Here is a 72,089-nt window from a genome sequence, read left to right on the forward strand (position 1 = left end):
CTTTAAGTCACTGATTTCATCTGCAGAAAAGCTGCCCAGCAAGCGAGGTGGGATCTCCTTAGTCCATGCTCCATTTAAAAAGCCAAACCACTGGGATTCCCACTATGTGTCTCTGGAGACCATTGCACAAGGTAACACACATTGCTTGCTGAGCTTATTTTTTTTGCTGCTTATATGGTATTTACCCTTTTATAGTCTGATTACTCCTAGACCTCTAAATTCAGCAAGACACTGATATTAATTTTTGAAATTTTTTTGCTTGTTTTCAGTTGTCTTTTAGCCTAAAATCTGCAAATATTTCACTCTTTATTCCTAAGCCCATCATCCTATTTGTAGGTTTCTTCTTCTCAGAGTTCCTAAAAGAATATGTCTTGTGATAATGTGGGAAGATATATATTGGGCAAAAAGGCAGCTTAACTTTCTGCAAGTTATGTTCTTATTTAGGGTTTTGATGAGTTTTGAGAAAACGTATCATATTGACATTATACCCATGTTTTGTTAACTTGCTTCTGTTTCCAGTAATTTCATTCCTATAATACTCCACCTCCTATGTTTTGTTTTGTTTTGTTTTTTTCTCATTTCTGTGAAGGGCAAAACAACTCTGGGTTGTGTTACTCTGTGGGCAGAGAGGACTTTCTTGAAAGTCTTTCTGGAGCAAAGCATTTGACATAATTATCTGTCATGGGTTCTGCATGATTTAGGCCTGTTAATCAATCAAAATATAATTCTCCCCAAATTCTCCACCCTTCCATTTTCTCATCTGCACATGCTAATGCTAAGGGTGTGGTGCAAGTCAAGGCCAGGGGATTATTTGAGATTTTTGACTGCAGGTTGTTTTGTACTTTTTTACCAGGTCTGTTGACAGCTGTAACCAGAATGTGTGCGCTTCAGAAAAGGTACTTCTGTTCCAATGTTCTATGTTTTTATTTTTATGTAAGTTTTAGCAACTGAATGAAAGCTTTCCAGATCTCTGCAGGAATATGTGTAATTTGTCCATCATTTCTGGATTTCTAGGGGTATTCTCAATGGGTAAAAGTGCCTTTTCCATTTCTCCTCTCAGTTCTAGACATTTATGTAGATAGTGTGTCGACAGGTGTTGATGGACAAGCAATTTAAAGTAATCTCTTATGGTGCTTATTCTGTAGCTCCCTGAATTATAAGTGACATGCTGGCAAAGCTGAACAACTGATCACCAGATACTGGCATAGTGTTAAACATGGCTTCTGAGGCTGCTCAGAATTTCCTTCAGCCACTGTCTTCTTGGATGTCTCAAATATATGAAGCTCTCCAACAAGCAGGAGACTCTATATCTGCTTCACTGCTGAATTTGAGTGGAGTGGGTCGTAAATCAGAAGAAGAGAGGAACCGGGACTTGGAGAATAATGGAGGAGTTTATGAGGGTTATACCGAGGAATCAGATGATGAACGACACCTGGACCTCTGGGATGAGGAATACTTATATCCTAGAGAAGATGGTCACGTTGGGGATCTGGATCTTGCTTCACAAGACCTCTCTCATGGCTCTGACAAGGGTGCACAGATGCAAAAACGGGTTAAAAATACCAGCAGCTTACCAGAGCAGTGTGTTGAAAGCACCATGTCTTTGACAGCCAATGGATCCTACTGGACAAATGAAGATCTCCAGCCCCTTGATCAGCTTCCTCCCATCGCTGAGGAAGAAGGTGAGCCCTCTGTGAGGATAGAAGGTCACGAGCACAACCTCGACTTGAGTGGCTCCTTAAAACATCATAATGGCAAGGCAAGTTTTGCAGGTAAGGAGCAAGCACACACCCTGACAGTGTTATCCAGACCTTTATTTTCTGTATTGATTTGATTTAGTTGCTAATCTGCTCATTGTGTTCTGTGTTATCTTTGTTTCCCACAGCTAAAACAAAACTCCCCAGATCCCAAAGAAAATCTAACCTTTCCTTTTCTGTTTCCAATTCATCTCTTGTTCATGAGACTAATTTCATTGAAATAAGTGGAAATCTCCAGGATGAAATACTGTGTATTAGATGACAATTGGGCCCTGTTGCTGTAGCAAGGAGTATTTTGCTCCCCCCATGTTTTGTTTCTGATAGCAGGACCCTTCAAAGGGAGTGTTTAGCCTTAAGCCTTTGCTTTGAGAACCATCTGCCTTTGCGTCATTGCTATTAAAGATATATATAATCTCAAACCTTGTTTCTTTGTGCCAGGAATCTCAAGATGTTACTGTGCCATGTGCTGTGAAATGCTGTACTAAAAAGCCAGCCATATCTCATGATTTTATGGATGAAAGTCTCCCAAATCGCTTTCCTCCCTTCCCACCCACCTCCACAGCTTTCCAAATAAGACTGAAGAGGACAGCAGGCAGAAGAGTATGGGAAGGAGAACTGAATTTGATATTTTCAGTTTTAAATAGACTTAGCTATGACTTCTGATCATTAAGTGACATGAACAGCTTTTCAGGGCGTAGTGTTCAGGACTGAATTTCAGCCGTGTGACTTGTACTCACTGAATATTACCGTAAATGTGGCTGGAAGTTACCTGGGTCATAGAGAACTGATGGAGACTTATGTCCCAACCAGAAGCAGGAAGGCTGCAGTCCTGCTGACACCATCCTTGGGTCTTGCTGGGTTAAAGCTGCTCTTTACGAACATCCTAGGAAGGGGGTTAAGGGGAGGAAGGGGGGAGGAGTGGGTCTACAATATGGAGCTGATAAAGAAGTTGAGGCTCACTGAAGGTCTTCAAAATTTGGCTTCAAATATCTAAATTCCTTTTTTTTTTTTTTTTAAACAGGCAGTAGATGCTCTTGAAAATGTTTGTTTTATAATGACCAAGAGCTTTTCACCACTCTTGGCTTCTAAGGAAATCTTACATATTTAGCCTTTTCTATGCAGACTGAGGAAGATCAGCCTGTTTGTTTTCGTATTTAATAGGAATATCAGACTGAGAGGGTATAAACCTTGACGGTGTTCTTTAATGAATGTTAAAATTAGCTCTCTTCTTTATTACTATTCCTCACACTGTTACGGCCAGGGAGTAAATAATTAAAATGAGCTTTTGGTCTAGCTGTTCTGTCTCCAAAACCAGGACTGCTTGTTTCATATTCCAAATGAATGATTGCCAGTTCTCAGGTTAAGCACCCCAGAGCTGTATCTCTTGGAGCCCAACCTCTAACCTGTACAGATCCTCTAACTTCTGGTACCCCTATACATTGCCCGTCCGATATCTTGCCTACAGGGTTTGTTTGTAGGCACCAAGTCAATGATGTAGGGTTGGATTTACTATGTGTGTGTGGATCAAGTGTCCATCATGTGCACAGACACCACGGAGCGGGGTATGTAGTGTCCTTCTGGGGGCCATGGATCCTGCTGGACAAATACTATCCAGGACACAACCTTGTCTCCTGCAGAGCATGTGTTCCCAAGAGGGGCTGTTAGAGTGATTCATGGCAAATCATGCGGCTCCTTGGAGTAGACTGGGGAGCAGCCACATACCAAATGCATTGTTCTGATTGTGGCCTCCAGATTTTTGTCCTGTCTCTGGGACAGGGGAAAAGGTGGCAAGCTCTCAGGGAAATGGGGGCCAGGAACAGGCTGCTCTCAATGTCAGAGAAGTTTCTCACCTGAAGTCTTATCTGCAGGGACAACTGAGAAAGAGGGTCCTCAGGAGCATATGATGGACCAGATGAACTTTACTGGTGAGAGATACGTAGCGTGACAGACAGATGCCAGAGTAGCTCATCACCACAGCTAAAGGGCAGGGTCACTCTGAACCTCTCTCCCAGCTGCGAGCAGGTACTGATCAAGTTGCTGTTGGAGTCTCTCTTAGTATTTACTGTCTTTCCTTCTCAGTAAACTGTCTGGAGCCATTGTGGACTGGAAGGCTGGCCTTGAAGTGCTCCCCAGCACCTACCTTGATGCTGCCTAGAGCTCACTTACTTCCACATGAAGCACTTCAGGGGGCATTGCATGGCTTTTTGCACTAGAGGGAATGTCACTGCAAATGCTCTCAAATAGTCTTCCATCTTTTTATCTCTGCAATGCACTGCACAAAGGACCATCCAGTGGTCTCGAGACTTTACAGTCATGAAGTTGGCTGTTTGAGGGTTGGAGGGCTGGGAGGTGATGCTCTTTTTCTCAGAACTATCTAGGTCGTATAATAGGAGAGAAAGTGCTGAACTGTGATTTGAAAATGTCTTCCACAAGATCTTTGATGTGGAAGAACATGTTTTGCTCTTCTAAGTGACCCTTCACTTCCAAAACACACACATGCTCTTTGTATTTCGTTTTTCAACTCTTTATTTCCTTTTTCCTTTAGATTCATTCTCTATCATCAAGAGTATGAACTCTTCTGAAGGTAACCGAGACAAGCAGAGAGGCTGTAATACCCTGGCAACTTAAAATTTCAGTCATGGATTAAAATGATCAAGAAAAGATGTTTGAGGTATCCTTGTTTCTGTTAGCTTTGTTACCTAACCCTAAGAGACGATGTAAGTGAGCATATGGACTTGCTGACATACAGCAAAGGCATCCAGTAGCATCAATATTAGCTTTGAAAATTTTTCCTTCCATTTGGCTTTTTTTTTTCACAATTTCTGCAAAATACCTGTTTCCTGTTTATCCTTATATTCTTTTCAGAACATTGCATCTTGACTTTATTTCACTTAGTGTACCATATTTCTCTCCACAATAGAATATTTTAAAGCTAAATTGGCACAAAACAGTAGCAAAGCTGAATGCTTTTTGTTGCCATGGAAATATTTCTGGGCACTTACTAAAGACCTGGTTGCCAATAGTAATGTAACAGAGAAAATAGATATGCTTCGTTTAGCAGCCACTGGTGATTAAAGAGCCACAGAAACCTGTTACAAGGTCATTCCAATATATAGTTGATTGAGTTTAGGGGGAAAATAAACCCACCAATCACATATGAGAATAATTTTGTTTTAAAAAAGATGCAAAATAAAATCCAATAGATGTTCATCTCTCTTAAGCCTGCAGCATGCTTCTGAGATAAGTAACATTGCAGTTGAAAACCATCATTACCCCTTCTCCTTTTTATCAAATATGTTTTTGATCAAATTTTTGCCTCCTGGGAAATGTTTCCTAACTCCCAGAGTAGTTTTTCTGAGGCCCCAAAGCAGTACACACATTATTGAAAACCATTTTTAGGTTTAGGAATCTAATAAAGTGTTTGAGCAATGAAATTCTTGGGTTCTTAAGTAAAACATCCGTTAGGCACCGTGAGGCGTGCTAATCAGCAGGGTGCAGGTTTGGCTGCCGCCGAGACCCAGTCTGTGCTTAAATGATGCTGGAATGTGGTGCCAAGGTTTCAAACAAATTCAGGGAAAAGTTTTTCACTTTGGATGCTTTTTATCTGCAGATGAAAAATAAGGAGGTAGTGCAGCAGAGAATATTGCAGTGCCAGGTCTTTGGTTTAAAAGGTTAGTGATGGGAAGGAAGACCCTTCCATATGTGCAGATCTCTGCAACCTTTTGCCAGTCATGTAGAATCACAGAATAGTTCAGGTTGGAAGGGACCTTCCAAGCTCATCCAGTGCCACCCCTGCCATGAGCAGGGACATCTTCACCAGCTCAGGTTGCTCAGAGCCCCGTCCAGCCTGGCCTGGGATGTCTCCAGGGATGGTTCATCAGCCACCTCTCTGGGCAACCTGGGCCAGTGTTTCACCACCCTCAGTGTAAAAATTTCTTCCTCATGTTTGGTCTGAATCTCCCCTCCATCAGTTTAAAACTATCACCCCTCATACTATTGTAACAGGCCCTGCTAAAAAGTCTTCGTAGTAAGCTTCACAAATACAGGTGAACTTGCTCTTGGAGCTTCCTTGAGACCCTCCTTCAATATCAACCTCAGTGTTTCTGGTAGAGAAACTGTCTCCCATCACAGAACATGGAGTGATCAGCCTCCTGAAGATGCTGCTACTCAGCTGACTGGGGGTGGCTGCCGAATCCATCATTGTACATTTGGCTTAAGAATTGAAAAAAAAGCGGTGGAGCAATAAGACTTCTAAAAGCAGTACACTTGAAACAGAGGGCCAGTCTGTCTGCTTTCCAACCTGAATCTACAGAGAAAAAAAAAGTAATAACGAAAAAGATGAAGAGCGGCAATAATTGTTTCGTGAGTTGCTTTAGCCCACTTCTTCCTCAGGGCCCCTGTCCTTTGCAAACAAAAAGTCCAAGTGGCCACTAAGCTAACAGTTTTGGAAGATACTGCTCTGAAAAGGCATGGGGACAGACACAGCAGCAGAGCCGAGACTTCCAAATTGGAGCTGAACTATTTTTGCACAGCGAGTTCTGTGACTGAAGAGTCTCCTGAGCTGTCTGACGCTTTGTTCGTAACACTAGTGTGATATATAGGTGAGCACTACACTTAAACTGCGTGAAGTCCTTCGAGATTTTCTTCCCATCAATTAGACCATCTCCATGCCAGCTAAAGATTGCATTTCAGTTGCACTAAAATAATTTTTTTGACCTTGGCATGCTAAGAAGTTTGGCAATCTAATAAGAATCTTGTCTAGATGGCTGGATAGTTATCTTCCATACATGCGTAAGGGGAGGCATGCCTCTGAAGCTCTGGGGGTTTTAAAAACTAGAAAGGACTATTGCATTTACTTACCTTGGCCTCCAGCTTAACAGGGGTCATTGATTTTTGCCAGTAATTGCTGTAGTAGAGGAAATTATTCTTTCTGCTCTATATGAGCACTCCTGACCTCAGTAAATGACCTTTCATACAGCCACGAATTCCTGGGCAAGAAGTGAGTTTTCATTAAGTCCTATAAACCTGTGTAGCAAAATATACCCCTAACAAAAAGATGCTGCTTGTGCGATAAATACAACTTCTCCTTGAACCTGAGACTAAAATAGATAGATGGCCAGTTTCCATGTAAAGATCCTAAGTGTCCATGAATTTTATCACCTGTCTGGCTATGGAGCCAGCCAGTGCTCTAGCCAGAATGTAGCCCTATAAAAAAATCAGTGCCTGTACTCGAAGTAGGATGTTTAAAGAGGCTACACTGAATCAATAGCACCACTAGGACTGAGTGAAGGAAAGCAAAGACAGCCAGTAGACAAAAGCACTTCATAGCTAATACTCTTGGCTGCTTGAGTGGGAGAAAGCACTAACGTGACTGGGGATATGCATCTGGTCCCTGAAGGATGCAGTACCAGTACACAGCTTTCTGAAATGAAGTGAATGCTTTCTCTCTGGGAAATTCAGAACCACCCAGAAAGTGTTTGTGCACAGACTTTTGTCCTTGTAAAGGTGGTGCCATGTTCCTTTTTATATTTAAAGTACTCCTTTGCAGTTTTGTCCTTCCAAAGTTTCAAATTATAAGGGATCTTTGTCAATGATGCCAAAAGTAAGTAGTGATGAGAGTATGCAGTAGCCCCGAAAGGAGCGTGGCTTGCAGTCTGTCAGCTTTACAGGTGGGGGAGTGAAGCCAAAGAGTGGTTCAAAACACAAGTTTTCGAAGGTGTTACCATTGTGGGCTCTGACTTAGGCCTGTCAACATTGTTGTTTGTCCTCCTTTTGTGATTTTAGATGCAGTATCTTTGTAAGCCCACAGTGAAGCATTGGTCTGGGTTTTCAACAAGTTCCTTGTCTGGTGGCCAGAGCTTCCTTGTGCCTGGCTCCCTAGGGAATGTGATGAAAGATGCTTGTTCAGGAGCACTTGTCACCTGCTCTGGCCATCTAGAAGGTTGCATAAGCTTTATGGAGAAGGATGCATTTGAGAGGAAAAAATGGATTTTGCCATTCAGTGCAGATACAGAACAAATTGTGTGTGAGTGTGTCTGTTTGTGCATGTATTTTCTGATCCACTTTTGCTAAGTGGCATCCTCTTCCCACTCCCCATATGGTAGTTGTGACTCTATCTTCCTCTGGGAAGGTTGTTTAGGACTCAAGAGGCTTCATTTACCAATAAACAGCATCTTGGCAGCATCTGGGAAGTGCTGCCTCTCTCCTAGGAACCCTGCCTCCTCACCTCCCATCTCCTACTACAGGCAAGGCAGGTGTGAATGATCTCATTGCGTTGTGGTGGAGGTTACATGCAGGAATACTAGCAGCACTGTGCAGAGCTGGGACATAGTATTTCTGTGTGCTGATTCAAACAGTAGTACTTTTTGTCCTTTTTCTTTTTTTCAGTTGTTGCTAGCTTATCCCACTTTGTAGATGGCTACTTATGAAAACCCATGATGGCAGGTAAATGCTTGAAAAAGGAGATGACTGTTAGGACTTTTGCTAGCATGGGGGGTGTTGGTCTCTTCTCCCATGTAGCAAGTGGTAGGACAAGAGGAAATGGCCTCAAGTTGCACCAGAGGAGGTTTAGATTGCATATTAGGAAAAACTTCTTCATGGAAAGGGTTGTCAGGCACTGGAACAGGCTGCCCAGCGAAGTGGTGGAGTCACCATCCCTAGAGGTGTTTAAAAGGTGTTTAGATGAGGTTCTTAGGGACATGATTTAGTCCTAGACTTAGGTTATGGTTGGACTTGATGATCCTGAGTATCTCTTCCAACTGAAATGATTCTATGATTTCTATGATAATCCATCCATTTCCTCCTAGCCTCTTTGCATTGCCTAACAGCAAAAAACACTGATGTAAGCTTATATGATATGGGATAGCTCTGCCAAAATGTGAGCTGGTGTTGGTCCTCACCTCTTTCCAGATAAGGGTGTGGACCTTGTGCCTGTTCATTTTTGGCTGTTGTAATGACCTCTTGACAGCAGTGGCCTCATAGACTCCTGAAAGACTTCCAGTAACCAAGGGGCAAGGCTGAAATGAAATAAAAGAGGGAGGTTACAGTCATGGAGGAAAAAATGTGCAGTTTTATGGAGAGTGAATGGCATTCTTGGGCTGTGTGGGTCTTCCAGGTAATGAGAAATGTGTGGTTGGGCTGTATCTTTGTAGATGCTGTTTGATTCTCTTGCAGTTTCCTCAGATTGAGTTAGGGAGGCTTCCTCAGTATCTATTTGTAGACCAACATGAATGGCTTAGGTTGAATCTTAAACCAGTCCATAAGAAAATCTGTAGAAAGACGCTGCTAATAACCATCAAAATAGCTGATGCTCTCAAAAGTTTCCTGATATTCAGGCGAGTGCTCCCCTGTCTCAAGGGCTCAGTATCCATGTGAGATGAAGCATCCCTGGAGGGACACATTGCTCTGGGCATGGGTGCCCACGCAAGCTGGGCACTTGGAGGCACGGAGGCATTTCTCTCTTCAGGCTGAGAGAGATTCAAGCCCATACGGTCTATACGTAGCAGCATAATCTGTGTGGGAGTATTTTCCAGCAAATACTGAGAGTGGTGCTGCTGAAGAGAAAGCCCTGAATTTGGATTAATGAGAGCACTGAGGTTTGCTGAAGCTCTGTGTCACAGGGTCAATTTTGGGGTCTAGACTTATTGCCATAAATAATGTAGCTATAAAACCATTGGGCCTGAGGGTACAGTCTTGCAGTTGTCAGTAGCTGATGTAAAACTGCAGCTGGGATATTGTCCTTCTATGGTCACACAGCTGTGCTACTTTCCATGTCTGGCCGCACGAGCATGCTGCTCTGTGATGAACCAGACCAGCTTATTGCATCAGCTGAGAGTTACCAGCCCCTTCCCTATTACTTCTCAATCAGGTGAGTTGGCCACACGATTCAAAAACTGAACTGAGGGAAGGGGAAGGAGGGATAGGATTGCCCCTTTTGGGTGACAGCTTTGGTCCTGAATGCATGTGAGTCTTGTTGCACCACATCCTCACCCGCTGCTGCCAAGTCTGTGATTTTCCCAGGAGTGCCATGGGAACGGTAGCATTACAGCGGCGGTAAAGGGGGGGGGGCTGTGGTGAATCAACCCTCTGGTAGCAAACAGAAAGTTTCAATTAGAAAAATCAGTGGGGAAAATAAATAACTGCCTTGTTGTAATGCAGTTGTTATCCATAGCAACCCCAAACAAATATCTTTGTGAGGGAGTTGATTTCTACCCCGTTAATCAGCAAACAAAGACTTGTGGGTGTGAAGCTAATGGTTACAGCGTTGGGTGCTACAAATGGTGTGTAATCGGAATGTGTATGCTGGGTCTAGCAGGTTGTGAGTGTGGCAGTATGGTTTCTCCCAGGTGGAAGGTCATTTTCTGATTCAGGGAAACTTTCTTAGATGTAGAGTGCTTTCTCTGGTGTAGAGAGCTTACAGAGTGCTTGCATTAGAAGGAGAATAGAGTATCCAGACCAAGCATGCAAGTAAAAGAGGCGGTTGATGGGGAACCTGAAGGAATTTAACCAGTCACAGAATCACAGGGTTGGGGTTGGAAGGGACTTCTGGAGATCATTCAGTCCAACCCACCTGCCAAAGCAGGTTCACCAGAGCAGATTACACAGGAATGTGTCCAGGTGGGTTTCAATGTCTCCAGAGAAGGAGACTCCACAACCTCTCTGGGCAGCCTGTTCCAGGGCTCTGGCACCTCAAAGCAAAGAAGTTTCTCCTCATATTCAGATGGAACCTCCTCTTCAGTCTGTGCCCATTGCCCCTCGTCCTGTCATTGGGCACCACTGAATGGAGTCTGGTCCATCCTCTTGACACCCACCCTGGAGATATTTATCACATTTATGAGATCCCCTCCCAGCCTTTTCTCCTCCAGGCTGAACAGCCCCAGCTCTCTCAGTCTCTCCTCATAAGAAAGGTGCTCTAGGCCCCTAAAAATAATGAAAATAATTATTATAAAGTGAAAGTTATTATTTGTTGGAAGGAAAGGACAGTGTTTCCTAACTCATTGGCCATAGGAATCCAGCAGTTTAATTTCCAAGTCCATGAGCATTTGCAGTCCCATGCCCTGAGCATACACAGCCACACCTGTCCCCTGTGGTGTCCCCAGTGCAGATGCAGCATCTGCTGCTGACAGAAGGTGCTTTTCTGCCTCTGCAATTCCATGTTTTCTTCAAGCAACCCAACCTGGGCTGGCAAAGGGGTGCAGCCTGACTCATGGAAGTAACTGCATCCACACCAGGGGTTTTCCTGGCTTAGCAGTGTCTCCTACAGTGTGTAATCTCTTTTTTTTCTTTCACTTCTCCACAAATCCTGGGCCTGTGCTAATGAAACCCTGTAGCATAAATGAAGCCTGACTCATACTTACTCCACATGTAGCACGTAAAGGAGGTGATTGGGGAAATCAGGGATGGTTGTGCATCTGCCGCTTGGCTGCCATTTCCTTTAGCTGTAGAAGAACCTTAGGCAGCAAAGTGAGTCAGTTTTAAGCTGAGTCCCATGTGCCTATTTTTAAAACCCAAATTTGGGAATAGAAAAAAAGCAACAGGAAGAGACGGTGATTTTCATGCTGTTTTCTGTGGGCAGTTCTCTATTTCTTTGCACAGCAGTGTGCAGAATTGGAGTTTATTGCTCTGACGGCTGTATTTTTTAGCTATGGAGGTGCTTGATGGTCAGAGCCAAATAATTACTTGTTTTTGATTACTTTCTAACTTTTTTTGGTTGCCTTTTTTTTTTTTTTCTTTTTGTTGGCAATGTCCCCTGGTGTGAAAGCTGCCAAGTTGTGATTCTCTCTGCCTGCCATCACATGCAGACACCCAAATGTGTTTGCCTTGGAGAGCTCCCAGTTGGTTTGGTCATGGGGTGAGGACTGATGAAGAGGCAGAGACTGACATGTTGCAAAAGGAGGATGCTGTCACTTGTCGCTCAGCAAAAAGGGATAGACCTTGTGTTACCACTGGGCACTAAATGGCTCTCTGGTTGGTACACCTACCAGAAAGGGGCAGAACCACGTCGGCCTGGGTGCAAGGAGAAATGTCAGGTGAAGGTGGCCTTTGGTTCATTAGTAAACGACCAATTGGTGTTAGTCAATGGTGCACGGTCACTGTGCACAGAGTCCATGTCCATAATGCTGTGAGTGGAAACATGGGTTTACTATATCACAGCACATTCTCTGTCAATTTTAAGTACATTTGAGGTCTAGGAGGTTGTTTTGGATTTTGTTTCTGTTTTATAAAAACAAGGGGTTTTGATGATTGGATTGTAATCTCCAAATAATTTTGAACATAAATGAAGGCATGGGGTATTCTGCTCCCTAGTCAAACCCTTAAATCAAGTAGTTGCGTTGCTTTATATTTTTGTTTGAACTCCCAGTTCAAATGGTTGACAACAAAAGTGAGAATATGGCTCCAGACTGAAGACACTGTAAATCAGAACTGTAGTTGCGTGGGAATTGGTAGCAGCAACTCCACATGTGTTCCCTTTAGAAAATAATCTTCCATTTTCTTTTCTGAGAAGCTTTAACACATCCATTGTTTGCAACAGGTCTTCCCAACTTCCCAGAAGAAATGCCCTTTTCTTTCTGTGTGCAGTTCTGGGGTTTGCTGAGTTAGGAGCCATTGCAGATCACGGTTTCCCTATGTCATCTGGGTCATGAAAACTTTAAGGCTTCTATAATAGCAAAGAACACAGCACAGAGCGCTCCTGGGATCCTCCGAGTATATGCATTATGCATAGATGTACTGATATTGTCTTTGGTTACATGATCAAATACATTATTTTGTGTAGTACTTCTGCTTCCTTCAGGGCTTGGTGATGCTCCCGTTGAAGCTTTCACTGACTTCTGTAAAGCAGAATCAAAATGTTTCAGAAGAAAGTGGATACACAAGGGCAGCATTAAACGTACGGGAAAGCAGAAATTTGGCATTTGTGAACTTATCACTGTTCAGCCAAAATGACTGTTGTTTCTTGTTTATTTATTTTTTTTTTATTTTAAAATGCAGACAGCCAGCGTGCATGCAGTATACCTAAATTTTACACCTACATTATGTATTTTATTTGGTATTTCTTTATAAGCTTTGAGCAAATGATAAGTTATTCTTGATACTCGGTAACACTGCAGAGAATTCTTGAATTATTTATTTCATGCATTTTAGCTTAGCGTATTTGGATGCCTGTAAGCTAACTTTGTAACTGATTGGCTGTTTGAAATTTCTGAAAAAATAGTGGTAGTTTGAAATACCTTGCCAGAAAAAGAGGTCGCCCTCCTTCCTCCCCCACTGTTTCCTCTGGGAGGAAAAACAAAATATAACCAAAAAATCCCACGTGCCTCCCTATGAGTGGTGAGAAGTTGATTTGTAAAACAGATGCTGCAATGAAGTCATTGAGTTCAAGTTGCTAGAAATATGTATATGCTACCCAACATCTGCAGATCTCAAGATGTATTCATTATCTTTCCAGAATTTAGATTGTAATTATGGGTCCTTTATTTAAGTTTCCATGGTGATATAGAAATTGTTTCCCCCTTGTCCTTTCCTAATCAGGACACTTGTATATTTGAATGGCGAACATTCTTCTCTCCCCTGGGTAAAGTTAGTTTTATTAATACAGAGATATTAAGTTGACACAGAGCTGTCTGCTGCTCAGGCAGAGATTCAGCAGCAGACGTATGAAGCATTTGCTACAGATTCCCCAGTGCCACCTTTTAATTAGCCTGTATGCTTCCAAATGCTAGTAGGAAATAGCAGCCAGTGTCATAACAAGTGATGCAGTCGTGCTTTGGGGATTTGTAAAGTTGAAGTCAAAGTCAAGCGGCCAATAATACACCAAAGAGGGCTGAACTCCTCCCTTCCATCCCATCACCCTCCCCTTCTGTCCTAGGAAAAGGGCTTTGATCTGGTTTGCAGGTCACCCAGGGAGTGCTGCATCCATGTGACCTTTGCAAAATTTCTTGTAATAACCAAAATTGTACACTATTGTAATGTGTATTTAAGTATACAGCCTTGTGCCCACAGGACTAGGATTTTAATGTTAGAGTTGTTTTAAGAAACGGTGAAAGATGGGGTTTAATTACCAAAGATTATATTTTACTTAGGATTTTGGCAAGCTCTTTGAGTGAAAAGTGGACTTATGTTTAAACTGGAATAATTTTATTTTTTTTATCTTAAACACTCAAAAGATATACACATATAAACAGAACTTACTAGTATTTGCTGGGCATTTAAATTAATTTTCTAGAGATTGCGTGAGCTGCAGGTACTGAATTGACAGCACAGTTGGCTGAAAAGGAATATTTAGTTTTATGTGTTTCGATTATTTGAACAGATCGTAGCACATTTAAGCCATAGGGCTGTTACAGCTTGAAATAACTTTTAAGTAAAAGTACTTTCAAATAAACTTATTTCTAACAGCTTATATAAAACCAATCAATTTTTATGATAGCTGGTCACTGGCCATTTATAAACTAATGTCTAAACCTATTTTCATTTTTATCAGAATACGAACACTTAGCTTTTTCCTCCAGTTGACAGCAATTTTCTAGAAGGAGCAGCAGGCTTATTGTCAAACTGTGGCACATCAGACCAGAGGGTCAAATCTCCCAGCGTGGTGGTGAGGAAGGAGGCAGCTCCTGCTGGGCTGCTGGTGGGAGCAGTTTGTGTTGGTGCTACCAGCATCCTTGCTCCGTCCTCTCTGCCTGAGGGGCTGAGCATCATCCTCTGTGCAGCAGCAGCTAAATTTATGGAGCAGTGACAGCAGTTGTCATTAAGTTTATACTGCAGATTTTTAGTAGACCTAACACAGGGTGTAAAAGCAGGATCCAGTTTCCCCACCTGTAGCTGTGTGGTGTGCTTTTTTTTTGTTTGTTTGATTGTTTGGTTTTTAAGGTTGTTTTTCGTGATTTTAATTTAGCAAGTCCAGAGGAAACCACAAGGATGATCAGAGGGCTGGAACAGCTCTGCTGTGAGGACAGGCTGAGAGAGTTGGGTTGTTCAGCCTGGAGAAGGCTCCAGGGAGACCTTATTCCAGCCTGTCAGTACTTAAAAGGGGACCTACAGGAGAGCTGGAGAGGGACTTTTTACAAGGGCATGTAGTGACAGGACAAGGGGAAATGGCTTTAAACTGAAAGAGGATAGATTTCGATTAGATATAAGGAAGAAAATCTTCACCATGAGGCTGGTGAGACACTGGAACAGGCTGCCCAGAGAAGCTTGGGATGCCCCATCCCTGAAAGTGTTCAAGGCCAGACTGGATGGGGCTCTGAGCTACCTGGTCTAGTGGAAAATGCCTCTGCCCATGGCAGGGAGGTTGGACTAGATGATTTTTAAGGTCCTTTACAACCCATCTGTGAGTCTGTGGTTGATGTGAAATTTGAGGTGGAAAAAGGTGCTTTGACCCCCAAGCAAGGCAGTGTCACTGAGAAAGCCGCCCTGCACCTGTTTGCCTGCGATGCTCGTTTGTTCAGCTGCTCGGGTTTGCCATAGCAATTATCAAAGCGAGTCTTGGCAACCATATCATGTAATTCGTGCTCAGGAGCAAGCAGCGGAGTGGCCACACTCGACAGCTGGCTTGTTCACACGTGTGTACCCAGACAGGCACGTACACACTGACTGCCCATCATCCCCACCGCTCCCTTCTCCACGGGTCTAATCATCCTGCTGTTGTGCGTCCTTGGTGCTGATGGCAGGGAGATCAGCAAAGTGCCCCTGCCTTTTCATCCTCACAAAGTAACGCCAAGTATATATAGCATGTATTGAATCCTCCTTCCCCCATCTGGCAGATATTCACGCACTAATGAGGGTGCAGTCATCTCATATTCAAAGCACGTGTTGGTCATGGGAGGGGAAAGGCACTCACAGGGACGTGCTCAAATGCGTATCTTCACTTTTAAAGGTTAGAATTTACATTGGTCTCCTGAGTTCCTCTGCTCCTGGCAGATGGAGTCAGCAGTGCCTGTTAACCACGTGCCATACTTACGTTTTCATGGTATTACTCGAAACAGGTTACATCGGAGTTGCTTTTTCTGCACAAAATAACTTCCATTTCCACCTTAGCAGGAACTGAAGGGGGATGGAACCATGATCAAGTTTTCAAGTCCTTTGCTTACTACTTTGTCTTTACATATGCTAATGGTTTGACAAATGGTTCTCTATGTGTGCTGTGTTTTACTGTGTGTTCTTCTCTGTTGAATATCTTCATTAAAAAAAAATAAATATAGGGTAACGTGCAAAGTTGAGCAAGGTTTAATACTATGTAAATGTTGCTGATATAATATGATGTTCACAGACTTTCCAGAGGTTGAAGAAGCAGATGATTCTCAAGTTCCTTCCCCAGTCCTCCCTAAACCCTGGGCCCCCTTTTGTTCCCCAGAAGGTCCATCTGAGAGCTAGAAGTGTGCCGTGTTATCTGGCTTCTTGGCCAAGGGCAGCAGACTGTCTAAAGCCCAAGTTGTGTTTTTCTCCCAGCGAACAGTTACAGGGAGGATGAAGAACAGACAGCATCTTCAGGCAGCAATGATGAGGTGATTAATGAGTTTGAGATCTCTGTGCTGTGCTCACAAAGTTTTCTATCAGAAGTATCTGAAAAAGCAACACCAGCAGGCATGGAGCGCAGACCCAAATTCAGCTGCTTGCTCTCCAGCCATGAGGAGTACAGTGCAGAGATATCTGAATGTGAATGCAAAGGTACTGTTTGCTTGAAATAAGGTTAAAAAAGTTGGAAGCTTCAAGATCTGAGCCTCAACATGGAGAAATTATTTTGTTGTGGAGAACATGTCCTGAATCTTGCTTTCTCTCTTACTAAACTTGGTTTCCTTACTAGTTACCTGCAGCTCATTTCTAATATACTTATGTGGAAGAGTCTGGATCCAAGCTCTGCTGAAGTCCGTGAAGATCATTCCATTAACTGTATATGGCTTTTGAATTCTGGTTCCTAATCCACAGGGATTTTCATGGATTTTATTGCCGATTTTGCCACAGTAAGACTGTGGGCCTTTGTTCTAATTCTTTTTGGTCTGTGCCACTGAAGTAATTTCTTCAGCAAGCCTTTTAGCAGGAGTTGTATGTCTCCTTTTGTAACAGCTTTGCAAACACAAGGTGAACAGTGAATCAATTATGCTGTATAGTTTGCCAGCGCATATGCCAAATGTCAGGCAATGACAGAAACTAAAAATTTATGGCACAGAAGGAAAGAATTTTATGATCTTCTGTGGACTAATGTAATGACTCTTTTATACAAACAGATGAAATGCATTTTAAAATGTAGCTACTTAGAAAATTGGCCTGAACACATTCTAAAATCTGGAGAAGTTCATTAGAGGGAAGAGCTGTGAAAATGCCCTTTGGTTTTTTTTTTTTTCCTGTAGAATGTTTTAATTCTGAAATACAATTGCTTGATTTTGGTGCACCCTCTGATTAGAGCGATCATTTCAAGATATGGCTCTCCATTGAACTCTTCTTCTGGCACAACATGGTGCAGAGTTGCTCTTTCTTTTCAGAGGTAATATTAATATTGTTTAAATAGCTATTCAGAAATTAGATTAAACCAGATGTTGAAGTCTACTTTCACTAAGACATTTGGTTCTCTGCCCCATTCCCCACTCAAGATTAGACCCTTTGTTAAAAACAAATGCCTATAAGCTAATCCTTGGTTATGTCAGACCTCTTTCAAACCCAGAGAGGCTTCTGAGGCACATAGGGCTGCTGTTACTTGGGTGTATGGCGATAGTTACACAGACCCACAGCTCCCAATATGAGCCGTTTATGTGAGAGAAAAGCTGAGTGGTTGGGCTAAATCCCAGATAACCCCACACCCTGCTACCCTCAGTTGCTGATCCGAGAAATCCGTGCGGGTCCAATTTGGCCCATAGTTGGTGCTGTGATCACAAAACACAGATTTGTGTGTGTAAAGCCATCGTTGTGCCCTGATGGTGCATCAAACACAGTTGCAGATGCCAGATCCACTGGACCTTTCTGGGTGGGAGGAGTCAAGGATCTTTTGAAAGTCCAGGTTGGGATCATGGCACTTTCACACCTTCTTTAGACTCTACCTGAGACTTCCTGTGTTCTCTTAACAGACCTTTTACTCATATAGCCAGTAGTTTTCTCTTTTTACAGAATCAGAAATCTATAGCAATCTGAGACATACAGCAAAGCTGGGCATCTCGGAGAGCCCTGAATAGCTTTTCTCCCACTCAGCCTTGACATATGGCAAAGTCTTCTCACATCCTGTTCTTACATGAGATGTTCCTTGACCCTCTGTTTCTGTTATCGGTGTCACGGCAGTCTGCGCTTTGGACTTGTATAGCTGGAAGTTTTCAGTTGTTAAAAATCTTTGTAGTAACCTGAATAGAGCTTGGAAAGAGGAGTGCACACCGCAGGAAGGAAGCTTTGGAAGGACGCTCTGGGGAGCTGAATGGCTTGAATGCAAGCTCTGCCCACAACCTCTCTGCAAATCACCCTGTTAATAGAGAGCCTGTTTTAGTTCTGGAAGCATGGAGTCTTCTCAGACTATTACCCAGCATGTGGTAAATTAAACAATTTTGGCCTGATTGCATAATGTCACTTGAAATTTAAGATCCTTTTTCTCTTTAACCCCTAAAATTTACAAGCCATTTTTGTTTAGATTTGTTGTAATTAGATAATGATTCCGCTCCTTTGGGGCTATTTGAGGAAGTTTTTTAGCACTTTTTGGTGGCTGGTCTCAAAACAACCAAGGGCAGAAGCACTGCTTGATCTCCCTGTATCTGTTTTGGGTCAGTGCGAGGGAGCCTGTGGTGCCAGGGTGCTGCATAGTGGTTTGGAACTGGGGCTGTAGCAAGGGCCAGGCAAGAGGTTTGCTGCTGTATGAGGACAAATATGCCTCAGTCCCACTAACTCATATCTCTGCTGCTGTTACTGTCTTTCAGGAAGAGGGCTTTGAAAATCAGTCCTAGTAGCTAGGAGGATTTCAAGTCCAGAAGCACCTAGATCCATCCTGAAATCCTTTCCTCCTCTGGATCATATTTAAACAGGTTCTTAACTTTCAGCATATATGGTCTAGAAGAAGGGATCAAATTCCTTTCATTTTGGAAAATCACAAAGAAAAGACATACTTATTTCTTGTAAAAGCACAGTGATTCATTACAGTCCGTGGAGCAGGCATCACCTCGGTCAGCACGGGTAACAGGCACACATTAAGCTCTTCATCTCAGTGTTTCTTGCTGGTCAATGAACTGTGTAGTGTTAATTTAGCAAGACCTACCAGGCTTCATCTTTTAACTCTGGCAGCATGGTTTGGGAACTGATGAAGCCTCTCAGGACATTTCTTTAGCACATCGTAATGCTTCATAGAACTGAGAGATTGAAAAAGAAGAAATATACTGTAGGTTAACCAGGCCGTTTACCTGCCAAAATGAGGGGGCACTACACAGAATTTTCCAGCCTGATTTTCAGTATTTGATGTGCTGAGTTTTTCTTTTATCTTTGGAGAGATGCTTCCATATCCCAGTACCTGTTAGAGTTCTATTTGGAGGTGATACTCATCCTTTCATCTGACAAAAGTCTCGTTTTCTTCATAGCCAGTTCTCCAATCTTGAATACAGACTTTACTGATTTGTTTCTGTTCCCCAGTATTTGCCGTGTCTCCTTCTCAGCTTGTGGGTACATGTGACACAACAGGGAAAGGTTGGGGACAGGACTGAAAAAAAAAAAATAGCACTCTTTTAGTGTACAGTGCTATCTGCCCCTAATTTTAGAATTGGTTGCTATTGCTCTGCAGGGACTCCTGTCTAATTAAAGTTCAGATAGTTAGATAATGCTGTCTCAACATATATCCCTGATGCTGTGCTGTTTATTCACATCAGGTATTCATAAGACAGTTGACATTTTCTTCCTTAAAGATCTCTCAGATAAATTACAGGCATTTTACTGCTCTGACCTTTTCCTTTACATGAAGAACTTCTGTTTTGACCATTTTTTTGGTGAATGTAATGTTAGAATGGATGTAATTGAAGAGGTATCGTTGTTCTAGTCTGTATATTTGGGCTATTACCTGTAATGATCCTCTAACACTGGTATTTGTAAGTTATTATCTCTTACCAAACTACTTGAAATTTAAAGAAAAAAGCCAGACTGTTTCACTAAATGGCTTTGGTGAATCATCTTTTCCTTTCCTTCCCCTGAATACTACATTTGCTTTCCTAACACATTCATTTTGTGCCTGAGTCTTAGAGAGATGGCTTGCTCTGTTAATATATTTCTGGAGTTCTCCTGTTATGAATAGCTTTTTATGGCTTTAATGTAGTTTTTGAAAATTCCTCTATTATTGATCTAGATATTATCCCAGCAGGAGTCAAAACCACAAGACAATTGTGTGAGGATAATTCCTTACTACAGTAGCATTTTATTCTGAAAGCCTGCTGTGTGGTGTGTGCTTTGATGGATGACCCACTGTTTAAAATGTGGATTAGACATTGGCTTGCTAATTAAATGCCTTAAGGAGTGCCTGTACCCATTCAGTCTCAGTAAATTTGTGAAATTTCTATTTTATTTCTTGCTTACATTATTATGTTTAGTTCTTTCTGTTTTCTGACTTCGTAGAGAAGAGTGGGAGTAATGTCAAAAAATCAAATTGCTTTCTACCCTCATTCAAGAGTTTCAGCTCAGGTCAGAGGTCAGACAGTGAGGGCTCTTGATTTCAGGACTAGGTCTGCCAGATGGAAGGATGAGGAGAAGTGGTGGGTTTTGCATTTCAGAACGCAAAGGGAGTGAGAAGAGCACTTACCTGGAATTTGAGAGATCTGAATTTGGATCCCACTTTCCTCCTGAAGGACCATCTCCCATGTCTCAGAAGAGAACCATAATTATGAATCTGTGAGGTGCTCTCAGACTTCTTTGTTGAAGTGCCTGTACTTGAAGCATTTTACTGGGAGGGAATATGTGAGACTATTCATAGTTGAAGAAAGGGGATGAAGTTATTCTACTAATGTCTGAGCTGTTAAATTGAAAGAGCAGCCAAGGAGAGGGGCAAGGACTTCTGCACACCTCCAGTAAATGTTTCCTGACTATAATCCCCATTCCTCTTGTTGGGTTGTTTTTGTTTGCTTGTGTGTGTTTTTGTTTTTTTGTTTGGTTGGTTAGGGTTTTTTTAGTGAAGCAGGTATGAATCAGAAACAGCATATTTACTGCTGAGGCCAAATGTAGAATTTCTTCTACTGAGAAAGATCTGGGCTTTTTGTTGTAGACAGAGGAATGTGTAGAGAATCACAGAATGTCTTAAGCTGCAAGGGACCTTTAAAGATCATCTAATCCAAGCCTGCTGCCATGATCAGGTTGCTCAAAGCCTCATCGAACCTGACTTTGAACAATTCCAGTGATGCAGCATCCGCAACTTCTATTGGAAACCTGTTCCAGTATCTCACCACCTCATAGTAAAGAGTTTCTTACTTATATCCAATCTGAATCTACTCTCTTTCAGTTTAAAACCATTACCCCTTGCCCTATCACTAGAGGCCTTGGTAAAAAGTCTCTCTTCATATTTCATAAGAAAGCCCCCCGTTAGGTATAGAAAAATAGAAATAAGGTCTTCCCAACATCTTGTGTTCTACAGGCTGGACAATCCCAACTCTTTCAGCCTTTTTTCACAGATGAGTTGTTCCAGCTCTCTGACCATTTTCATGGCCCTTCTTTGGACCTGCTCTAATAGGTCTTTGTCTGTCTTGTGCTGGAGACCCCAGAGCTGGACGCAGGACTCCAGGTGGGGTCTCACAAGAGTAGCGTAGAGGGGCAGAATCACCTCCCTTGACCTGTTGGCCACGCTTCTTTTAGTGAAGCCCAGGATGTGGTTGGCTTTCTGGGCTGTAAGCACAAATTGCTGGCTCCTGTGCACTTTTTAATCTACTAATACCCTGAAGTCCTTCTCTGCAGGGCTGCTCTCAAACAATTCATCCCCATGTCTGTACTGATATTGCGGTTGCCCAGGCCCAGGTGCAGGACCTCGCACTTGGCCTTGTTGAACTTCAGGAGGTTCACATTGACTCGATTCTCAGGCCTGTCAAAGTCCTTCTGGAGGGCATCCCTTTCCTCAAGTGTATCAATTGCACCACTCAGCTTGATGTCATCTGCGAACTTGCTGAGGGTGCACTCAATCCCACTGTCTGTGTCATTAATAAAGGTATTGAATGATACTGGTCCCAATATGGACCCCTGAGGGACACCACTTGTTACTGATCTCCATTTGGACATTGAGCCTTTGGCTGCGACTCTTTCTGTGAGACCTTGCAGCCACCTCCTTATCCATCGCATAGTCCATCCATATCCATCCCTCTGTAATTTAGAGACCAGGATGTTGTGTGAGGCCATGTCAAAGGCCTTACAGAAGCCAAGTTAGAGGACATCTGTTGCTCTTCCCTTATCCACCAATGCAGTCACTCCATCATAGGTAGCCACCAGAGTAGGACTTGCCCTTGGTGACGCCATATTGCCTGTGTCTAATCACCTCGCTGTTATCCGTATGCCTTGATATATATCTTCCAGGAAGATCTTTTCCATGACATTACTGGGAACAGTGGTGAGGCTGAACCGTAGTTCTCAGGGTCCTCCTTTTTACACTTTTAAAGAATGGGTGTGAAGTTCCCCTTTTTCCAGTCACTGGGGGCTTTGTCTAACGGCCATGACTTTTCAAGTATGATGGAGAATGGCTTAGCAACTACATGAGCCAGTTCTTTCAGGACCCTGGGGTACATTTCATCAGGTCCCATGGACTTACGTATATTCAGGTCCCTCAGAGGGTCTCAAGCCTTATCATCTCCTACAATGGGTGTGACTTCATTCCTCCATTCTCTGCCCTGAGATTCAGGGACCTGAGAGATGTGGGACAAAAAATTGCCAGTGAAAAAGGAGGCAAAAAAGTTGTTGGGTACCTCAGCCTTCTCCATGTAATTTGTCACCAGGTTCTCTGTCTCATCAGATGGGCAATGAAAATATTGATTCATCTAAACAAAGCAAACTAATAATTTTCTATTAAACACAGTAAATACTTTTTTAAAAAAGATTTGAGTTTGAAATCAGATTTGAAGAAAAAGTTTGTTCTATAATCATGACCTTGTTGAGAACAAACCTGCAGGTTTGAGAACAAACAAGCAGGTGGCCCTGCTTGGGTAGGGGGATGTGGACAAGATGATCTGCAGAGGTCCCTTCCAATCTCAACTATTCTGAGAAGCCTTTAAAGCCCAAATAGCTGTGTTTGCAAAGGAAGTCATTCTGTTTTCATTACCGTCGCCAGCTGTCTGGAAATGCAACTTTCTTTCACTGTAACTGCTCCTTGCTTACTTGAAGGAGATGGAGGCAGAATCTAGCTCTTTGTGTTCCTCAAGCAAGGCCTGACATCAGATGAATTAGGAGGAGGAAGATCCATGGTTTTCTTCTAAAAGTGCTTGCAGAACACATTCAAGGCCAAATTGTGATGTTATTTTCTTCTCTGTCCCTGCAAATGTAATTATCTGTGTCGCTCCACCCAGAAAGCTCTCAGCGATGCCTTCAAGTAGAGAAATGTGCCTTAAGTTCAAGATAGAGACTTCAGGAGCGTAGAGAGGAATCTGTGGTCTGAAACAGTGATGATCATTTTATTCTCATTAATGAACCTTACTTTAGGCACAGAGTGTGTAGGATCAGATGAGTTAAAACTAATAAAACAGGCATGAAATGAGGGAACACATATCCCCTCAGTTGCCTTTGAGACAATTTAGCCCAAACATGGGCTTTGGAGATTCCTAGTTGGCTTGTGGGGCTGGTCATGCACACTCAAGCTTTCGGGGATGGGTGGTAGGGTTGGTGACACTCCGTTATCTCCGTGAAACTCCTTTCCTCACCAGCACCATCACTTGTCCTTTCCTCCTCCTTCTCCTGCGTAGAAGGAAATCGATGATACCGGTTCATCGGGCCTAAGCTGTACTTTTCTGTACCGTGCCTGACTTGTGTTTTCATGGGAGCAGTTGCTTTGGGGCCTCAAAGCAGCACAGAGGCACTTGAATATCCCAAATGTTCCATTGATAATTGCATTTGGTGGTTAACTTCTTCAAGTAAAGGCAACCGCTTTCTCAGTTCAGGATGGAGTGAGAAACAGCCATGTCTGCTCCATCAAATGCTGATTTATACAGGATTTGCTATTTTATAAGTTCAGTGCTGCAGTACTCAGAACTAGAAACTAGCTCTTGCATACATGGGAGATGAGGTGAAAAAAAAAAAAAAGGAGAGAAAGGCACATTTTGGGAGGTAGAGGGGGAGCAATTTATTCTAATCCCTCTGAAATTATTTTCTTGCTGAAAATTGTTAGATCTGGATGGACTAAGCCAACTGAGTTACCAAGACAACCTATCCTGTCATGAAGATGACCATGTATCTGTTGATTCAAGAACAACAATTGATATTAGGGGTGCTGGGCAACATAAAGGGCCTAGGATGGAGACCAGCATTGCCGATGGCGTTAGCCAGCAAGCCACAGAAGGACATTTGGAGATGGCATTTGAAGTCAATGATGCTACTGACAGCTCATCAGCTTGGAGCCCTGAGGTATGGTGAATTGTCATTTATTACACACGGTGCAAGCTTTTGAAGGATATTAGGGGCCAAAAAAATGTCAGGGGAGAAATGAAGTGAAAAATTGATTAGCATAGTGCAAGATAATGGTATTGCTGTGTGCAAGAACATACACCCCTCTCTATGTGTTTCCCCTTTATGTTGTTTTTTATCTCTTGCTACTAAGACTCATTCAGAGAAGCTCTTTTATTGCTTGATTTCCGACTGCAATCTTTGAACTGAAATTAGAGCCATTAGCTGCCTGACAGCATTTACTATCATTTTGCAGTGGCCCAGGGCTTTGTTACTGGCTGTATGTGCAGGCTGTGTGTCTAGGGACATGGTGCGTGGTCACTGGGTCAGATCTGTGCCTCATTTTCTGAGTAGTTTTTATGGCTTAGACAATGGGAAGCATCTGGAAAGCTGGAGGCAACTGGTGGGGGTGGCCCATGACTTGGCCAAGTGACCATCACTCTGATCCCCGTTGACACCAGGCATCCTTCCAGGGAAGGAGAGAGCCTGAGAGCTCCTCTGCTTTCCCTTAGTTCTGTACTTTTATTTTGAAGCCTCAAGAAAAAATTTCAGATTTTTAAAGGATTGTAAGCACCTGATGACTTAGCACCCTCCTTTTCTCTTATAATCATTCTACGTGATGTGTTGATTTTCGTTAGTATTTTACCACAAGATTAAATTTCTGAAAAAAAATCAGCCTGCATCAGGCTTATTAAAAAAATGGCACAAAGGTCACATCTTCTGCCTGAGTTAAAGAGACTATTCTTCAGCTGTGAAATGAATACCTCCTTCACGCTCTGAGCAACAAGACTTTGAGGGAAAGGTTCCTTTCCTCAGCACACGATGCTTGCAGACAGTTAAAGAGATGGAAAGCAGCTTCTCAGTCCATATGCTCCAGCCCTAAGGAGTGTTTTGAACAGCATTTTGTTTTGCTGCACAATCAGGTCCCACAAAATACTCCACAACACGTGGGCACTCTGTGTGGCAGCAGCCCTGCCCTCTCTTTGCCGTGCGCCTCTGACACGCCGTTTGTCTGCCCATCTGAGGCTCATTTATCTTTTTCCACATTTGATGTACATTGCCATGGTTCACATGTGCCGCAATGTCTCCAGTGTCCTCTTATATTTCTTTGGAATACATCTCTCATTTTGCTCCTAGTATCTACATTTTAAAACTGCAAAGAATGGTTATAGCATCAGGGGGCAGATATGTCCAAGTCCCAGATTACTGTAAGCAGCTTCTCATCCAAAGGTATTGTGTGGATTAATGAAAGACTTTTTATTGCAGGAACTAAATGTTCTGACATGCCAGAAATGTCCAAGCATGATTATGCTTCACTCAAAGGACCTCTTTAGAGAAAAAAAATGGTAATTTTATGCCCCTGCAGTGGAACCACAAGTACCGTTTCAAGCCTTGTCCATAATTAGCTGCTCTTTCAGGTTTCTCTGGCAGAAATGGACTTATTTTGCCTAGTGAAGTGAATATTGCCTGTCCTGAATGACCGGGTTAGACATACTGTATCAATCTTGGCTTGACATCTCAGCAACTGTGCTGGGAAGAAGGAAAGAAAGAAATTCAGATTAAGTATCTAAACCCCACGCTTTCCTTGGATTCCAGTTTAAGTGTCTGTATAACCAATGCATTCATAAAGGGCTCACAGCCATGGCTGAGCTCTGAAAGCCAAGGGGAAGTCCGTCAATGATTTCCATAGAAAGAAGGTTGAGTGTCTGCAAGCTTTGTGTACTGAAAACCTGCACAGAGCTGTGTCCTAAGTAGCACAGTGCTCTCTGAAAGGGCCAGCCCATGAGGGCTCTCAAGCTGGGTTGCCCACAGGAAAGTCACTTCCACAGTGTTTGGCACTTCTCTTTCCCTCTCTGCCTCCAGTTCATGCAGTTTTCTCTGCAGTGGATGTAGCCACATCTATAGTAGCACAATTTGAGATTGTCTGAAATCTCGGTCCTTTCTAGGATCTAGCTGTTCTGTCAAAAAAAACCCCAAAACAAAACACGGACCTTCAGTCTGCTTTACACACTGCCAGGAGATGAGATACTCAGAGCTGTTGGGGCAGAAAAGTGCCTCTTGGATCTTCATCCAGTGGGTCTGTGATGATGCACAGGAGTTTGCACTCTCCAGCTCAGGCATGGAGGTGAAAGCAAAGTTTTGCTGCAAGCACTGTTGTCTCCGCACTGTAGCAACAGTTCTCCTATGTGATTGATTCCATCTCCACAATAGCAAATACGCAGATGGAAGGGGGGGGGATGAACATGTGGAGGGAAACATGAATCGAGCACAACCCCATTACGTTTCCTTCTTAAATATTATTCCATCGACCAGACAGAAATAACTTGACAGCTACACAGCAGCACTTACCATTTGCATAACATCACATTCTCTCCAGGCAACCTGGTCTGCCTTGTGTTTTTGTCTTTGCAGCCTGCTGTTCCTACAGACGGGCATTTTTATGGGCAACCAAGTCATTTGGTGTGCTGTCCAAGTGGACATTTGTCTCTCTTTGCCATTATTTCTGCAAGACGGATGACAGCATGTCTCCCTCGCTAACGTGCACACATGGACTTTTGTATTCATGTACATGGATCCCTTAAACACCTGTGAAAATACAAAAAGCTGGAGCTTTGCACGTTGTGGCAGATGAATCTGAGCACTTGAAAAGTATATTGACAGGAAGTAGGGATAAAATTTTGAGGCTTGTCCGAGGTCTTGTATGAGACATATGCTGCCCTAGACACTTCTGAAAGGAATAACATCAGAAGTCCTGTGGCCCATCATCTGTAATCTAAACAATAAGATTCCTGTATTGAAAAGAAGTGTTACTTGAAGTGTGAAAGAAGATAAATGTTTGAGGAGGAGGGTGACTCAGACTGCTAGTGACAGGCCTTAATTCACCTTCTGGCTATTAACTGGAAATCTTTCCTGAGTACAGTGTATACTCTTGTTTAAATACAAATCATTGATCACTATAGCAACCCTCCCTTTATCACATGAAGCACATTCTAGCTCTAAGATAAAAACGCTTTTGAACAGAAACGCACACACCCACTCATCAAAAGGTAAGGTGAGCATCTATGGTTTTTCTGTTGTTTTGTCAAGATGATTTTTGTTTTAAAAGTAGGTAAAAGACTGTATATGAATTGGTCTGTGCATGCTTTGATTCTTTATTTTGAATTTTTATTCTGAGTGTATTAGTATCCAAACTGAACAGAAGGAACAGATGCTTCTCTTGGGAGATTTCAAAAAGGAATAAAGAATCAATATGTATTTTTAATCAGACTGTTTTTCTCTAGCTGTAGGAAAACCATTGAATTACAGGGTAGCATCTAGAAATGGAATTTGCATTCTGCAAGGTATTCTGACATGGTGATTTCCCCTCACATCAAATTGAACAGAGTGCTTAATTTTAAAAAGTTTCAACAGAATGAAAGATCCAAAAATTTAGCAAGTTTGACTAAATTGTTTTATTTCAGTAATGTGAAAATATCCATTTTGAAAAAATTCCAGTTTATCTTCAAACTAATAGGTTGTTTTGGTTTTCAAATGAATGAAGGCCAAAAGTTTTATAATGCCTCAAAACTGACATGAATGAGGTTTAAAAAAAAAATCCTTTGTTTAGTTTTCCCCTGTGTAGAATTTTGCCAAATTACCAGTCCTACAAAACACTTAAATATTGATGAAACTTTTTTTTGGAAATGTTTCAACAAGTGCTGTTGCTTGCTATATATTACATAAAATCAAGCAGTTAACTAGCACTCGCCTTTCAAGAAACAGTGGGATCCTTATTTTGCAGAGCAAGTGCCTACACTTGCAAGCACAAGTGAGAACGTTATTTTTCTTTAAACACGGTTGGGATCACAGAGGCACTTGAACTCCAATGGAGGTTTTACTTCTTCCTTCTCTTTGCAGGAACGTGATGAAGTGAACAGTGTACCAGCTCATCATGGTGCTCACGAGCCCATCTGTAAATGTGGTGATCTAGATGTCATCTTCAACTATAAAGCCTCAAGTCAAAAGCTTGTAGTTACTATCTTGGAGGCCAGGGACATCCCAGACAAAGACCGCAGTGGTGTGAACACCTGGCAAGTGCACACGGTCCTGATGCCTAGCAAGAAACAGAGGGGTAAGACAAGTGTTCAGAGAGGACCCATCCCCACGTTCAAGGACAAAATTACCTTCAGTAAGCTGGAGCCGGAGGAGTTAAGCAGCCACGCCATTCGTTTCCGCCTCTACGCGGTGCAGAAGGTGATAGGAGAGAAGATGATGGGAGAGCAGTTGTTCTACCTGAGCAACATCAGCCAGGAAGGGGAAGTGAAGGTGACATTGGTCTTGGAGCCAAGGAGTAATTTGAGTGTAAGTTTGATGAAAGAAATACGGAGTCTGTAAAATTGTTCATCTAGTGAATGGAGACCAGCTGTACCTCATATCTTTCATTCAGGGCTGTTAGGATGGAACTGGTGGATCTGTCCTACTGTCACTTACAAAGTTATGAGTAAGGGTAAGCACAGGGCATGTCTTACCTACACAAAGCTGTGCCTTATTGACAATGGCTCAGCTAGCAAGCTTACACAAAATCGTGTAGATGTCCTACATCTACACAAGTCAACAAATGTTGTGCTATGCAGAAAAATAGCTTGCTCCCAGAACCGTCAAAGCTAATTACATCTTAATTTCAACAAGGACAGTAGTTCTTGTGCGCTGTTGTGTTGGTGGGCCTGTATACGCTACTGCCAGTGCAAGAGCTACCTCATTTAGCACTAACTACTATCTTGGGGATCTCTGCATTGTGCAATTTCCATGTTACCAGATATGCTTAGTTATGTTCCTTTTCATGACAGATGGAAGTGGAGAGATGGGTTATGTCAGGAGGAACTGGCTGTGCTGCTTCATAGTCTTCCATGCACATCACAGTTGTAGCGAGCTCTGGCTATGCCAGTCAATGTGGGTAGATGAGCTCTATCATGATTCATTGTCTACAAAAAGCTCAATGACAGTTTGTGCACATGAAATGAATAAAGCATCATAGTCCAGGTGAAGAAGGGGTAGAGAGAGCATCATGTTAGCAAAGAAAGAAAGAAAGAAGATACACAGTACATGGCCAAAACCCCCAAACTGCAAAATGCATTCCATTCAAAGGTCATTGTCAAGATTTACTGTGCATTTGAAGTAACAGAATGTATTCTTATCTCAGAGGCTTTGAATTACGCTTGTGAGAATACATTACACAGAATTCCTCATCTTTAAAGAGAAAGTTCAGAGAAATATTTTGGTAAAAGTGATGCTCTGATTCTTCTGGTGCCCCATCATAATTCATTCTTAGTCACTGCCATTTCTAGAGAGAGATCTTACTAAACAGATCTACAAGATATAGGTTAAGGGAGGATGGTGGTGAATGTTCTGATGAGACTTTCTGTGTTCTTTCCCCACAGAGTGCAGACTCTCAGCTTAGTCTGTCAGCAATCTCTCACAGCGACAGCGCTTCTTCAACACAGTCCCTGTCGCATGGAGGGGTGCCAGAGCTGCTTGTGGGATTGTTGTACAATGCCACTACGGGTCGGCTGTCAGTGGAGATGATCAAAGGCAGTCATTTCCGAAACCTCGCAATTAATAGGCCACCTGGTAAGTACTTTTACTGCTATTAAATAACACTATTGAGTCAAAATTTGCTTTTTATTTTCTTCCTCAAGATATTCAATTATGTCATTTCTGAGCTGGGTTTCCTTGCGGACTATCTGATTGAAAATTAAAAGCATTATTTCAAATACGTGTGCTGGTAAATTTTACAGTGTAATTGGAGGCAATTGTATGAAGACACAGCTCATGGGACAGTGATACCTGAATGTCTCTTTTATTGCATATACCTTTACAACATCTGATTATGGCAAAAATGCTATTATACCCAAAGCACAGAGTAATTCTCAGCAGATCCATAAAAAGAAAGAAGCGCTTTTCAAGTTATAATATGCTACCATGTGACCTACAGAGGCTCTGCCTAGTGCCATTAAGCGTTTCCCAAGGCTACACTTTGTTTAGTCCCCTTGCCGTGCTGCTGAGCACTAGGTGACCTGGTGCTTTGGGCCCTTTGGGGATCCTGCTGTTGTGAATTCTCTGCTGCCGCACAAGAAAATCTTCTGCAGAAAGAAGATTTGAAAGTTGTTCTTCTGGATTGCAACAGTTCAGTTCCCTGCATTTGATACCTAAAGGAAAATATTGTCTTACAGTTGTCCTACAGTGAGTTTAGTTAGTGCTTGAGCTATAGCTAGTCCTTGAGAAGGAAAGTGGATGATGATGCTGATGTTCATGGTGGAGATGGGGTCATGCAGCCATAGTGCCCGGTGTTCTCCGCTTTTCTGCTGGGGTGTCTCACTCAGGGTTTGAATGTCAGTGCTGTACTGATCTCATATTGTCCTTTTTCCTCCTGTCTGAAACCAGCAGCTAATGACAATGTGAAATAACATTTGTTTGTTGGTGTGTTTGCTTTTTGTGATGGGGTTGCCGGCATGTCAGAGGTAATAACCTTTGACAGTTCCTTGCACTCGCTGGATTTGACATAGTATCTCCACCTTGCAAAATGCTAAGATTGCTTTTGCAAGATGCTGTGCTCTTTGGCCCAGAGCTAGCAAAATATTTATATAATATTTCAGTATATGGACATGAAAACTTAAGTTTCCACTAAGCTATACTTCATAATATTACAGAAATAATCTCTATCATCAGTCCCTTGAGAATTAAGGGCAAGTCTAGGCAACAGTAAAACACATGAATCCTGGTCTGTGTAGCCCTAGGTGGTCTTGCCTTACCTGTGACAAGATAGGTCTCCATGTGAGTTACTTAAAGACATGTTCTTGTTTGCATGTACATGTTTTATTAAAAGGTTTCAAGTTGGGATCTTTTAGTAATTATAAGCAAGAATACACTAAGACAAGAGTCTTACCACATGCTCTAGCAAGCAAGCTCGCCTGTGTTTGTATATGCTGCACTGTAGATACATCCTAAAGTTTTATTCTCAGAAATTAAAGTAGTTCCAATATAGGTCCAATTTTGCAGATTTTATGGCATGTGTTCAAGTATATACCTCTGTGGTACTGGAGTTTTGTCGGTTACCTGCCTGAAGATGTAGATTATGCAGCACTTCTGTTCTTAAATCAGGCCTTGCATAAAGTTGTCTTGTATCCAGCTAGGTCAGGCATCTGTAATGCCCCCTCTTTTTCCATAAATGAAATGTCTTCGCTACATTGAACTCAAATAATTGCCTTCCAGCTTACTACCTGCACTACCATGAGCAAACTACCGACGATGTTGGTATTCTTCTAACAGGTGTCTTTCTGGGTGCATGTTGTAATAGTTCTGTGTGTTGCAGTAAGCTAAGCAACCCTGTAACTCATCGTGTGTGTGTCCTGGGCCTCTGGTGGGATGGGATTTGACAGTTTAGCTGTGTGTGCACAGGTTGGCTCTCAGCACAGAAAGGTTTAGCTGCCTTGATTAGACATCCCATTCAGCTTTTTAGCTGCACAGGAGTGCAGTAGTGTGGTTGGCAGCATCTTTAAACCTGATCAGCTTTTTGTGTTTGTTGATGGGATGAGAACAGCAGCAGGATATGGGAAAAGAAGCTGTTCCTTGAGGGACCTTTCATTTTAACTTCTGCCTGAATTTTCCATTTCTGTATTGGTAAGGCTTCAGATGAACCTGGTTTACTCAGTTTGATAAACTGGCCAAAGTTTTCTGTCAACCACCCAAACTAATAGTCCTGATGTTGTTTTATAACAGTTCTTCCATCCTTGCTGTTAATGCTATCTTGAGTTATTTCTTCACATCCTTTCTGTATCCAGATCAACTTTAACATTGTCAGTCCTGTATTTCTCAGTGTTAGGTCATTTCTTAGGTGAAACATGGAAACCCGTAAATGATTGCAGGCAAATTCTGAACTTACAAAAATCTGCTTCTTTTATTCCACGTCACATTGTTGTGTCTGCATTCTGCATTGTTCTGCACCTACAAAGTTCCCAGTAGTGTGGTGAGAAAAGGAAAACCCCAGTGAAGCAGAAACTGAAAGAAGTTGAAAACAAGGAAGAAACCCAGCATCTCCCTGGGATGCTGGAGTAGCATTTCACTGATAACTCCTGCAGGCACTGCAGAGGAGTGCTGTGAGGTCCAATCGTTACTGTCTGAAACATGCTGGTGGCTGAATGAGATGCTCGATAAGTCCTTCAGTAGGTGAAAACTAAAACTGCTGTGTCCCTTTCTGAGGGTGAGCAAATAGCCCTTGTGTTTTCTCAGATGCGTCCTATCTGCAGTTCTGTTGTCTGAGGCTCAGAGGGAGTGATTTATTTCTTTGAAGTATCATGGGGATTTCAGACATAATAGTGCTCCGGGACACTTAAATGCCAAGCCTGAACTGCTTTTCAAGGCAGCTGTTTATGTAAGAATGAGAGAAGTCAATGTGCAGAATCCATCTTCATTCCCAGCCCTGCATGCACAGAGCCTATACGGTGCCCATATCCAGTCCTGTTGCAGCCCAGTGGGTTTATTCTTGTCTGCTGCTGACAGCTGCAGCTCTGGGGGATGACAGCAAATTCTCCAGCTGTGCTTTTTGCCCACCTTGACCCTCTTCTCTGCCACCTGTGATCCTGCACAGGTGAGCTCAGCATCTCCTGCAGTGTGCATGCTGTCTTCTTGGCATCCTTGCACAGGGATTTCACTGTGTGCAGAAGAAACAATTGGACTGGGGCACTGGTGATTTTAGGTGTTAAAGACTGCAGAGGCTAAACCAGATGGTTTTCTGGAGAGGGAAAGGAAGATTGTGCACATTTCAGTTTTTCCTGGGCACATCCTCTCCTTCACTGAAACCTTTGAACTGAGTCAGATAAGTATCAATGTCATGAGTGCTTACATGGGTAATAACTGGGTTGGAAAACAGCTGGACAGCTTACAGAGACTTAAATCTTGCAGGCAATGTCTTCTCTTCAGGTCACATATGTGGGATTTAAGGATAGTTTGATCAAGGATAAATGTCCAGGTATTGTTCTGGGGAACATGCTGAATTATAGGCCTGAGTCCACAATCCCTGATCACACAAATAGATCCATTATCACTCAGAGCACTTAAGAACACTCAAGAGTATGGCTGCAGCGTTGGACCATAAATTATCAGTGTGTGCCAAAAAAACCTCATGCAGAAAAGCATCTGCAGTTTTGCCAGACATGGACACCCTCAGTATTTTAGTGCTAATGGCTTGTGTGCTGTGCACCTCATTCTCTTTAGTTCTTGTAAAAATCATTAACCTGTGCTAGCATTTTGTAGGGGTTCCTATTTTAGTCTGTGGCATTGTGTGTTCTTAGAACAAAATCCAGCGTGTTTGTTTAAAGGATGTTTATTATTAAAAACAAAAAAGTAACAAAAGAAGCCTAAACCACTGGCAGACATGTCTTTAAAAATTTATAAGCAGTTACATTCTATGTATGGTTGTAATGCTTTGGGATTGTAGTGATGGACTGGGAATCATCTGTGCTGGTCAGTGTATAAACATGCAACAGAGAGATGGTCTCTACTCACACGATGCTCTGCTGGGTGCAGCTCTCTCCCCTCTAATCCAGCCTTCCTTCTTTCCCCTTCTGCGTTTCTTTTGGGGTTTACCTCTGTGTGTAATGCGATTTGAGAAGGATGGTTGCAAAGATATTCCCTTGCCTAAGAAAAGTCTTCCAAGCTTTTCAGGAGCTGCAGAATTAATCACACATAATAATTACATCCTTACATGATCATTATTATACCAGCAGCATATTAACCCCATTAAACAAATACAATAGCATTAATTCTGGAAAAGACAGGAGGGAGAGAACAAGCTATCAGAATCCCTATTGGGAACAGGAGAAATTACTGAAGTAAAGACTTGTCGGAAAACAAACATCTACTTGAGCCACTGATAACAGCTCCAAGAAGTATAGAAGATGCTCCCATAGAAGAATTAGGATCCTTACATGGTATTTCTTGCTCTGGTATCAGAGTACTTGAAAGCCATTAGTGGCTTTTATTTTATCAACTTGTTTGTGAGGGAAAGAAAGTTATTATCCCTGTTTCATTCCTGTAGAACTAAGGCACAGGTTAATTTATTTAATTGCTCCCAGTCAGACCAGGAAGCTGAATTTAAAAAAAATGAACTTTTAACCTGCATGTCTTGCCCTGAACAGGGAACTTGCTTAAGCTCCTAAAGGTTTGTAATTCATACTTTCATCTCAAGAGCAATAGAAGGGGGTTGTGTACCAGGGCGAGCTGGGGCAGATTTGGTCTGGAGAGCTTGGTTAACAGCAGCAGAGGTGCTGGGCAGCTACTTGCTGCCAAGTACTTGCCAGTCAGTCACAGTAAGCTTGTACAAGACCACCTCTCCTTTTGCATCTTTTTCTTGCCCATCCTTAAATATAGCTTGAGTAAACTTACAGTAAGATCAGCTGAGAAAGTTTTGTTCAGGGTAGTAAAGAGGAGACCAGCTGCAAGAGGTCCCAGAGGATGTCTCAGGAATGAGCAGCTGGGCAGTGAGGTGGAAGATGAAGTGTGGATGAACATAAGGTATTGCATGGGGGTAGGGTTGGGATTCAAAGTTAATCTGGATGGACTCAGAGCCACTTGGGAGTGAAATATTAGGCTTATAGTAAATAGCTCCAGGAAAATGTCCACTCAAGGATCAGCAGTAGTAGTGGGGAACAAAATAAACAATCAAACAAAAAATTAAAGGTTAGAAGTATACAAAGGAAAAAATGAAAACTTGATATTTGACTCTAAATATACAGTCACCGGTGCAATGAATACCACATGCAGTTCTAGCTCCCTCCTTTCCAATATAACATGGCAGAACTGGAAAGATGTGGTGAGGAATGTTGGAGACAATCAGGGGGATGGGAACAGCTTCCAGCAAGCTGCAGCTGCATAGACTGTGCTCCTACGATGCTATAGCAAGGAGAGATGGGGAAGGTTTCATGGGGGGCTGTGGAATCAGAAGTGTCATTGAGAAAGTGAATTGGCAACAGTTATTCATTCTTTTTCCCAATACAAACCCAAAGGATTATAAAATGAAGCAAGGAGGTAGTAGGTTCTGAAGAGGAGACAGCTTTCCACTTACACTGTTGAGTTTCTCACTGCAGAACATTGTGGATGCTGAAAGTCCACTCGAGTTCGGTACAGGACAGGACAAGTTCACAAATAAAGATCCACTGAGGACCATTAAATACAAAGGCACTGCCTTTAACTGAGGAAGTTCTAGAGTCACGAGTTGCTGGAGATTAGGAGAGTATTTAGGAGAGAATCAGCACGTGGCATGTTTGCCATATTTTTATAGACTTACTAAGGCATGAGATATTGGGTACTGTTGGGTCGATGCACTGGCTTGGTGCAGCTCTTCCCACCATGTGAGAGACCTGGGACTGATTAGGCTCAGAAAAGTGAGTCTCAGAATAATGGATTTAAGGAGTGATTGAGAGACTTCTGTGGGGGATGTTCTATGATAATGAGACGTGCAGCGATAGCATATGGTTCTTCAGTAATATTTTCAATAGTTTATATTTCTAAAAGGCCTGTGAAAAGTATAATCCATGTTACACTTGCTGAGTATAAAAATGAAGGTATTTCTGACTCAAAGGAATGCATTTGAAGTGGAATGTATGCTGATACCTCTCCCATCCAGCGTGAGCAAGAAATATTTTCTTTTCCCCCTCCCAAAGCAAGCAGAAGACAAAGCCATTGCTTCAGGGTAGAACCCTCCTAATCCTAAATTTCAGTGGGAATTGAGTGTTTAGTGCACATCTGCAGTGACTCTACAAAGCAGTGTTTTCAGGAGATCTGATGGCAGGCTATATAAAGCCATGCCAGTGGGCACCACTGCTGGAGGTGAGAAAAGTCAGGCTTAAGCACCTTTACCTGTTCTGTTGCTGAGAAGCTGTGCATTCATGGTTTCTGATATGCTCTCAGTTGAAGTTCCCACCCCCTCTCTGGGGCAGCAGCAATACATAAAGCCCAATGTGTGTTGTGAGAAGTGTTGAAATGCCCTTGTTAGAGGATAATCATCTTGGGCACCTGGAGAAATGTCTGTGTTGTGCTTTAACTGTGTAAGCCCAGAGTAAAGCTGCACCTCCTCAGGGCTGGAGCGTGCAGGGAGATAGTAATCTGGTTCCGCAGCCCAACGCATGTCCCTGGTGAGGGCTGGCACTGTTAAATGGGGTGGATGTGCGGTGTCGTGGCAGCAGAGTAGGATCACCAAGGAGTTGAGCTCGGAGTCTCTCTGGAAGCAGCCTTCATTCCAAAGAGACCAGGACATCACTTCCACGGAGCCCTTGCTCCTCCGCAGCCCATCTCCTTGCACAAAACAAGTCATAGGTGCTGGCAACTCCCTCCCCTCAGGCCAAACAGTGCTTCCAGGGAGCAGCGAGCTCCTCTCTGCCGCATTTTAAACTAAAGGTGCTGCTGGTCTGTTCTCCAATGACTCACAGGTGGTGAAGGCTGCCAGATCCCAACCTCTCCCTTGTGTGATCACTGCCAGCCACGGGAGAGGGGACCTGAGCAACAGAGACTCGGTGGAGTAGGGGAAGGAAAGTTGGCTCCTCAGCAACATAGTAGGCAGCTCTCAGCTCTTGTGGAGTGGACCACAAGCTGCCTCTGGACTAATCCAGACTTTCACCATGTGAGTTTGGGAACAAAAGCTTGGGTTTAATTCCCCTCCCTGCTCTTTTCCCAATCCAGCTGCAGTGAGCCAGGCTCAGAGCATTCCTGCCCCACTTCTGGTTTGATGGGACGGTGAAGCCAGGACTAATGAAGCAGTGGTCTTCTGGGTCTCCAGCTGACACCTCGTGTTGAGCTGCGCTGTACAGAGCAGAGAGTTGAGCTCTGGGGCTGCTTTGCCACTCGGTGCTGCCGTTTATTATGTCAGCCGGGAGTGTGGGCATGCCATCTGGGTGAAATTAAACTCTAGGCCCAAGGCTTTGTTTTACTGTGGGTGTTATTAGTCTGGATTGCAGCATGCTGACATGGTTATACTGCTTTTGGAAATGAGCTAGCTTGCCTGGAGCGCGGGTGGGAAAAGTCTGTACAGCACTGTGTTGTACTGTGCAGTCCACAGACCCAAGGGGTCAGGAGTCTCTGGTTGTTTATTTCCTTTCTAAATATAATTTCAAACAGGGGTTTGGACACTTGTATTGCAGTGTTTTTGCTCAGGGGTCAGCTTTATTAATAATGGTGGAGCTTAGGGTTAATGAAAGCAGAATGCGTGCTATGGTCCCTGCTCCAGAATTGGGAATGTATAAATTACGGTTGATTATTCCCCTGAGTTGTCATTATCAGTTATTTCCCTTAGAAGGATGATGACAGAAATAGGTCATTAGAAGAATCACAGATAAACTGATTGCCTTTGCAGATGAGCTCTCAGGAGGTGTTTTATGGTTGTGGCAGTGTTGATGGAGACAGAGCAGTCTGCACAATGAGAGGGTTGGCCAAACCTCTGGAGTAAAATTATGCAGTGCCAGCCCAAAATGTGTCTGGCTTCTTGCAGCGTTCCTTGATTTAGTGCTTTTCACTCTGGTATTAAATGCAGAGGTGTTGATATTTTATATATACGTGAACATTGTCCAATCCACTCATACCAGAGATTAAAGATGAGTTTAGAGTAAAAATGATCTGTAGCAAGAACTTCTGTTCCAAAGCCTATATGGAGAAGAGAGCCTGGTGAATATGGTGCTAAAATTGATCTCGGCAATATTAGACTTTTTGTTCCTGCTTCTTCACAGACTTTTGTGTAACTGTGGGCAATTTGCAGTCTCAGACACTCCCAGATATTAAGAGGTCTTGCCATTCTTCATATCCGTGAGGTAGGTGCCTAAATAGAAGGTGAGCATTTAGGTATTTTAAAGAATGTAAGCCTTAATGTCTCTTCTCCTTTTGTGCTTGACAGAGGTGGCATGAAAGTAAATACACTGAAGAGTGTAAAGTGCTGAGATGCCGTGGTAATGAGGCCATTACTGAATCCGAGCATGTAATTAGATTGAGAATGTTTGCCTTCATAATGAATAGATGCTCTCACACACACATTCCTCAGTAAATTTTCAAGTTCATCCTTGCTGTAGTTCACTAATTTCACCATGTATCTGGAGGTGGATTTTCTTTGGGAAGGCCAACCGAAAGGGAGAGCTTTCCCATCTCAGAGGACTAGGCTGGACCACAAGGAGAACTAGGAAGTGTTTCCTGATGAGACACCTGTTATAAAAAGATGCTGCAAGGAGCACAATGCAGTAAGGGCAAACCACAACCTTAAAATGTAGTTAGTGAAGCAGAATAACAGCTCAGCCTCATATGTACCAGCTCTGCAAAGCTAAATATATTATCCACACCTACTCTTTTATTTCTATTTGGGCAAGCTTGATTCTTTTGGCTGGTAAAATGCACCCAATGGAATAAATTTGAGAAGAATTAGCAGCCTGATTTAGTTGAAACCTGCACTGGTTTTGGGCCTGTGTTTACACAAGAATGAATTGGGCTCCTGGTATCAGCTCTGCTCGGAGTGTAGTCTCCTTACACCTGGAATATTGTGTCCAGTTCTGGGCCCCTCAGTTCCAGAAGAACAGGGAACTGCTGGAGAGAGTCCAGCGCAGGGCTACAAAGATGATTAAGTGAGTGGAGCATCTCCCGTGTGAGGAAAGGCTGAGGGAGCTGGGGCTCTTGAGCTTGGAGAAGAGGAGACTGAGGGGTGAACTTATTAATGTTTAAAAATATGTGAAGGGTGAATGTCAGGAGGATGGAGCCAGGCTCTTCTCGGTGACAGCCAATGGTAGGACAAGGGATAATGGGTTCAAACTGGAACACAAGAGGTTCCACTTAAATGTGAGAAGAAACTTCTTCTCAGTGAGGGTGCCAGAGCCTGGACCAGGCTGCCCAGGGAGGTTGTGGAGTCTCCTTCTCTGCAGACATTCCAACCCGCCTGGACACCTTCCTGTGTAACCTCATCTGGGTGTTCCTGCTCCAGCACATGGATTGGACTGGATGATCTTTTGAGGTCCCTTCCAATCCCTTATATTCTGTGATTCTGTGATTCCTTCCAGCCTGCACATTCTTGCCTGATCCAGATGATACCTGCAGAATCTCCATTGAACTGTGTAGACAGGGCCTTGGTGCAGACTTATGTAGCAGATCTGATGTGTATTAAAGAAAAAGCCTGATTTTTTTGACATATATCTCTGTTGGATTTATGTCATTGGTCATACAATGCTTGTTTTTCTCCAAAGCCAGCTATATTACTCCTTGTTTGCAAAACTTGAGACCTCAGTCAGGGCTATGACATCCTAGAGTTTATGACTGCAAGAAACTCATCCATTCATTGCCTGGAAAATTAACTGGGGCAGAGCCAAACCAGGACTTAATCTGGCTACTGCTGTAAAGGACAATAAAAATTTTTCTATAAATACCTTAGCAACAAAAGGAGGGCTAAGAAGAACCTCCATTTATTGGATGTGGGGGGAAACATAGTGACAAAGGGTGAGGAAAAGGCTGAGGTACTTAGTGCCTTCTCTGCGACAGGCTTTAATGGTAAGACCAGTTGTGCTTCAGGTACACAGCCCCCTGAGCTGAAGACAGGGATGGGAAGGAGAATGAAATGCAAATATCCAATGAGAAACGGTTGGTCATCTGTTACACCACCCAGACATGAACAAGTCTATGAGGCCAGATGGGATCCATCCAACGGTACTGAAGGAGCTATCGGAGGTGATCACCAAGCGACTTCCCATCATTTGTCAGCAGTCCTGGCTAAACGGGGAGGTCCCATTTGACTGGAAGTTGGATAACGTGATGCCCATCTACAAGAAGGGCCAGAGGAGGATCCGGGGAGTTACAGACCTGTCAGTCTGACCTTGGTGCCGAGGAAGGTCATGGAACAGATCGTCCTGAGTGCAATCACGCTGCACATACATAACAACCGGGTGACCAGGCCCAGTCGGCATGGGTTTATGAAAGGCAGGTCCTGCTTGACCAACCTCATCTCCTTCTATGACAAGGTGACCCACTTAATATATGAGGGAAAGGCTGTGAATGTTGTGTACTTAGACTTCAGTAAAGCCTTTGACACTGTTTCCCACAGCATTCTCCTGGAGAAACTGGCAGCTTATGGTTTGGACAGGTATACTGTTCGCTGAGTAAAGAACTGGCTGGGCCTCAAGAGTTGTGGGGAATGGAGTCAAATCCAGTTGGCGGCCAGTCACGAGTGGTGTTCCCCAGGGCTCAGTATTGGGGCCAGTTCTGTTTAATATCTTTATTAATGATCTGGACAAGGGGATCGAGTGCACCATCAGTAAGTTCGCAGACGACACCAAGTTGGGTGGGAGTGTTGATCTGCTGGAGGGTAGGAGGTCTTTCAGCACCACCAGCACTGAATATTACTGTGGGAATTAATCCACACCTTGATAAAGCAGTTTTTCCCTTCCCAAATACAATCAGGAAACTATTTCATGTCAGAGCTCTGCTTTTCTGTCTAACAAGTAGGTCTTTGTTGGCAAGATTTACTTCATCTCCAGTGTTACGCCAGGAGCCAAGCTGGCACCCCCAGGTAACGATTGGACTGAACTTTCCCCGCAGTAACATGATAGCTGTACAGCTGTGCAGGCTCACAATTTGCTCCTCGATTGTCAGCCTCCTGACAGCTTTTTCAGTGGAACAGTTTGAAATGAGCGGAGAGCTCTGCTTTGGAGACACAGAAGTGTTTTCACACCTGAAGTGTAATTTCACACCTTGTATTGCTCAGCAGATAAGTGCGTAAAATAGCACATCAAACGGGAACAGAAGAGGATAGACATGCTGTAGACAAGAGAACGGAGGCTTGTTATTTATTTCCTATCTTCAGCACACTCTGAAATAATATTCACTTGCAGAAACACAGGCACAGATTATGAGGAGGTTAGGAGGCGACTTTTCTAGCCAAGTGGTCTTTTACCATCACATGCAGAGCAAGGTGAAGGTGGGTCTGTGGAGCGTTGGGACCACAGAGCTCTGCCTGAGACCACAGTATTAGTGACCATGTAGCAGAGATGAACTGGTTAATGCAGGAGGCAGCAAGAGTTTTAAGCGTGAATTTATGGGAACACTGACTTGAACCATCCCTTCCCTGTATCTACTAAGCCTTTTAACTCCTTGTATTGATGTAAATAGTGAACATAATTGACCTTGAGTCCACAAAAAAAGCAATATGGGAATCTGGAAAAAGCTTTGAAACTATCATGCAAGATCAAATCATTTCACTGTGTGTGCATTTTTCCTTTCCCTCTTCTTCAGGACCCTTTTTGTTTGCTATCTCAAACAGTAGGTCACAGAAGCATTCTTCCAAAGAAAAGTGGTGGAGAGGCAAGTGCAGCTGAGGAAAGCCCTGGTAAGAGAGCTCCAATGAAGCTTGGTTGTGAGGGAGACAGAGGGAAGGTGCAAATACACCGTCTGATATGGAGAATCCCTAGAGATGCTCATAGTTTCTGTTAGTCTTAGACAGGCTTGCTAGGCTTAAGAAGAAGAGTTCCTGCTCTTTCCAAGAGCACAGGACTGAAACACTTATCTGTTTCCTTCCTTTCTTCTCTCCAGCTGAATACGAGGAAATCCAAGAGGCGCTTTCACCTCCTGCTTCTCATCCCTTGGATTTATTAAGGAGAGCTGTCCAGCTTTCATCTATTATTCACTGCAGACAAAGCTGCTCTGCTTGGAGTTCTTTGGGTGTTTTTTGACTACTTAGGGCTTTAATTTAATCTTTCACCGGTGCCAAACACAATTTCCTCTTCTTTGTCCTAGATACCTATGGAAAGCTCTGCCTGCTCAACTCTGTAGGCCAGGAGATGTCTCGCTGCAAGACCTCCATCCGTCGAGGGCAGCCCAACCCTGTCTACAAGGAAACTTTCATCTTCCAGGTTGCCCTCTTCCAGCTCTCTGATGTCACTCTAATGATCTCCATATACAACAGGCGCAGCATGAAGCGCAAAGAGATGATCGGCTGGATCTCCATGGGTCAAAACAGCAGTGGGGAGGAAGAGCAAAGTCATTGGCAGGAGATGAAGGAATCAAAGGGGACACAGGTCTGCAGGTGGCACACACTACTGGAGTCCTAGGGGTTACCAGGGCAGCCTGCAGGTCCTGGGACCATGAGCTGTGTCTTCCCTTGTTCGCAGTCAGCAGAAAACAGCTATCCCATGGCAAGCACTGTGGACTGGCAGGTCACGTACCGTACACTTTAACTTGACTTCTCAATGTTAGCACTCGTGGGTATTAAAGGTGGCAAGGCCTGGGAAGCAAGTTTAGTTCTTGTCTTTCCAGGTTGTCTTGCATTTTCTACATCCAAATAAATAACCCTAGGGAACACCAATGGGAAAACGTACAAAATCCTCTCCTTGGTAATTGTCTTGCTCATTTTGTCATAGGCTTAAATCACCACGGACTGATTTTGATGATATTTTCTTCTGGAGTAAACTATCTATTCCCTCCCGCCCCTTATTTATATTAATGAAGTTTGCAAATATTCTTGACACACAGATAGCTCACAGATAGGCTAACCTGCATGCAGATCACATTCTCTCTCTTTTATTATTGTGTTTCTAAGTCCTAGAAATAAGCATTTGATACCACTGTAGACTGGATGATATATTTTTCAGGCAGCATGGGAAAGCACTCTTGAATTTTCTGTCAAATTTTAAGTGCCTCGACATTACTACTCTTCTCCTGTTCTAACAATTGTTATTAGGACTAAACACCACTAGTATTTTTAATTAGGCATCCTGTGCACTTGTTAGCCTGTGTTGCCATAGATTTGCACGAGAGAAAATTAGCATCAGTTTTATATTGCAATTATACAGTGCATGTTTAGATGCTTACTTGAAGTTCATGGCTTCTGTCATCATGAATACCAAAAAAAGCCAGAACAATCTGCACATCCACCTTTGTGCCTGAATCACTCGTTTCTGCATCGTTGTTTTGCCAACATGTTACTTTGTTTTTCAAAAGTGAGATTCATTCAGAAAAGCATTTCTGTGCACATTACACAGGAAGGCTTTAGACTGGTGATTTCTCTGCGGTTCAGTTAAGCACAAATCAGTTTGCTGAGGGCTCTTCTTCAATTATGCTGTCCTGTAATGTATTCTCGGGATCTGAAAGGGGATGGTTTTTGGCATGTGGAGCAGTAGAGGATGCCAGACCATGTCACCTCATCTTCGGGGCAAGCTCTCCTGCAGGCAGGGAGTAGGACCTGGGGGACCACCCTTTAGGGGCTGCTGGCTCTGCTGACCTAGCGCCAGAGAGAAGTATTATGCTTCCTGCCTCTAACTGAAAGCAATGCAAGGAGCAGGCTTGCTGGATGAGGTGATGACACTTTTATGTAGTTACTTTCAAGACTATATTGTCATTTTCCATTTTAATCTTTTTTTTCTTGTCTCTCTAAGTTGAAGCTGTGGAGACGATGGATAGGGGACACATCTTAGTCTGCTACTTGACTTATTGAAAGTTTAGCGGTTGTTAGCTGTTGCAATGCCACGTGCAGCACAGCAGAGGATGTTAATCATCTAGTGTAGTGACGGTACGTGGGCAGTAAGGTGCTGAGATCTACAAATACTACCAGCTGCCCAGTCTCCTGTTCCCCACGCTATCCAAGGGAGGACTGGCATTTCCCCGTTCCTGCTGATGACAGCAAGACATGGGAAATATTTTGCTGAAAAGATTTGTCTGTACTGAATCACTTCATGTTTTGTTTTTGTCATTTACTGAGACCTGGCACCAAATTCTGCCTCCTACTGCACCACAGCCGTCTCCTTCCCTTCAATGGTGCTTTGCAAATCTAACCAGTGTGAACTTTGGCACTGGCTGTTTGACCAAAATTGAGCCTTGGTGCTGGTTTGCATCACATGCAGGCTAGGCAGAGCCTGCAGGGCAGTGCTGTGATAGACACAGGTTATCATCACTTGGTGTGATACACACAGGCTTTGTCTGTCCTCATGCAGACAGAATAACCTGCATGTAGAAGGAATTCTGATATAGGTGGTACAAACTACGGGTTGTGGTTTTATCTATTCTTATCACTTACCCGTCTGAGCATCATTTTTCTGGTGAGACTGGTGGGTATCCTATGCAGGAGGGTTGTCCTCCACTGCCTAGATAAGTTGGCATAATATCTGCTTTGCACTACTGGGGCTTTGTATCACAAAGCAGGATCTAACCCAAATACAGCGCAGCGAACAAATACGTTTTTGACTGCACTTTTAATGCTGCTGTATTACCAATGTGAGAGAAAATGAGCAGTTGAATGGTAACCAGCAGAACAGAAATGTGGTTTTATCATGTTCTTTTATTCTGGAAAAAAGTAGAGACAACAGCCTCGTTCAAAAGGTGCGTTTGCTGGTTTCAGTTGTTTTCCAATCTCTGCATCTCTTTTCCTGAGTTGTGTAAAATGTATATACAAGTGTTTATAAGTAATTGTATCATCTGGAATGTGTATGTATAATAAACTTACTGAGATTCTCTTCATAACTTTTTGAACTTGCAAAGTGTTGCTTATGCTTAATGATGACCTAAGGGAAAAGTATAAGTTGATAATATGTTCCAGCAGTGAACTGTAGATAACCCAGATTTATAACAGTGTGATTAAAACAAAATCATTGGAAAAGATCATTTTAAAAAGCAATGAAGTAAACTGGTTTTGGACTTCCATGCCTTTTTCACATCAAGATCTTTTCTGAAGATAAAGCATTAAGGGAATTGAATTTTCATATATGATTTCAGTGTAGAATATTGGGAGTCACGGGAAAGCAGGTGAAAATAGCTTACTTAGAATAAGTTAATATCCGAGCCCATGCTAAAACTTTGCTCTCCAATGGAAGCAGGTTACTGCATCCTTGCAACATTTTGGCCTGATGTTTTACCAGATAAATCTGGAGAGAAGGGAAAAGGGATGAGGCAAGGGGAGCATTGGGGTTTTGGAGCTGCTGCTAAACCTGTTGGTACACCTGTGTCTTGAGCAGTGTATTTATGGGGTTCATCAAATTCCTGCTGAAGCAACAGAGGAATTTAGGAATCTTGGGATGAACAGAATGTTGCACGTGCCCATGCTTGCTAGCTGTACTTTGCGATTTGTGTTGCTTTTGTGGTTTATTTTTCTTTTCAGTATTGACTGTCTGTGAAATGAAGGCTTGGCAGCAGCTGCCCTGTATTCCACAGCTCCCCTAATTCTTCCCGTTCACAGATTGAATTAGTCATTGCTAATATTGATACAGGCTGGGCTTGTGCTCATGGTCTTTCTTATGTAAATACTTATGCCCTTTCAGTCACTGCTTTAACCCTTTGTTTCCTTTGGAAGTGGCTGACAAGACTGAATTCCAGAAATATTTCAATTCCTTAGGAATTTTGGCTCGCAGTTGGCAATGGTCAGGAGACCTGATGCCCTGTGCTCCACATGGCCTCCATCCATGTGTATGCCGATGTTGATGCCTGGTCTCTGCTTCTGAGGAGCTCTAGAAGGAGCAGGAAAGCAGGAAGACAACATCTGACCTGGTTCTGGGAGTGCTTGGGTGCTTGCAGGTCCAAATTATGGAGGTTTCCTAATGCATTTGTGTTTTCTAAGATAATTCATCCCATTTCGACACCACTTTCTGAAATCCCCTTATAGCTTATTTGAGTTTTCTTCTCTTCAGGGAAAAAAAAAGACCAAACAAACTGTAAACCCACAAAACCATTGTGTGGGAAGGAACAAACTGAACTGGCATAAACCCAGAATATTGTGGGCAAGTGCCCTGGATGCATCTCTGTATCTTGAACAGCATCGTTCAGCTAGTTGCAGTCTGGTTCTTCCTTGGTCCCTCTCCAGCAAGCACGCCCCTGTCCTGCTAGTCTCTCTGCTGTTGTTTTATTTTTTTTTAGTTTTAATGTGTATTGACAACAGAGCAGAATGATCTCACCACATTTATATTCCCTGTAATAATGCTGACTTTCAACTGATGCCCACAGAAATGAGTACCTCTTTTAGCCCACTGAGCTCCAGCTTGAGCTTACTGAAGTGTCCGTTTGTAAAGGCTTTATCTGGATGCTCTGCTACATCATCTGATTTGTCTGAGTTTCCTTTTTACCAGTGTCTTTAATTACCTGGACCCTGCTGTGTCCTGCTCGCTCCTGTCACTCTGGCTTGTCTGTATTTCCCTTGTGGGGTAATGTGGGTTGTGCAGCTCCTGGGGCACATGGACAATACTTAGATATATTTTTAGCGGCTGCAGATCCCGAGAAGTTATTTGGTGCTTTACATAGTTGACTGATCTTCAGTCATGAATGTCTTTAGATGTTCTTGAACGCACAGAACCAAAGGCTGCCAGCTGCTATTGATCAATTCTCCAGCGTAAAGCCTAAGGTGGCAGCCTGGCAAAGGAGCAGGCATTTCCTCTGGTGGCAGTTCATTTTCTCCTTCAGCTGAAACTGGCGATGACCTTGGAGCTAGCGTGCCTGCAGAGCTTGCTTTCCACTCCCATATTTGTCATCATCTTTAATCTGTGTGATCACTGCACTTCATCTCTCTGCCTCTCAGCTGCCTTCTGCCCTTCAGCACAAAAGGGGGACAGAAAGGCTGAGCAAAGAATATGGCCTTTCCTATCGCGTTATCCCCGGGCTCAAGGGGAGCTGACTCCTGGAGGGGTCATCTTAAAGTTATGATGCTCATTATCAAGACCTTGCCTCCCTGCTCTCTAGTCTGCTTGTGGAGTTTGAAGCTTGTTGGTCGGTCTGTGATACTTTAATAATTATAAAGTAGTGACATCCATTCCCCACAGTGTAGACCGAGTTAATGACAGAGGAAATAACCTGTTCTGTATTTAGGTTCCTTTTTTTTTTTTTTTAACCTCCTGTAAGCATCGTGTTCTGTAAAAGGACGAGAGAGCCTGAAGGAATTAGTATGCAGGCGCATCCGCTTTCCATTTGAAATGTACTAAGTGTGATGTTTGTAACTATGGTTTAAGAGAAAAAAAAAAGCAGCCAGGGTTTGTAGAAGATCTCACACTTTGAATGAGGCAGGTTTTTCCCTTCAGCGTGTGCTACCCCAGCAAATCCATTCTCATACCCCCGGCAGTGATTCTGGCTCCCAGCTGGCCTGTTTCTGTGATAAAAGCAGCCAGCAGCTGACAGATCCTAAAGCTTGGAAAGACATACAGGATAATTCAGCAGAGCTGGTTTGGGTGTTTATTTGGAATCTAGTGCAGATTTAACAAGCTGTCGTGCAAGAAATGAAAAGCCAGAGCAGTGACGGGGAGGGCGGTGGGGATGGGGGTGTCTCAGGGGGGTTGAGATGCTGTAGAGCTGGGAATCTGCTCACTCTCTATTCTAGAGAGCAGCACAGCCGGGCTGCAGTGGCATCAGGCCTGGGCTGAAACCCGGTTTCTCTGTATGATTCCCTAGCTCCAGATCTGCTGAAGGCATACAGCTTTTAAAAATTATTTATTTATTATTGCTTTTTTTCAGCTCAGAGTGAGCTTGTGTTTTCCTGCAGCCTACGCTGTAGGCCTTAAGAAATGAATGTGTAAATATTTTGTCTGTCACAGCAGCCCAAGGTCATCTTTCTGGAACAGCAAACAGGCACAGAATCCAAAGAAGATCAGTCTGTCATGTGAGTAAGGTTAGCATCTGCACTTACAAATGACAAAGGCTATTAATCCTCATGCTGTAATCCCCAAGCTGTTTGCCAGCTGGCAGCAGGAAGATGTTCCCGCTCAACCCACACAGCTATCCATGTTTTTTTCACCTTTATGAAGCAGATATAGGTCAATACTGCAGCCTGGATAAAGAACTTGGTAGATACCATTCATCCCTTCTAGCTCATTACAATCCCTCTCTTCTCCACACAAGCCATCTCTACAAACGAGGGTGTAAGAGGAGAGCTGCAGGCTGTGTTCTCCCTGTGCTTCTTCCCCAAAATAGAAGGCTGAAGGTGAGATTTTTCCCTGCTTTACTACTAAGTTTCTCATGGGAGGATAAATTTTGAGATCTTGCTGCAGAGCTGAGCAGCCAGAGCAAAGCTCTGTCACTCAGCAGGTCTTTACACACAGAGCAGGGAAAACCCAATGCTTGGGTGAGGCAGATAGAAGTCCAGTGTTGAGACGTTTTTGATCCTAATTTGGGAACCTGCATGGGATTTGGGTATAGCCCATCACAGGGGAATAAAACCTGAATCCAATGAGGTACCAGTGATGAAGGAAGCCTAGTCTGATCTTGCAGAACAAAACCCGTACAGTCACCATGCTGCACCCTGTGAGGATTTGACATCTGAGGCTGGAAAAAGTAGAAGAGACCCAAAAGCCAGATGGGAGCTGTGGAGCTCCACTCAGATATATTAGTTGCTCATCTCTTCACAAAACTGGAAAGCAAATTGTTTGGTTTCAATTAACAAAAGCAGTTTAACAGAAATCACAGCTCCTTGAGCAGCTGCAGGTGTGAGGAAGAGAGGACATTACCTCCTGGCTCTTCTGTTTCCTCCAGGCTGTAATACATGACCATCTAATAGATACCAAATACTCTGGAGTATCTGTCTGCTGTAACATCATACCCAGCGTGGGATAATATTGTTGAGTAACAAGAGACAAAAAGCTGATCTGGGCCATGGGTGAAGAATGAGAAAGATTCAGGATTCAGACAAAAGCTAAATTCTTTCCTGAATCTCGCAACAATTAATTAGCCTTGACCTCCAGGGACGGCATTTTGTTCTGCAAAATATTTCCTCCTCCCTTTATTTCTCAGACCTAGGAGAAGGTTGCAAATTTCTCTCTTCATTAGCAGCTGCGAAAAATCATACAATTTTACCAGCTTTCCTCATCCCAGTTGTGTCTTCTTAAAACTTTCCAGCTGCTTTTCCTTCATGCTCTATCCATCATGGCATCTCCTTTACTCTCATTAATATCTGTAGAGATCTGCTGCAGGTCAGGTCTGTGCCCAGTAGCAATATCTTATGTTTATGGTGCTCAGGATAAAACCTATCCTCCAATCTCTTGCCATCACTATGTGGCACCTCAAGCACAAGTTTTCCAATTAAACTGATACCACATCTCTCCCATAGTCCTCTGCTGGCACTGCTGTGGTTTTTGTCTTGCTAGGCTGTACTCTCAGCTGTAACTTCATTGACTTTTTCCCAGCAGAGAGTTTTGTTTGTCAAGAAGAGGAAATGAAGTAATCGTTTGGTAGACTTAGCATTTAAATGCTGCATGGCATTTATATCTGTATATATATATAAAAAAATGTGTTTTTTTTCTATGGTAGAATGCCAGCAGGCATTTGCATGAAACACATCTCAATGTGTATTTGACTGTTGATTTAAATATACTGTATATAATAAGTTATTTTTAGTGTGTGTTGGCTTCTTTCTATATTGGAACAATATAGAAAGGGCATTGCCACGGGACAGTACTGTAAGCCCACTTACTGCATCTCAGTCCTGGTATGTAGTAGAATAATCTATTTTTTAAGAGGTTTTTTCTATCATTGCTGTCATATACTCAGCACAGACCAGGGACAGGTAGTGAGCCAGTTGGTATTCAGAGTAATTCAGCCCTGTGGCTGAGGGTTTGTCAAGAGTAATAGAAATCTCAGCTCTGCTTTTCCAACCTGAGATGGACAAACACAAAATTTATCCATAAATCAATCACTTTAGATAATAACAATACAGACAAATTAATAAAAATGCCTAACTTCTTCCTAACTTCTGTCAGTTGCAAAAGCAAGTCTTCTAGACCTTCAATGTATTGCTGAATTATTTTTATGACAAATAAATCTATAAAAGGAGAAGTGTTCATACTGTGAAGGTTGTAAGAAACAAATTCATATACCTTTTCCACTTTTGTGAAGTTCAAAGATTTGCACTGAAAATTGTACCTTGAATCTACTTAATAAATGGCTGGTATTAACTGGTGGGGCCAATGGAATGTTATGAGCATTATTTCACTTGCTGTGTGTGTGATTGAAAGAGATATCTGAAGTGCAAAACTGTGATAAAAAAGATGAGAAATACGATGAAAAGATGTTTCGATATTCGACAGGAAGAGTGGTACGGGTTTATTCTTAGCTTTTCATGTACTTGACAATGAAACATTTTTATTCTACTTAAGTGCTAACGTGCATGATCATACAATATATTGCCTCTTGCTAATTATATGCTGCGTTAGGAATACTAATGTCTAGATGATATCTGACTGGAAAAAAAAAAAGGCATTAAATCCAGTTTCTGCAGAATTTTGGGCTGAAATTATCTACACATGCATAAAGCCATCCACACCTTAGAAACATTCTTATTTTGTTATGGTGAACGCTGTAGTTATAGGTTTTTATCAATAAAATAGAAGCAGATGGCTCATGTAGACATGCAAAACCGACGTCTCTTCCTTTTTTGTTTGTATTGTGGCAGAAGCGAGTGAATATGAATCTAGGAGAGGTGGACGTGTTTTGTTCAGAACAAAGATGCAGGTGTCCAGTGCATAATGTATAACTGGGAGGAATGGGAAATATCCCCCTCCCTTGGTCCCCCTGTCTGTCCACACTGACAGAGGGGCCCTGTGGCTGCAGGTGGAGGCTGCTGAGGGCTTTGGGGGACTGAAGATGTTCCAATATCCTGCTGTGTCTTTACCTCCTCCCTCCATACACCGCCTTTCCGCCAGCTCTATGTGGGGAAGTGCTGGTTATCTGTTTGATGTCTGGTGTTCCCCCATCTCTCACCCAGCCTTTGGCAAGAGTTGGAGCAGCCCCTCTCACGCAACTCAATGGTGGTTCCATTTCTCCTATATGTCCATGGGTGTGCCACCTGCACCAGGGCACGTCAAGATCAATGTGTCTCATCTATGTAGATACCAGCTTCGTTGACAACCCGGCCATGTGTGTGGGACACTGAGGGATGCTCCCCGTGGCAGTTGGATTTGTCTTGCTTTGGGAACAGAGGTAAGAGCTCAAGCCTTGGGCTGGAGAGCTGAAATTGGGCTGACATGAGGCCAGGAACATCACCTCAGCAATTACAAATATGTCTTTATCTGGTGGCCACTTATGCTTGCATGTACTTTTAGTCAAGATGTATTTGTGTGTGTTACACTTCTGCCAGGTCACAGTTGTAATCCATGCCTACATTAAGACAGAGAAAGACAGAAGCTAAAAAAATTTCCAAATCAGTGATTTTGGACTGGGAATAATGTGTTTCTCTTGGAACAGCAATGCTGTCTTTGAGGGAGACTTGAGAAACCATGATTCCTGAATCCCTGCTGGCATCCGCAGGGCTGTCTTTCCAGGACCAGCCCACAAATAGAGTTTCTTTTTCTAGCAATGGTTGGTAGCTTCTGAAAGACTCAGCAGCCCAGAAGTGGCTGGTACAAGCCATGTCTGGGTACACGGAAAACCAGCCCAAAGCTCCTCGCCTGAAAGATGGCAGGGAAATGGGGTACACTGGGAGACTCAGAGAGACATGAGGGAGTTCAGCAAAACTTACCCTACTTGGTGCAAACTGGTGATGAAAAACGTTTTCCTAAGTACTAACATCTGTGGGATGAACAAGGTCAGCTGAGAGGGGTGAGGATGGGAAAGAGCTGGAGATATTTTGCATTTTTGGAGACCTCGGCAGCAGGGCTGGCTGCAGAGGGGAGGTTGGGGGGGTTGCTCTGGGCTCAGCGCCCCAGCAGCTCCTCTGGGCACAGAAGGGGATCTGCAGAACCAGGGACTGGCTGTGAGTTGCTCTGAGGTTTGGGAGCTCAGGTGAGTGCTGCTGCCGAGGTGGTGACATGGCCTGAGTGGGTACTACAGCAGCGCTTTCCTGGCCTGATTATTCATAACACCGTTTCACCCCATGCATTTTTCTGAAAACCGCTTAAAATTCACCCTGCCCATCTCTTGGCCTCAGTTCCCCCACCCACTCCACGATATTTCTCCTGTGTAAAACAAATCCTGAGGGGTACAGGCAATTACTCTAAAAGACTTAGGCACTGCTGGGGACACTGCACTTATTTGGCTCTTCCCACAGCCCCACAATGTCCTTGGGGGGATGTCCTCAGCCACCACGTGGTGACAAAGGAGCTGACAGTGCTGTCAAAGTGGGTGGGTTTTCTCTGATCATCAGCACAGGATCAAACAAAGTGGGGTTTGATTTATTCCTCTGGGCAGACTTGCCTTTGTCCCTGTTCAAGCTCAGCAGATGCTACAGTGAAGCTGCTGGCATTGAACTCAGGGAATGGACCGTACATATTGGTGCCAATGTTTGGGCAGCTTGGCATAAATGACTGGTCTGAGGCCACCCATAAAAATCAGTATTAAGTACTTGGGCAAATACCATGGTGGGCTTAGTTGCTGCTCTTACTGGGACACTCATTGTTCAGCGTGAGCATGTGTGGATATTGCTGGGCTCCCTGGGGGCTCTCAGCTGTGTTTCGTTTTATTGTTCTGGTTATCCTGTTCTTCCTCCAGCTGCATTTTAATTCCTTGCTCAGAGTGGCTTCATTCCTTGGCAAAGCACCAACGATTGTTTTGCCAAGACATCCCTGATGTCATCCTAATTTTGACCAGTTGGAAAAGTCACATTTGTAATGTCGGGAAACTAAGTTTTGAATTTCAACGAAAGTGTGATATCATTTTTCATGAGAGGGTGAGAGCATTCCCACTTCTCAATCAGCTCAGTTGAGGCTAAAGAAGCTGAGTTGTTTGCCATCTGTCTCCTTGCCAGTCTCTCCCCCACCATCATAGTTTTTGAACAGGTTGGCCAATTTCAATCACATTTGAGGGAAGGGTAACTGTCTCAAAGACAATTAGACTTCTACAAAATTTATCACCTGGCGGAGAATCATTTACAGAGAAGCAGAAAGGAGTAGGTTTGATGGCCAGGGGTCGGTCAGCTGGTCCATCATGATGGTGTGCAGCTCCAGAGCAGTGACAGCATCTGCTGCCTCTTGTGCTGTCTCTACTTGAACTGGAAGTGTCCAAGGGGACATGGTGGAGTTTGGTGATGGAGGGGAGGATAAAGAGGAAAAATGTGTAGGAAAATGGGCTTCATTAGTTCTGCTTTCCCCAGCTTGTTTCTGAAATTTTTTGAAGGCTTTAAATGTAAAAAGGTCCAAAAAAGACCCTCATATTTTCAGATATCAACAAATTTTCTTGTCAAACGTATTGGAAGATAGAGCAGAAAAGATAGAGATCTAGCACAGGAAAAACAAAAGGAGAAATAACTGTTCTTTTAGGATGAAATGCAAAGGCTGCATTTTAACACAGGCAGGATTAGCCTCCCAAGTCATCTGGTCTCTCTGAGGTTGCCCAACTGTTGGGAGGCATGAATGGGGTCCAGAAACTGGAGCCATTTGTCTCCATTTGCTGTGACAAGCCAACAGTCTTTGTCTGTCAGAGGCAGCTGAATGGGCCAGGTCAGGGATAAAAACTGGTCCAGGGTGTAACTCCTCGCATCTGAAACTGCTCATCATTTCAGGTACAAAAGCTAAACATTTCAGGTATGTTTTATCTTTTGAAAATACCTTCTGCATACTGTGTTTAGAAATATGGCATGTGTGTAGGTATATGCTGCCTGGGAGGGCTGGTGCTTTTATACACACATTTTCTGAATGTTTGCTGCTTAACTTCAAAAGGGCACATTAATTTAATTCATTTTTCTTTAACAGTTGGCTTGAGGAGATGTTAACTGCTTTGAAATGAAGGAACTGATTTTTTCTAATTCTGAGAGGCAGTTAAAGTAAAGTAAATGCTAATGTTCTGGGGGTTTATATTCCCAATTGCTCTAAACCATTTAAAAACATATATTTATTGTAGCACTGACTATGCTAGGCAATCTTGCTTTCAAAAGACTGGGAAAAAAAAAAAAAAGACAAGAAATAGCTACTCTTCTATTTTCTGCCTGTCCAGGTTTTATCTTGTGCAGTATGCATTTAAAGTCTTATCTTTTCACATAATATCACTGTCAATAGAGACTTTGGTTCCAGTTCACAGTTCTGTTTAATTTCCATTGCATTAAAACATCTTGCGCTTCAGATGGGCAGCGATTCCTGACCAGGCGTCCCTGGCAGAGGGGAAAGCTCCTCTTCAGACAGGGAGGGGACCTGATCTCTTGTGTTCCCGTGGCAGGAGAAAAGGGATGGCATGGGATGGCATGGGGCATCTGCTGCTTATCTTGATAGAGGTCACTTTCAGCCAGCAGAGCAATGCTGGTTTATACGGGCAGGGGATCTGTTTCCTTGCACTCTCTGCCCCCTCAGAGAGCGGACAAAGAAAAGCTGCCAGACTTGGATTGCAGAAGAATTTTCTTCAGGCTGATCTGGGGATGGAAATGCTTCTTGGAGCCAGCTGGGGAAAGATTAGCCGACCTTTTGGCTGTAAATTGTTGCCAGCTAATAAGTCTTGCTTGTGTTCTGACAGGAGAGGGGAAGATGTGTCTTTGCAGCAGAAATTGTGTTGAATGTTAAAAAAAAAATACAATCAATTTCAGGAAGACTGGAGTAACTGAACCTGTCATTCATTCAGCTCTTAGACGCAGAGTAGGTGCTTCTGTGTCTTCCTTTTCTATCTCTGCTTACAGAAGTGATATTACTGAAGTAATTATGACATCTTTGTGAAGAGCTGAAGAATCGCTCAAGTCCTCTATTCAGCAGCAGAGAAATGTCAGATTCATCTCACAGTAAATTTAAAATTACACCAACCTGAACTATCTCTACTGGCAGCATAATAATAAGGCGGGTAATCAAAATCAATTAAATTCCAGTGCCTTCCTATTGTCCTAGAAAATTCAGATTTGAAATTAGTTTGAGTTCATTTGACTTCTCAATAAAAGAAGCAGAGCTTTAGAGATAATTTGAAATAAGTATATGGCCGTGACTGATCTTTTATCAAGCTGCAAGGACCAGAGGAGCTGTGTGTGTGCACGTGCATGTCAGTGCATACTGGGTAGCAAATACAGTCAGATACTCGAAGTCAGTGGAGTGACTGTTTTGCGGCTGCTGTGTTGACATATGTTGGGACTCAGGCTTTCCAGGTCTCATTTTGTTAAAATTTGGATGAGCTATTGGTCAGGTGAATGTCAAAAAACATGTGCCTCCTTTCCCACCGTGCAAGACGGAGGAGGACTAAGCCTGGTGCGTGCTGCTCTGCAGAACCTTCATGGAGACTGTGGAGCAACAAGAGCTCTGTGTGTCCTACCAGCAGTGACATGCCCAGATATGATGACTGTGGGGCACTCATCTTCCAGATCACCAGAGGGCTGCCCAGGAGCTTCAGATGCTCTTGGGTAATGAATGTATTCCCATAGCACCTTGCCTTTTTTGTGGCACTGGCTGAGCCTTTGAATCACCTTCAGCAGATGAATGGGGCATGAGTTGGAGTGAATGACTGCTCAGATAGGGCTATGGCATGAGCAGTGGTTGTGTGGACATAGACACAGTTGGGAGGCACAGAAAGAAAATTTATTGTCTAAGGAACTTTTCTCTTAGAGAAAGGTGCTGACCAGCTCCAAGATGGGAGCTGAAGCTGATCTAAGCCACAGTTGAGCCGGTAACTTCAGTGCAGCCATTGGCACCACTCTGGCTTGCCAGAAAAGCTCATCTTATATAACCCCTTTTCCAAGCCTGGGAGTGGCACACTTCTTCCAGCTAAGAACCCTATACATAGCCCACTGGAGAAATTGTGTTATTTTTTAAAATTATTTTATTTTTTTTAAATATACTTCCAGATCTGCCCATATCTACCTATAGTGTTAGAAACTTTGGGAAAGGGATTTCCCCTCTTTGTGCACACTGCCTTACACAGGTCAGGTTTTATTTACCTCCTTTAAACTTCTTCTGAGCCTTGCTGGCTGGACCCTTGGTTTTGAGGGCAAGCTGAGTCTGATATCCCACCTACTGTCATCAGGAGGGTCCTCAGCAGTAAAAAAATCCCCCAGTCTGGTTGAGATGCTGGAGTTGCCCCATCCCCAGTGACCTGCTGTTTAGTTTGGCAGAAGACGAGGTTTGGGATGTTTTGCTGTGTGGTTTTTATTCCTGCAGCAATCCCAGTTTCTTCCCATGGGATTTTGGAGTGCTGTGGTGCCTCTTTGGAGTCATGAGTGTATGTGCCACAGCCAGAGAGCCCCAGGGTGCCGTTGGGGCACCCCAAAGGCTCAGGGAAAAGCCAGTGTGCCAGGATGTGGGCATGGGAGAAGGAGGGAGCAACCTGAGTCGGGAGGGAAGAAGAGCGCGACCCAGAGAGATAACAGAAGAGCTCGGCTCTCAGCTCTTACTGACAGCAGTCTCAAAGCGAACTCACTGCTCCCTCCAGCCTTCCCAGGCACCAGCTGATGTTTCTCCCAATCTCTCCCTGAAGCAGGCAGAGCTCTCGCTCCATTCCTTGTCCTGCAGCGGGGGCACCCGGCACCTCTGCGGCCACTGATCCGCTCCTTACATCCTTCAGCCTGCCCCGAGGGGAGGTTTTATGCGTGTCCCCCGCTGAGGCTCCGAGCAGGACTGCCCCCACCCTAGCTCGGGCGTTTCACATCCCCATCCCCTGCTCTGCCGCGACGCCCCTGGCAGCTCCTCACTGCCTTTCCACTTCTGAACCACGGCATCTGCTCCATACTCCGTCTCCCCGGGCAGCCCGGCGTTCCGTCCGCCCTGTCCCGTCCCGCTGTGGAGCATCCCGGTGGCAGGACCTCCCTCTCCCTTCTTTCCTCCCTCTCCGCGGCCTCGAGTCGCGACGGTGATGGGGAGAGCGTCACCGTCTCCTAGCAACGCCCCTAGCAACGCTCCTAGCAACCGGGCAACATCTGCTCCCGCTGGACCAATCCGCGCCGGGAACATCTGGGCACCCACCTCCGCGGGCTGAGGCCGGGAGGTGATGCGCTCCTCAGTGGCTGCAAGGACCCGCAGGAGCTGCCACAACTACCTTCACTGCCACCACTGCCACCACCTTCTCCATTGTCACCACCTCCTCCAGGAGCAGCAGGCAGCCCGGACAGCAAGAGAAGCACCGGGAGCATCACTCCCTCCAGAGCCGGGGCTCGCTGGGTGAGTGCTGCGGAGCTGGTGATGTCCAGGAACAGCGAGCCGTGGGGTTGTCTGTGGCAGCGAACTGGTGTGGGGTTTTGCTGGTGGGATCTGCTCAAAGGGCTTTAGCAGGTGGCTGTTGGCGTGGAGGAAGTTTTGTGTGTGTTTGTGAGCTCTCAGCTTTGCTGCAGCATGGAAGAGGGCAGAGAACTGAGAGGGAGGCTGGCTGCTCATCCTGCAGTGCTACGGGCTGTGGGCAGAGCTGCCTGCTGCTCTGCTGGACTCTAGCATGCTCTATGAAAGGTCATTTTAATCAGAATCATCTTTTTGTTGTCAGAGCTGAACTCTGAAAAGTAACCGTAGCTACGCTTTCATTGCCCGTTAGCAAAGTATCATCCTCTGGAATGAGACAACTATCTAAATATAGATGTCTTATAGTTACGAGGCACGAATACGCACCCGCGCTGTTTCTCGCAGGATTTAGAGCTGTTTATTTTCATGGATGTACATAAAAATTGTGAGTCTGTCTGCATACTCATGTAAAAGTGCAGAGTTTGGGTATGCACATGCATATCTGTGATCATTTTTTGCCCAGACTGGGAAATATTCTTATTCCAGCATGCTAAATACTCCCCCCAGAAGGGAAGGCATCAGCTGGATACTGCTGCATCTACTTGCAGCCTAGAAACTGTACTGTATGTAAGGCAAACACTGAAACATGCATGCTGCAATAATTCTGTTAAAATCATAATCTGACTTTCCCCAGACCTGTATTACTCTGCAGGCAGTGTGGGTGTGCATGTGTGTGTGATAGGAAATTACTGCTGCTACTCAAAATAATGGTGTGGTTTTAATAGAACCTCTTTAGCGTTCCTCCGAGGCTGACAAGAATTAATGGAGAAAATAATGTGCCATTTTAAGAGGTGGTGTTCAGGGCAGTAATCATGTTCTAGCTCAGGAAACTTCCGGATATTTAGAGGATCAAGCTGTATTTTTTCAGCATTTGCTCTGAGAGGATTACAGCTATACCCCTGAGACACTGCAAAGATCTTTCTCAACATTTTATTTTACTTTCCTGATGTTTAAAGGGGAGTCCAGGAAGCAAGGTCAAGGTTAGAGCATTGGATGTGACATCAGAACTCTTATTTTTCATGTTATTAAGCCCTGCGGGCTGCTGAAATAGCACTCCCGTCTCTTGCAGTCCAGCTACTTATCCTGCATGTCCTGACTTTGCCACCTGAACCATGTGTGTTTCTCCTTGATCCACCACGGCAGGTAACCCTTCAGCAGTGCTCTGCTGCCAGAAATGCTCGCTGAGCCTGTGCGAGGAGGAAATTTTACCAGAACTGCTGAGATTAACCCAGAAAGACCCTTTGCAGATTGACTCCGCATCCTCAGGTAACTAACAAGTTTGCAGAATTCAGCTGGTTGGGTTTGCCTTCAGAGTGAGAGAAATTACTTGGATTAGTGTTGAAAGGGGGGTTAAGCTGGAAATATGATTTTATTCTATTGATAAAAGCAGTGGGACTACACAGAGTGAGACAAGAATAGTCACTTAGTCATTAAGTCTCGTGTCTTCATGCACTCATGAGAGTTAGTCAGATGCTTGTGCCTTGCACACATGTGTGCCCAGGGAGAATCTGCAATTAGGGAGATCTGCAAAGCAATTAACAAACAAAAAGAAAGGCAGTTTTGAAGTGCAAAGCCAGCAGCTCCAGCCAGCAGACGGCTGTGGGTCCCCACCTCTCCGCGGGTCAATTAAAGGGGCGTCTCTGCCTGAGCCAGGAGTAAGAGCCGATACTCTGGAAGGACGGCGATCGATCGGCAGTCTGTGTGAAATCCTGGGGCTGGCATGTGTTTTCGATCCACATGTTCATCTGCCTGTGGTCTGGTAGCTTTGCATTATCAACCGGGAATCCCGCAGTGGGACCAGCTGCTTTTCCTGCCCCTGAAGAGGGGAAATGCAGCAGCAGAGCATGTGAAATCAGGGGAGGGTTTCAGCTGAGCACTCCCTAATTGTGACCGCTGCTAAGGTTAGAGATGAGGGATTTATCACCGCGGTTTGACAGCCGTCGCAAGGACAGGATGATATTTCCTGCCATGTCAAAGTCACGTCTCCTGCTGATAATAAATGCCAATTTCTGTGTGCTCAGAAGCCTCAGGCTTTCTGATTGTGCATGCAAGAGATGCTCAGAGATTATTTCCATCTCAGCCAGCTTTCGCTTGCATATTGATTATCTTCCCTTACATTGTGAGAGGAAAACCTGCATGGCACCGGCACATTTGACTCACCAGGGTCTGTGCGCAGCATCGGCAGGTCTGGCTTGGCCAGACCTGCTCACCCCCTGCAGACATCTGCATCAACAAGCCAATAGCACCTGCTGTACAACCCCTTTCACTGCAGCACCCAGGCAGGGATGAATTTTCTTCCTGAGGAAAGGTAGGAGAGGTAGAGGCACAGGCAGGTGTGGGAACGCTCCCAAGGTCTCACGTGCGGGCTCTGGGGCAGAGCTGCTGTGCAGACCCGGGGCTTGTGGATCCCTCTCTGTTGCCTGAAATGCAAAAGCACAAGTTTTTTTTTTTTCCTTTTTTCCTGGCTGTTCAATCATTTGTTAAGCTCTGTCTTGCCTCCCGTCTGGGCTAGCTTGCAGCCCTGTGGAAATCACCCGGCACTAATTCGTGCCAAAGAGGGGCTCCTGCCACTGGGGTGATGCAGGAGTGCAGGACCCAGATGAAGACAATTTCTTGCCATTTGCAGGTCAGCTGTGAAGTTGCCGTGTTATAAATCTATTTCCAATCCAATTTAGATAAGATAACTCTCTGACCAAACATACCTAATAACTCTGTGGGTACCGAGCCATAGAGCACTTTAATTATTGCTGGAGAAATAAATAGGAACAGACACATTTTGCTCTTTTGAAAGTACAATTAAAGCCCTCGCGAAGCTGTGTTTGAAAGATCCAGGCTTGAGACAGAGGCATCTATTCCCTCACTGCCGCGTCTGGGATTTATGCTTCAAACTTCCATTAACGTTAATGGCAGCTCCAGCCGCCCTGCTCCGATGTGCCGTGCATTCCGAGCAGGCACGCACCGGCGGGGTGTAAACACTGCCTGGTGTGAGCATCAGCCCCTGCCCTGGGGCTGCCGAGCCCTGGCAGCGCTGCCCGCTCTTGCAAATTTTACTGAGTCCTTGGTGACGAGCAAGCTGAGCGCTGGCGGGATGCTGAACGTGCTTTTCTGAGGTTCATCCAGGCTGGAAGGACAAACATCACACTCAGGAGCCAGCACTGTACTGGTTAGTCCCTGTGGGGAAATTTGGCCCCGTGCCTTGGCTTGTGGTGTAGTGCTGAAAAAAAATGTAATATGATTAAGATGTATCTGTCTCTGAGCTTGACTGAGGCAGAGGCAGTGACTCATACCACCTTGCTGTAACTGTCAAAACACTTGGCTCGCAAGAATAGCCTTCTACACAAAAAGCACTGATTCAATATGTTTATATTTAAACAAAACACTAAAGGTCTGATTCACTGCGGCATTACTACAGCCTTGTATGCCTGTAACCCCAGCCAAGCAGCCCTTAGGCACGCACAGAGCCAGTCCGCTCTGACTTTCAAGCTAAGTGTTAGAGAGAGGCTTAGTACTTGCAAGCCTCCAACAGGCAGAGGTGCCCTTCATAGGCTTTAGCATCGGTCCTGGTGTTGAGGGCGCAATGCATGGGCACGGGTCATGCTCTTGTTCCCCTGCACCTGCAGACAGGTGTGTGGCCATCACCAGCAGCCGCAAAAGATGATAGTGACAATGAGAAGGGTGGTGGTGGGATGGCAGCTATGCTAAGCACAAGAACGGTCCTCAAGCTTCTGTGGAGCAGCCCTGCAATGGGACTTGCCTTCGGTTCACTTTTTCATCTTGTTTCTGCAAGAAGCACCCTGTTCTCCCAGGGAGAAGAGGTAGATGTTGAGTATCCCATGGCAAGCCGTGGGAGCTGCTGGCCTGAGGAAGTGGGTGCCCTGGGCTCTGCAGGTTTGGAATTGCTGGAATTTGCTAACAGCTAGTGTAGTTTTGAGCACCTTGTAGCTACTTTGCTCTTAGAGTGCAGCCTCCCAACCTTAAAGCCCAGAGGTACTCTTGGTGTTCATTTGTTGGTTGCTTCTCTTCCTTGCTACTAAAGGAAATTGTGGAGGTTGTTATAACTCTATGGCTTTGTCTGATGTTGTGAGGTCTTTAGGAATTTAAATACAGCCAACCAACTGGCACCCAAGGGTATGTCCCAGGCTGGTGTTGGATGTAACCCCCAGAAAGGGGATGCCAGTTGGATGCTTGATGAACCCACTGCTAGGATGGCCATATGTGTCCTTCTGCAAAATATGATTTTTCTGTCTGCTTCTGCCAGCCAGCATCAGCCCCCAGACCTCCTCTCCCTCTCCCTCTCCCTCTCCCTCTCCCTCTCCCTCTCCCTCTCCCTCTCCCTCTCCCTCTCCCTCTCCCTCTCCCTCTCCCTCTCCCTCTCCCTCTCCCTCTCCCTCCTCTCCAGGCCAGGGTGCCAGTGCTCTTGCAGTTCCTTGCCTTGTCCTGGCTCCCTGCTGTTTGCTGGTGTTTCTAGGGCAATCCATGCTCAGATACCTTTGAATGTCCCACAGTCACCTTCCATCTCTGGGGCAGGAAGAGGAATTCCTGTGGCCAGGAGCAGCAAAGGAGAGGTTTGCCCAGAGCTGGTGGAGCTGCAGGATGGAGCTGTGATGCTCTGGGGTTGTGTTGTCTTGCCCCTGCACTTGGGCTGATTTTGTGCTTGCACTGCACACAGCTGGTGCTAACTCTGTGCTTCCAGCCTTCACACTGAAAACCACCAGGGAGCAAGTTTTAGTGTTTAGAGGCTTGATTTGAAGGGGGGCCTATGGTTGCCTCATCAACCTGTACACTGGGCTTGGCTCCTTCCCCAGCCCTGACAGCCTGGGTGGCTGCAGGAATGTCATTTCATCTTTCCATACCTTTGTCATCCTCTGAGTAGTGTGAGGAAAACTGTAATGTTTTCCCATCCCACAGCACTGCAGGATAAATGCACTTGTGATTGCACTCAGATAACACAGCAGTGGGGTTTTCACCGAGGAGAACCTAATATTGGAGTAATTAAATGTCCAGGATGTCCAGGCTCTGGTGTAATTCAAACACTAGAATTAAACCTGCAGGCAGTGAAGGTTGCTGCATATGAATTTAAAGCAGCGTTTGCAGCCACTCAGTGCTAACAGAGCTGTGAAGACTGCAGCTGTACCCTTGCCCTTGAGAGCTGAGGCTGGTGCAGGGAGCATCTCTGGTGTGTCCAATGGTCCAGGTCAACTAAAACACAGCATTGTCCCACTGCAGGACAGATGGTCCCTCTCCTGGGGAAATGCTGCTGTTTCATATGATCCATGTCAAGCCAGGTCCCAGAGAAGGACTTGGGGTCTTGGCTCCCCACGAGATGCTAACCCATCAGTCAAGAGTTTTCTGCCCAGATTTGTGACATCCTTTATGGGAAACCTCCATCTTCACAGACTTGAAATTCAAGGAGAAAACACAGAAAGACTATCTTATGAGGGGATTTCTTCTTTGGCCCCTTCTTGTGGGTTTTTGATGTAGAGGAAGGAGGGAGAGCACATTACTCGTTCCTGCTAGTGAAGGAGAGATGCCACCAGTCCCTGAAATAGTTGTGTGGGTATCTTTTCACTCCCGCCTTTAACCAAGACTCAAGGAGACCCCATGCCCCATGACAGGATCCTTCCAGTGACGTGAGGTTTGTATTTTGGCTGTGCAATATCTTTTGGCTTTTTTATTGTGACAGAGAAGCAGTCCAGAACTGAAGCCTTTATTTCCTCAGAAATCCTAAGTTTCAAATGCCCCCATTAGGAGATCTCAGTTTGTGGAATAAAATATATCTCATAGGACCTGACTTTGAGTTATTCTAAAAAGTGCTTTTTTTCCCTGGACTGCCTCTAAACATCAGCATGAGTTATTTAAAAACATTGCTTTCAAAAGTGAACAACAGAAAATTTTTACAAAAGAGAGGGTTTGGGAGGTGTTGATGCCACCTGTATTGTCTAGTGAATGGAAAAGCAAAACCCAATCCTGGCTTTCACAGGGACCCAGTGTTCACCAGACCAAATACCACCGAAGGTACAGATGTCATTAAGATGCTGAATTAGCACCCTGTCACCTTTCCATAGAGACTGAAGCAACCCAGAGACCAAACCAGCTCCGTCACCCTCCAACCGAGCCGGGGCTCTTCTGCTTCTCTGGGATGACACTACCATCTAGTGAATACTCTCCGTATTGGTTTTCCAGGGAAGCCACGGAGCTCTGTGTGTCGTGTGTTGAAATTAAAACTCATCCCTTGTCCCACATACAGGTGCAAGGACCTCTCGTCTGCCTCTCAGTTATTTTTCCAGTGGGTTGAGGGCTGTAGGTTGAGGCTGAGTGTCATCCTGGTCACATCCCACCTCTGCACCCTCCCACCTTCCCCTACACATCCCAGACTGTGATGCTTTGTCCGGCATGGGAGAAAATATTACCAAGCCTCTTTTTCTTGTTTTGTGCAGAGCTGATCTGATCGGGGCCTACCAAAGACACTAACGACGTCGAAAGTAGCCTACTTTAAGAGAAAATATGCAGAAGAAGAACATTTACATCAAGATTACCATGAGTATTGTCCAAAAGTGAGTAGCTCTCTCATTCCAGGCCCCTTCCTCCCCTGTTTTCATTCCTCGATGCTAACGACCCATTTTCTTACTCTTTACTCCCCAGAACCTGATACTACCCGAGGACCGGACTTGTATTCTAAAACTTTCTCTCCAGAAACTCCGATTCCTGGATGACCCTGAAGCCTATCTCCGTAGGTCTGTATTAATTAACAATCTGTTGAGGAAGATTCACCTAGAGACAGAGAGGGAGAGCTATGAATACTTTAAGGAGGCTCCGTGTTATAGGACTGCTTACTCTGACACACGAAAACGGTTGAAGTTTATGGTCCAGGAGTGCTGTTCCCAGTCGCTCTATTATGAAGAGCTGCATTCGTATCGCATCGTGCCTTACTCTGCAGAGAACGCCGTTTATGGAATGGGCTACACGAGCAACTTGGAGCAAAATTCTCAATTGCTTATTTATAAAATGAATTAAAGTAGCTGTTAGATACACCGATGTTTGTTTCTGAATGCTTGAACTGCTTATTGATATGTTGAGATGAGGCACTAATTGCAGATATACTTGCGATCAAAGGCAGATGCGTTCAGAGCTGAGTGGAAGGTACTTTGAATAATTCTTTGCAGTCCCTGCTGTTATCCCCTGGTTATGGAGAACCTTGACATACACACAGAGCTGGTGCAATATGGAGGTCCTTATCTGCAGAGATTGCGTGCAATGTGTTTTGCAGAAACAAAGCTGCGTTTAAGTTATCTGTGTGTAGACAGAGACATTCAAAATCACTTTGCAGTTAAATTATGCCATCCCCAGTGGGAGTCCCCAAAGTAGTGGAGTAGTCTAACAATGAGGAGTAAAATGCAAGTTATTTATTGTAAAGGTATAGATAGAACCTTTATTTGAGAAATGCTTTGACCATGAAGGAGTCAGTGCCAAAGGAAACAGCCTTGTGCTTAGGATTTTCAGAGACTTAACTTACTTGCTACTTACAAGACACTCTATACTGATATTTACAAAGGTTTCTTTCTTTTTTCTTTTCTTTAATAATTGCATTCACCTTTTACTTATCTTTTAGCTGGTATCTACTTTGCTATTTTAAAACAAACCAGAATGACTCACAGGAAAGATCATTTCTTCAGCCCGTCGTCAGCACTTCCTTAACTTCATTTGATTCTTTCCCTAGTTGTTTTCCTGATACTTCTTTGCATGCTAATTTGTTGTTAGGCCAGAGGTTCACATTGGTGCTAGGGAGTAGACAGTAATTTCATTTGCGTGTAATACAAAAGGCAGAAAAACAATGACAGCTCTCATAGCTAGAGAATGAATGTATCTGACAGATGTTCGTAAAACCTCAGAGGTTCTCTTGATGAAACTGCTCAGCATTGGTAATAGTGCTTCAGGTTAAGTGAAATGTCTGATTTAAATCTGAGAATTAACCTTAGAATATGTAAATATGTATTTCACAAGCTATGTCATAAGAGATATTCAGCAAATTGATGACTACAAGTGGAAAGTTTTACAGCTGCCAAAGCTATGTCATGAAAATACCAAAGAGTAATGTAAGGGAAAAGACAATGCTCCAGCAATGGGGTCAAAAGCAAAGATTGCACTATAACCTGGGGAAATGTGATTAACGAGCCTGTAAACTTGCTGTTACCCAGACACCTGCAGTTCACCTGTGGGTGACTCACATCCCAGAATTGCTGAACAAATGTACGAGATGATCCAAAGCCTGTCAAAGTCCTACAGGTCTTTTGGCTTACAGTGAAGAAACCGGCATTGCCTCGCTGGCTGTCACGACTTGAAAGCTTTAAAGCAAAGTAAATAATAGCGCACGCTCAGCTGGAGGCAGATATGTATCTAAGTACATAATTTTTTTTATTTTGAAAGCCTTTGCTCATGCAGATGTGGCTGATGCTATTTCCGAAGCATTATACAGTACCAACAAATACCATTGCTCGCCAGGGCTGTGATTCATGTAGGATTCCTCCTGTCACCCTGCTTAGAGCATCCTAGTTGTGTGTGTTGCACATGTCATCGCAGCTCTCAGGCACGTGTTAGTAGAGCAGGAGAAAGGCAGGAAGGCAAGAGCAGGAGGTGTGAAGAGCAAAGTTAATTCCAACATCAGTAATTAGAAGCCAGTATGGGTTTAAGAGACAGAAGGAAACAGGGAAATCCAAGGGTTTTTTTTAATTAAAAAAAAGGCAACAGTCTAAATTGAAACAAGGATAACCTGCAAACTGGAGAACATAAACAGTGAAGATATTGTGGGAAGGCTGGAAAAACAGTGCAGTGCTGTTTGGGAAGTGTTGTTAGTCACAATGAATGTTCAGATCTTTGTTTTTATCTTGAGACAAGGCATATTTACTTTTATAAAAGGGTGTCTTTAAACCTGGGGTCAGTGTTATTCGGTGTCAGAATTCGGTGCTTGGCTATCTGTGGTTATACTCCTGCTGCCTCTGGGCTTGCAGCAGCCCAAAATCATGTGAGCCCCATTTGCCATAATTTGGGAAATCTACAGCTAAAAGTGGCCATGCCCATCTCAACAGGGGCCGGATGAGAAAGGCCAGGCTGGTTATCAGGTGTGTAGAATAGCTCTAATACCACCAGTAAAAGCTGGCAGCAAAACCCATCTGGGATGTGGGCTGGAGATATGGTGGACGTCATGAGAGATGCCATTATCCACCAAGAGCTCTCTGGCCTCTGCTGGCACCTCACACGCCTCGTGCGGCCTTAGGGGCTGGGCAAGGGCATTAGGAGATTGCTACGTGGCAAAGGAAAATTACTTCTGTCTTCTGATTTTTTTGAACTATGTAATTTTCTGCTCTGAAATGATCTGGGTTTTTTTTTTCCTTTGTGTCCATTTTCGCCTGAATTCGTGATGGTCTAGCAGCTACATGAAATGCTAAAATGCCTTTTTTTTCCTCTCACAGACCTACTTTATTATATTTAGAGGATGGTTCTGGCCTTAGAAGCCAAAACTTTTAATGTAAAATAAGCACCATTTCAAAGGAATGAAAAGTAGGCTTAAAGCCTCTAGTCTCATCTCAAAAAATAAACAAAAAACAAACCAAAACCATTGTCCCTGTTGGATTAATCTTTGAAGAGTAATTTCCTTGCCTGCTGGAAGGGGCAGATACTTTCTTGCCCATTGAAAGCTTCTCTAATAAGTTGTTATGATAACTGAACAGATATAACAGACAGAAATCTGGGTCAGACAACAAAACTTCTTGGGCTACCTGTGAACGAGGATATTTTACTCATGTTTTTCTCCCATGTTGCTTTCTTGAACAAAAAACAATAGTGTGATTTTTTAAATTATTATTATTTTTACTTGCTCTAGGAGCTGTTAAAAATAATTCTTTCTAGAAAACTTTATTTTAATGTTTGACTTTTTGAAATGAAATTGAATCAAAGGTCCACAATTATAAATATCTAAGTCTGATCAAGTTTTCAATGCCTTCTGCTTTGCACAACGATTTGCACTGTTGAAAAATGGGTCTGGAATGTTCTATTTAATGCTTAAAACCCATAATTTATTGGGTGATAAAGAAGTACAAAGGTGCAATAACGTTGCAAGTTACTCCTGAAATATGTAATTTGACACTTAAAATTATATACTGATTTTAACATTTAGTTACAAGGTACCAGAATTTTAATACAGCTACATACCATGATTTTTCTTTTTTGGGGTTGTAGCTACAACTCAGCTCTTCTGGCTTCTGATGTGTGAATCTGTCTGTAGGTGGTCAACTTTCAGTGATATATATATATATATTATATTATGACTGCAGTAGGAACTCCCACATATGGGCTATGTTTGCACTGGATGTAAAGAAAGTCCTTCCTTCCCTTTGACTCAGTTGCCTTGGAGATAGGATATTCATCAAAGAGAATATAGATGAGCTGGGTGACAAGGACAGACTTGGAAATGATTTTGAAAATGACTGACTTGAGACAATTCATTTTCGTCTTATAATGGCAGCACACTTGGCTGTAATTAGTGTTTCAGTGAGTTAAGTTTTCTTTTTATGCCACTTTTCCCCACCTGGCTGTAAATGTTGGGCCTGATCCTGGATGCCAAAGGAGCGGAGGTGGCTCGTGGGAGGAACGGGGTGGGCACAGGGGTGCGTGGGGGGTGCATGGGGTCGCCTGAAGCTGCGGGAGTTGTGGCTGAAGGCCAGAGGGGTGCAGACCCCAGGGGCAGCATCTCTGCCTGTACAGCCTTGGTGCAGACACCCCAAAATATGAGGGTCCTGATCCTGTAAACACTTTGGTTATGATCTGAGTTTCTTTGCATGGGTCCTCTCACTGAAGCCAGGGAGGTTCCTTGTGTACGTGACACTCAGCATGTGTTATGAACACGTGCAGGGCCGGGGTTGCTGTGCACCTCAGAGGTTCTCCTCAACTGCCTAATTATCAGTGAAAGTGATTATCGAGCTGCCGCTTGAGTTCTTGAATACGTTTATACTGCACTGTAAATTGAACTTTTGTTTTTCTTTCAATGAATGTGTTGAGTATATGGACTATTGTGCCTTAAAGTCCCATCCTCATATGAGCCTTTGTATATGTTCTGTAAATCTGCAAACCGTGTATAGCTGATAACTCTGTGCGCTGTCTACAGATGTGGTTTGGTACTTGGCAGGGCCGTGGGAAACAGTGCCCTGACCTCAGTTTGCAATGAGAACAGAGGGGATATGGCAATTCACTCTTCTCTTTTTAAGATTGCTTTCCTCTTGGCTGTTCATGAACTCTCTTTTTCTGGTTTCTGTCATATCTGGGTTCTGGGTTACCTACAACACCAGGCATCCTTCAAAGGAACTCAGAAAGTTGTAAAAAAGTTGTCTCCAGCTTTTAAACGTCATCTGTACAGTGCTCTCTCAGCAGGGAATCACAATTGCATATAATAACTGTGGCAGGTGTTGTCAAGTATATCATCGTATATTTGACATGGTTAACAAAGCTGAAAAGGGAACACCTATTTCTATTGAAATGCATGAGCCTGCATTATGTGAAATACATGGTGATTATACACCACCTAATTGGAATAATACCTACTGGTTCTATAATAAAAAAATGGCTTTTTAATGTTTAAAATTACTTGGGACCTGATGAAAGGTTTTTATGAAATTGTTTTCTAAAGTGAATAGTAGAAAAATGTACATGTATTTTAAATATACATATGATGTGCATGTTATTAATAAAGATCTATTTCTATTGAACCAGATGGACTCTCGTTGAATATATGCTGTTTTGTTCACAACTTAACATGTAATGTTATTAAAGAAAAGTTTCTGACACCATCAGTCCCCTGAAAAATGTATAAAGCACAGATTCTTTGAGGGACCTGGATCCCAAGGGTGAGCCTGGACCCATCTGATATGTCTGATGTGCAGAGCTGGGTCAACTCCTCTGGATGCTGAGCAAAATCTGGCATTCACTTGTCCTGTCCAGATCCCATCATTTGCATCCCAATTTGCTTATGGATTTGCAAGACTCAACTCCTTTTCCTTGTTTATTTATGTTATTTAAAAGTCTGCAAGGTACCAGTTTTATAAATTATGTTCTGCAGGGCACCTTCCAGATGCTGCAGTAGAGTCCAAGATAAAATAGGTAGCTTTTGGAGCAGTTCAAGAAAATGGGAATTTTTACTAAAAATCCTGGTTATAATAGAAAGATCCCCCTCTCGTGCGTCCTCAAGGCTTTTCTTTATGATTCTTTTCCCCTGAAGAAACTAAAAAGAAAACCTCAAAATATTGAAGTGATATTGAAGAAGAGAAATATTTACGAAGGGATGAGCTTCCCCCTGCAGGCAGGAGCCTCTTGAAGCAGCCACAGGGAAACATCTCCCAGGACCAGGTGCTTCAACACCCATCTCCACTCAGGAACCACCTGGGAGCTTCTGGCCCAGGTTTTTTGAGGCGGAGCAGTAAATCAGTCACCTCCTCTGACTGTGCTGCCTTAGGAGAAAACAGCTGCATGTTGTCAACCTGAGGATGCCTAAACACAGCCCTTCGTCCTGAACCACTCTTCTTTTTAAGCAAAAAGCAAGACCTAGAACCCTGGCATGGCAATATGCATGACTTTGAGGAATGGGCTGTTTAAAAGAGGTAAGCTTCATGTCTGCAGGTTTGTCCTGTCTGCTCTCTGTATTACATGCAAATGACCAAGGGTCTCTGGAGTGGCATCTTCCTGACACAGGGAGATGTATTCAGATGGGCAGAATTCCTCCTATATTCTAGGTGGCAGCTGCTATGTCTGAGAATATACCACACTGGTCGGAGATGCTGAGCCTTGGGCTTAGTCAAATCTTGGAGAAAACAGCTTTAGTGTGGAAATAAAAGGCAGTGCAGCATCTTCCCCCCTCCAAGTGCAGCCACACTATGTTTTCCAACCCCTGCAATTACTTTCCCATCATGGATGTTTTAAAAGCTGTGTCAACCATCCTGCCACAAGGCAAATTCTGCTGCAGACTGAGGGTGGGGTCCTCTATGCCAGTTCCTCTGCTCTAAAGGCGGTGTTGAAGCACCGTGGCCAGGCCACTGTGGATTTGCTTGCTCTCAGCTGTATATATATATATATATATATGTATATATATATATTTTTTTTTTTTTTTTTTTTTTTGGCTTTATGGCCATTTGCAGCCAGTTTGAATTCAAGCAACTGCTGGGCTGCCCTACCTTGGCATTGCCAGCCCAAACCCACAGAGCAGTTGGCGCAGGACACAGGAAATCCAGATGAAAGCAGTAATTCACCATTACATCCCACATGCCATGCATTTTAGGGCTTAATTAATTCAGGCCCTCAGATTAGCAGCGCTGTTTGCCAAACTAGGGGATGCTTTGATCTCCTGGCTGCAGTGTTCTGCAGAGCATTGCAACCTCCTGGCTTTTCTAGCACAGCAGGACAGTCTGCACTGCCTTGCTGCCTGCAGGCTGATGTGCCACTGATGGTAAATTATCCCCAACTGGGCCGAATGGTGCCAAATTGTAGCTCTTACCGGTGGAAAGCGGCTTTTCCTGAAACAAACTGCTTAGTGGAAATTGTTGTCATTTTTGCAGCAAGATGGGTTGTATGTAACATCTTCTGTCAGGGAAGAGGAAGGATGACTGGGAAGTTGAAGGTTTTTCTCCCTGTAAGGTGTCAGTATCTCCTTTTCACAGTGGAGAGCTGATATTGCTCTCCTACGTTATCCTTTGAGGCTCAGGACCACACAGACATTTAATCTGTGCTGAGACTATCCCATCACACCATTCCCTATGGGGTCCTCCAACACCAGTGTCCAGTGCTTGCAGCAGTCTGGGCATCCTGTGAGCCCCCAGCCCTCACTGGGATGCTGCAAGGGAGTCATGGGAGTGTCACAGCATGTCCCCACACACAGCTGGGATCACCTGTACCTTACCCAGAGAGCATTCCCAAAGGCTGGTTGCACCTTGCCCTGGGCAGACAGGGTCTCTCCCAAAGCTCTGCAAGTGCAGGCAGGGTTTGCAGCTTGAGGTATTGTCATCCAGGGACTCCTTGGGATTCGGTAGGTGCATGGAGCCGCAGGGTGGGACTGTGCAAACATACCCATCATGACAATTCTATAAGGACTTAGGCATCCTGTGTTGCAGTAGCATGTATTAATCCAAGTCCTGTAAGGCTGAATCTACAAGGTGATACCCTCCCACATCTGCAGCCCTTGTGGCATGGAATCAGAGCACCACTGCTGATGAGGCCCTTATAGATATATATATTTATACATATATCTAGAGTAAATAGCTATTTTTTCTGCAAAATTTTGTGTCTAAGGCCAATGGGCATATCAGTACCTGCTGGGGGTACAGGCCCATATGTAGATAGCTGAGGTGAAGACATGTCTGCTCTGGAGGAGAGACAGGGTCTGGCTTTGGCTACTGCTCAGACACTCAGCCTGCAGAATAAAATGCACTGGGAAATCTTTTGTGGGAGGACCTGAATTAGGACAAAAGTCTGGGCTGGAAGAAGCAGAAGGTGTCAGTGCTCAGGAGCCTTGCACTGTTCTACCAAGTAGTTACTCTTCGCATGTGATTGTTTTATGTGGTAATTTGTATCTTGGGACGCGGGTCTGAGTGGAGTAGTGACCAGGGGCTGAGGGACAGGCTCG

The 72,089-nt window shown here is 43.9% G+C and overlaps 1 protein-coding gene across 1 annotated transcript; it reads left to right on the forward strand.

The window, feature by feature from the left end:
- Positions 1-1,216: 1,216 nt before the first annotated feature.
- On the forward strand, positions 1,217-42,421 carry SYT16 (synaptotagmin 16; the record flags this gene model as incomplete). Its single annotated transcript, XM_082058756.1, has 5 exons — positions 1,217-1,772; positions 24,052-24,287; positions 28,224-28,667; positions 29,744-29,933; positions 42,108-42,421. The coding sequence occupies 5 exons, from the start codon at positions 1,217-1,219 to the stop codon at positions 42,419-42,421; spliced, it is 1,740 nt and encodes a 579-aa protein (XP_081914882.1).
- Positions 42,422-72,089: the final 29,668 nt, after the last annotated feature.

The sequence above is a fragment of the Streptopelia decaocto genome (assembly GCF_964273445.1).
Source record: "Streptopelia decaocto genome assembly, chromosome: 7".
Taxonomy (NCBI): domain Eukaryota; kingdom Metazoa; phylum Chordata; class Aves; order Columbiformes; family Columbidae; genus Streptopelia; species Streptopelia decaocto.